Below are 72,089 nucleotides of genomic sequence, written 5' to 3'. Positions count from 1 at the left end.
TGATCTTTAGTCTGTCTCTCACCTTCACTGAGTCTTCTTTGTGAATCCACAGGTCTGATTCAATTTCCAATTTTCACAATAGCCAGGGGTTTCATGAGTGAAACATTGTTTTTGTGTTTCTTCTGAGTTTTATTCTTGTGATTTGGGGGGGTATAGTAAAAAGGATTTTTTTTTAAAAAATCCCATTTATATCCCACCCTTCTCCGAAGACTCAGGGCGGCTTACAATCTAAAGCACAAATCAATGTGCTTAGCAATAGCCTTCATTCTATGTATATGCCTGCTTATTAGGGCTTTCGCGCCCCCCCAAGCGGCATTATTACAAAGTCAGCTTATTGCCCCCAACAATCTGGATCCTCATTTTACCTACCTCGGAAGGATGGAAGGCTGAGTCAACCTTGAGCCTGGTGGGACTCGAACCTGCACTAATTGCAGGAAGCTGGTGTTACTTAAGGAGGCATTAGCCCACTGCTCCACCAAGGTTCTGTTGGGGGTGGTGGTGCTTTCTTACCATAGTCACATGGACAAAATTCAGCCACTTGGCAACTGTCTCATTCTTATGACGGTTGCAGTGTCCTGGGGTCATCTGATCCCCTTTTGTGACCTTCAGGCAAGCAGTGATTCACTAAACCAGGGGTGTCAAACTCAATTTCATTGAGGGCCGCATCAGCATTGCGGTTGCCCTCAGGGGGCCGGGTGGGTATGGCCAGGGTGGGCGTGGCCTACTGGGTGGGTGTGGCCAGCTCTACATCGTTGGCATCAAGGGGGCCTGGGCAGGAGTGGGATAGATCTGAGGGTCTCTGGCATGTGGAGGGTCTCTGGGCCAGGGCCAAGGCAGTAGGGGCCGTTTCCTCACTGTTTCCAGGATGGCTTCGTGGGCTGCATGAAACCACTTCACGGGCCGGATCTGGCCCTCGGGCCTTGTGTTTGGCATGTCTGTACTAAACAATGGTGGAAAGAAAGGTCATAAAATGGGGCAAAGTCCACTCAACAAATGCCTCACCTAGCAAAATAAATGTTGGGTTTAATTGCAGTTGTAATATTTGGGTCAACGCTGGAGATAGTGAGTAGTTGAAATTCAATAAAATTCAAAATTCAATTCAATTCAAAAGCCACCCGCGTTCCTCTTAGGCACCTGCCTCACTGTAGTTTTAACACAGATGAGAGAAATTGGAATATTCAGAAGGTGGAATTCTGAAACATTGTGTAATTCCTGAATCTAATTTCACAAGTAGGTCAGGCTGTGTTATAGACGACACCAATGAAATTTCCCTGGGAGGATTCAAGTGGAAGATTATAATGAAGCAAGAATGTCCTTGCCCAGTCTCTTATCCCCCCCCCCCCCGAAAAAAACAACATTAATTAGATCTTTTGAGAACTTTGACAATAAAGCATCATATCCATATTTCTTTCCCAGAAGTGTGCATGGTTGTAGCCCACATATCCTTAGCAGCATAACGAAAGCTAATTCATAGTTTTTAAAGCAAATGGTTATTAGAACTAATAAAAAGAGTGCTTATTTTATCAAAGACGTAAATCACCGCCATATGTTGACTGTCACTGTGCTGATACAATATCGCAAGATACACATGCTAGCACACCCACATATGACTTAATAATAATAAAAAATGTTAAAGGGGAGAGTCCTTCTCTTTATAAAGTACAGGCTGTTATTTGCTTATAATTCACATTTCTCAAAACGCCCAATTTCCTGACACATTTTGGGACTCTGATGAACATGATGGACCTTCAAGTATTGGAATGGAGCATTTAAAGCAGCACCACCAACTATTCTGATATGAAATTGGTATCTTTTGGGGGATCCCCAACAGAGTATTGTTTCTCATTGTGTATAAATCTGCCAAGTTTGTAATATTAAGATCTCAACCGGATGGCAAGGAAGTAAACGGAGAAATGGGATCACAGCTACAACTCTTGTCAGTGGGAGTGCGTAGATATAATATGGGAGTAGGGTTTAACTTCCCAAAGGTGCATTTTCATGAGGCTACTGGACTTTCTTGTTTTTTCTTTGAAGACATCTCGCTTCTCATCCAAGAAGCTTCTTCAGCTCTGACTGGATGAATGAACCTTTATTGTCAAAGTACAACCATGTATACATTGAGATTGGCTGAGCCTCCCTTCGTGGCCCCTCCTCTAACTCACAGTGACAACAAACCCTCCATCTTATTACACCATGTGAGCTAATTGCACCACACACCGGCCTCGCAAGTCAATCAAGAGCCTTGGTGGATCAGTGGGCTAATGCCTCCTTAAGTAACACCAGCTGCCTGCAATTATTGCAGGTTCGAGTCCCACCAGGCTCAAGGTTGACTCAGCCTTCCATCCTTCCGAGGTAGGTAAAATGAGGACCCAGATTGTTGGGGGCAATAAGCTGACTTTGTAATAATGCCGCTGGGGGGGGGGCGAAAGCCCTAATAAGCAGGCATATACATAGAATGAAGGCTATTGCTAAGCACATTTAATTTGTGCTTAGATTGTAAGCCGCCCTGAGTCTTCGGAGAAGGGTGGGATATAAATGAGATTAAAATAAAAAAATAAAAAAATAAAATCATACATAAAGTTTATAAAGTTATTTCCCGTTCAAGAGCCTGACCGCCCATGGATAAAAGCTGTTCTTCAGCCTGTTGGTACAGCTGGCTATACTCCTGTATCTCCTACCCGATGGTAGGAGAGTAAAGAGGTACCAACCAGGGTGTGAGTGATCCCTGAGGATTTCCCTCACTCTTCCAAGGCAGCGAGCCCTGGCGAGGTCATCCAGTGGTGTCAGGGGACAGCCCACCATGTCTTGTGCTGTGCTCACCACCCTCTGTAATATCTTCCTATCTGCGGCTGTCAAGCCAGCATACCACACCACAATACAGTGCGAGAGGACGCTCTCTATAGTAGACCAGTAAAAGAAGGTCATCAGCCGTTGTTTTACCCTGTTCTTTCGCAAGACCCTGAGGAAGTGGAGTCTCTGTTGGGCCTTTCTGGCCCTTTCTGGCCCAACAGATGGTGGGGAGAGGGAAGGATTGACACTCTTTGCAGACCGCTGGCCATTTGCATCCTTTTAGAGCAGGGGTCTTCAAACTTGGCCCTTTTATGACTTGTGGACTTCAACACCCAGAATTCCTCAGCCAGCATGGCTGGCTGAGGAATTCTGGAAGTTGAAGTCCACAAGTCATAAAAGGGCCAAGTTTGAAGACCCCTGTTTTAGAGAGTCGTTGAGGCCACCTGGAGGTTTACCTGTGTCCTTGGGGTCAACTGATTGGTGCAAATGGGTGTGGAGCCTTCTTGGAACTGCTGAAAGGACTGTGTGATAGAGAGGAGATGGGTGGTCTCGTACCCCTCCCCTTCTGTTGAGAGAGGGCTGTTCAGTTTTGACCTGGATGGCATCTTTGACCCCTGTTTCAAACCAGCGGTCCTCTCTGTTCAAAATGTGGACTTTGCTGTCTTCGAAAGAGGGGCCTTTGTCTTTTTTTAAAAATGCAGATGGACTGCTGAATCTTGTCCTGATGGGTTTGTTCTCCTGTGAAGCGCCCTGCATTTATGAAAGGCCTCGTCCCGTTGCCTCGTGAAAAAGCACCTTGGGAATAATTGGATGACTGAGAATCTCCATAGACATTTAGGATTTAACTTGTTTCTCTTCCTCAAGCCCCTTCTTCTAATATGGCCATTGGATGATTCTGGTTTTCTTTTCGAAAACTCTCCTAGATTATTCTTCCCCCCCCCATTCAATTGTTAATTTATTTCCAAAATTAAGATACAAACTTCAAAAGAAAACAGAAAAAAAAACCCCAACAACAAAGAAAAACCAAACGGGATAAGGAAAAAAAAATATATTGTGCGTAAAAAAGAAACACCCCCACCCCAAGATTGCCCATCTGAGTTGAACACTGATAAATATATTTCAACAATATGTTCTGTACCAGCCTGCTACTGGCCCTGCAGAAAAGGCAGGGACAACCCCTTTAGAAACGGCAAGAGGCTGGAATTACGCCTGCCAAATTTATTCACATAAAACAGAGTAAGACAAGACACCAACCATAAAACACGAGCTAAGAAGCAGGAACAATCCAAGCGGTTGCCTTCAGCAAACCAGCCCTCCCACACATTCCCCTTAAATACAGTTCAGGGCGTGGCCTCTCTCTGCCTCCTTCCGAGGTGCCCCATTGCCTTCCTCTGTTTACTCCTGACTGCCTCCTGCGTCGGGTGTCCTTGAACAGGGCCAGCTGTGGGTCATCTTCATCTACGCTGTCAGGCTCACACAGCTGGGTCTGCATCGTGACCAGATGAGAGGGGCCTTGCTGGGGGCTCTCATCAGCAAGCTCTCCAACCCCCTCAAAAAGGTCTTCAACACCCCCCTCCTCCTCCTCTGAGTCGTCCAACCCAACTGCCGAACCCACAGGCTGACCCTGAATCACAACACAATAATAGTTTCCCCCCTTAGAAAGCAAGGCCACAATTATGAACTTCTACGCCAATCAGTTTAACCTACAATCTATCTACTGTAAAAAAAAAAAGCTAATAGGTCAAACCCAATTCCAAAGTTAAACTTCAAAACTCTCTTATTGACAATCTGTTATTGTGTTTAACTAGCCTACAACTGCTTCTAATCTACCATAACCCAATGCAGTCATTATTTCTGATCCAGCCAGGATCTGTCCTAGATTATTCTCGATAGAAATCCAATTTTGCATCTGGTTTTGGCAGCCATGTTATAAGAAAAATGTTGAGAGCCTAGAAAGAGTGCAGAGAAGAGCAACAAAGTTGATCAGGGGCCTGGAGGCTGAAACATCTGAGGAACAGTTGCTGGAATTGGGTACGTCTAGTTTAATGAAAAGAAGGACTGGGGGTGACATGATAGCAGCCTTCCAATATCTGAGGGTTTGCCACAATGAATAGAGAGGTCAACCCATTTTCCAAAGCAGGACAAGAAGCAACGGATAGAAGCTAACCAAGGAGAGAAGCAACCTAGAACTAAGGAGAAATTTCCTGACAGTGAGAACAATTAATCGATGGAACAATTTGCCTTCAAAGGTTATGAGTGCTCCATCACTGGAGATTTTCATGACAAGGTTGGACAACCATTCTTCCGAAATGGTACCGGTTTTCCTGCTTGAGCAAGAGCTTGGACTGGAAGATCTCCTTACAACTGTGTTATTCAGAATGGAGCAGAGCAGTCTAGCTAAGAATATATTCTGTTTTCCTATGGTCTTCCTTTGTCTCCTTAATACTACATGCAATGTATTGGGATTTTACTTGAACTGTTTCAGGTGTCTGTTTGAATGCTGCTTAAGGTTGCTCCATTGGTGTGTCTGTGTAATGGTCACTGACTAAGCCAGACTTGCTGTCTCCAAGAAGATCATTAGATGATTTGGGGCGGGAATGGGTTCCTTTAAACCTATTGGCCGCCGCCTAGTGGCCAACCGTATAAATAGCTGCGCAGAAGCCTCTGTTTCAGTTCTGTTTCTGTTTGCCTCAATAAAGCAATGTTCCTGTTTGCAACCTCTTGTGTCGCTTACTGCCTCCAAAGAACTCACTACACAACACTACAATTCTGGCAAAATTTGTTGGAAAGAAAGTATAAATTGACAATGTCAACTTTCTACAAGGAAAACGCATATCAAATGTTCTATAGGTGGCACTTGCCACCAGCAAGATTAGCAAAAAATGTTTTAAAATATGGCAGATAGATGTTGGAAATGCATACACAAGTCAGGCACTTAATATCCTGTAGGGTGGACATGTGTTAAAGCAAAGAGGTATTTGACAAAAATACATGCTTGGCTAGAAAAGAGGTTAGGAAAACACGTAGATTTTAAACCTGAACTTTTTTTTATTAGGTATAATGCCAGAAAAGATTGATAAACCAAGTATATTCTCGATTTTACATGTGATAACAGCAGCAAAAATCATATTCACACAACACTGGGAAAATAAAGAAATATCACCAGAGGGAGAAATAATTTTAAAAAATACTAGAATGTGCAGGAATGGACAGACTCAGTTTGAGGTTGAAAGAAAAAGAAGAAACAGGATACATTTCAACTTGGGACTTATTTTATCAATGGCTGGAGAAAAGAATCAAGGATTAGGAATTCAACTGGTGTTAGTGAATGATAAACTCAGACGACACGTTTGTTGGAGAAGTACTACTGAACCGTATGAAAAAATGGATAAAAACTTTATAAAAAAAACCCACCACAATTCTTTCCTGGGATCATCCAGCAAAAGGAAGACGGCCATGGATGAATAGAGGCTGATGGCTTTGAATCTGTATTTCTGTTCTCCCTCTTTTGAAAAACAACAACAACAACAACATCTATTTTGGACTGTTTCTTTTTTTTCTTTTTTTTTCTTTTTTAACTCCGAGCAGACGAAGTAGCAGAGTTGCTGCGCACTGCAGCAAAAACCCCTTTCATTCTGCAGATGCAACGGCAGATTTTGAGTCCAGTCCAATTTAGTTGGTTTTTTTTTCTGCCCCCCCCCCCCGGTCTCCTAGAGTGCCTACATGTTGCATTTCTTTCCAGGAGAAGTTAATTCAATCCAGCTGCAAACCACTGGGATGGGAAGTCAGTTTGGCAACATCGAGACACTGCTGCCTCGGAGAAGTACTTCGTTCCAAAATGCTACGGTGATAACAAAGGGATACTTTGCTGGCTCAGATGTAATAATTCCCGATTCCCTCTTTTATTGCGGAAAGCCAATTAGCAAATGGTTGCTGGAACATGCAGGAAAGATAGAAAGAAAGAGGGGGGTGGGGGGGAGGAAGAAGCCCTATAAAAGAAGAGGAGGAGGAGGAGGAGGAGGAGGATTCCAAATGAGATTTGCTAATGAGGGGGAAATGTCACTTACAAGTTGCTCAGTTGAAATTTCCTAAAGGGTGTTACTTCCCTGGGAATTGACAGCCAAAATAAACGCACAGGCGTTAACTGTGGATATCTGCTTGGAAACCTAAGCATGCTACCAGGTGGCTTTGCTAAGGAGTGGGAAATCCATCAAATTGCCTTCTTCTCTCCCACCTCTTGGCAGTTTGGGGAAAATGTGTTACTAGGCGTCTTTGTCGGCAGGTGAAATTCTGCTTCCGCGTCTGTTTCTGCCATTTTCTTCTTCTTCTTCCTCTGCATCTTTAGAAAGTCAACCCAGAAAGAGATCTTTGGGGGGGAAACAAACAAACGAACAAGCTGGATTTTAGCAAACAGAATTGCCTGTTTCAGTAGAGGAAAAGGATATTGAAGGGTTTTGTTTTTTTAATCCCATTTTATATCCCGCCCTTCTCCGAAGACTCAGGGCAGCTTACAATTTAAAGCACAAATCAATGTGTTTAGCAATAGCCTTCATTCTATGTATATGCCTGCTTATTAGGGCTTTCGCCCTCCCCCCCCAAGCGGCATTATTACAAAGTCAGCTTAGTGCCCCCAACAATCTGGGTCCTCATTTTACCTACCTCGGAAGGATGGAAGGCTGAGTCAACCTTGAGCCTGGTGGGACTCGAACCTGCACTAACTGCAGGCAGCTGGGGTTACTTAAGGAGGCATTAGCCCACTGCTCCACCAAGGCTCTTGTTGAAAGGTTTTGTCTTGTTGAAAGAAAAATCTTCATCAGGGTCCAGTCCAAGCCGGGAATAAACAAAATGGAAACTGCTTTAGAAAGAAGATTCTAGTTTATGGAAGAGCAGAACCACAACAGCATGTGGCTCTGGAGTAGCTGACCACAGGGTGATGGGAGTGGTGGGTTTTTATACCTTCTTGGGCTTTTGTGTTTGGAATTGTTCCTGTACCTGTGGCATGAACTTTGACCCGAGGTTCAGTGTGCCCTTTTTGTATTCTAATGGTGGTGGGTTAATCCTATTATGACCTAAAGGTCATGTCCTGATTCCCTGGGGCTGGGGCTGATGGTTATGTCCTGTGTTGGATGAGTGAGGGGTTGCTAGTTCTAGGGGTCTTTGTCCTTCTAATCCCATCAGCTTCAAGCTTCCTGGCACCAGTCTTTCTGAAAGGATTATCAAATCTGCATTTCTACAGGGCTGGTTTCTGCTTAGGGTGGAGAGATTTGTGTGTGTGTGTGTGTGGGGGGTTTGCCTAAGATTTTCTCCACTATTCCTTTTGCAGAATATAATATTCTGTCTTTTTAATATTCCCCGAAATATTTCTTTCTCTGGTGGGCGGTTCTGTCTTCCTACAGTATCCTGCAGAAGACAGATGTCAGAAGGAACAACATCTTTCCTCCCAGGATGCTGTATCCTAAGCGTCTCCAACTTTGGCCAATTTATGATTTGTGGACTTCAACTCCCAGAATTCCTCAGCCAGCCAACTCTGGGTGTTGAAATCCAGAAGTCGTAAAAGTTGCCAAGCTTGGAGACCTCTGTTGTATTCTGCTTGGTTCTACTGCATTCTACCTTCATCCCACTCTTCTGGAAATGCTCAGCCAATCTCTTGATCAGCTTTGGAAGAAGCAAACATCTTCACAGCAATTAAGAAGGGAGAATTTAGCTTGTCGGAAGGCTAAGGTCAAGACCTAGTTGGGACTCCGTGGGACTTCAAGGCTGAAGAGCTGATTTTCTCCTCCTAGAAGGCTGAATGTGTGCAGCACACTTCTTCCTGAGTGATTTAGTAGGTTAGATTGCTTTATTGTTGTTCTGTTTATTTTTTTAGTCATTTTGCAATACTGTTGATAGTTGGTAATCTGATAAGAGTCAGATATGATTGGAGTGCTGTGTTAGCCTAGTGTTTTTTTTTAAAGATAAGTGGATAGAGAGATACAGATAGCCCTTGACGTATAACAATTTGTTTATAAGTGGTGAAACTCTAATACCACTCAAAAAATGACTTATGACCACGTTTCACACTTAAAACAGTTACAGCATCCCTATGGTCACACGATCAAAATCTGAATGTGTGGCAACTGACTCATGACAGTCACAGTGTCCCAAGGTCACATTGCCCCCCCCCACCCCGGCAGAAGAAAAATATTCTACAGGATATTAAAGGAGGCAAGATAGAATATTTCCCCTAAGGGAGAAGAGGAGAAACATCTTTTTAAAGGCAGAAAGCAGCCCCAGTCTTCCTGCTATAGGAAAACAGCCTCAAGCAGAAGGTTGAAGAGGCTAGTCCAGGGATGTCAAACTCAATTTCATTGAGGGCTGCATCAGCATTGCGGTTGCCCTCAGGGGGCTGGGTGGGCGTGGCCTACTGGGTGGGCGTGGCTAGAGTGCATATGGCCTACTGGGTGGGCGTGGCCAGCTCTACATCGTTGGCATCAAGGGTGCCTATGGGGGCCTGGGCAGGAGTGGGACAGATCTGGGGGTCTCTGGCAGAAGGAGGGTCTCTGGGCCAGGGCCAAGGCAGTGGGGGCCGTTCCCTCACTGTTTCCAGGATGGCTTTGCGGGCCGCATGAAACCACTTCACGGGCCGGATCCGGCCCCCGGGCCTTGTGTTTGACATGTCTGCTGTAGAACTATTGACGGGGGTGGTATAAATTCTCCTGCCTTGAGGAGGGGCTTGACTAGAGCAGGGGTGTCAAACTCAATTTCATTGAGGGCCGCATCAGCATTGTGGTTTCCCTCAGGGGGCCAGGTGGGTATGGCCAGGGTGGGCGTGGCCTACTGGGTGGGCGTGGCTAGAGTGCGTATGGCCTACTGGGTGGGCATGGCCAGCTCTACGTACATTGTTCACATCAAGGGTGCCTGTGGGGGCCTGGGCAGGAGTGGGACAGATCTGAGGGTCTCTGGCAGAAGGAGGGTCTCTGGGCCAGGGCCAAGGCAGTGGGGGCCCTTCCCTCACTGTTTCCAGGATGGCTTCATGGCCACATGAAACCATTTCGGCGGGCCGGATCCGGCCCCCGGGCCTTCTGTTTGACATGTCTGGGCTAGTCCTTAGGAATGGAGATTTTGCATCCCTTCAGAAAGCTGGGCCATAGTGTTCATAAACAAAGAACAGCCGGAAACCCTAAATAAGCAACACAAAAGGCAAGGAGCCCAAACTGACAAGATGAGCACAAACAAAACACCTAGGAGAGTGGTGGCGAACCTTTTAAAGACCAAGGGCCCAAACTGCAACCCAAAACCCACTTATGTATCATCGGGTGCCGGGTGGGCGTGGCCCATTGGGTGGGTGTGGCTCATTGGGTGGGCGTGGCTGCAGTGGTAATGGCAGACTGGGTGGGACTAAAAGGTTCAGTCAATCAAGTCCAACTTTGCGAGATCTTTTTTTTCCCCGCAAGAAGTTGCAATTGATTGATTGATTGAGCCTTTTTTTTTGCACACGGCCGCAGAGGCCTAAAGCAAAAAGGTTTTATAAAACCCAGCTGAAGGCCTAGGACTGGGGCGACGGTGCACGTGCCCCCAGAGAGGGCTCTGCGTGCCACCTGCGGCACGCGTGCCATAGGTTCGCCACCACAGACCTCGGATTTGTATTTCCCCTCTTGCCTTAAGAGCCAGCCATGACCCCTTACCTGACCCCAGAGGAATCTGGCAACAGCCATTAAAATATTAAAGGACATATTCTTACACAAGAACAGGCATCTCAAAGAATGTATCAAATCCCACCTATTCTCCACCCCATTTTGTCAGCCAACCCAGAAACATACTGCTGTCACTGAAGTTTCTGACTACCAAATTAACAGAGACTTCCTTTCCTGCAGGCTGCCTCCATTTTATTTCAGCGTCTTTCTCCTGGCTTGGAACCGGACCTGATTTTTCTTCCAACTATCCTTTTGTGACCTTCTGACTCACTTAACTACTGTGTTACTAGCGTAATGACTGCACAGATTCACTTAACAACTGTGGCAAGGAAGAAAGGGAGCCAGAGTCCCTTAACAACTGCCTGAGTTGTCTAATCTCTATCGTGTCTGTTAAGCTTGGACTTACGATTGTACACGAATATATTCTTTCATCATTAAACTCAAAACAGCCAGTGCTGGGTTTGTACATGGTTGACCATTCAGGCCCCGACTTTTTTTAGCTTTAGGAATTTGGGTTCAGGACAAGAAAGGAGTAACTTTCTGCAACTACCAAATGCGGAGGGGAAAAATTATCAACAAATATTTACACACACTTGTCAGAATCCATTTATATCACATTCATAAATGTATGTTTAAAACATTATCCCCGCCCCATGTATTCTGTCATCTCCTGAGGAAGGAGGAGCATATGTGGATTCAGCCTGCCTTAGGTTATTTCAAAGACCAAGGGAACCTTTTGAACTGGGGGAACAAAGGGGAGGGTTAGAGAAGAAGGCATCTGGCCTGTGTCTTCTTTTAATTCTGGAGAGGAAGAAGGCAATAACCATGAAGATTCAAACTTCCTTTTTTTCCCCCACGAAAGGGATGACACGAAGTAGAATGATGGGGGGCTGACCAAATGGGGTTGAGGGAAGGGGGGTTGAACCGGGAACCCTTTATAAAATTTCAATTTGTAAAACAATACTAAGTCCTGTCTTGTATTCCCACAACCAAGCATGTCCTAGTAAAAATTCCTTTTGGACTAGAACTGACTCCAAGAGTTTTTGTTTTCCTAAGATGTGGATTGGGGTGGGTCCTGACAACACTCGTGTTTTTATTGGGCAAACAGACCTTCTGTGAGACTGGAGGACCCGTACAAGGAAGCTGTGATCACACCTGTAGCATTTACTCGTTGACTCAGTAAAGTATAAATAAAATAATCCCATGAGTACTTTGATTAATAGATTTATTTTTCAACAGGTTATGGAGAAAAGGAACTTTGAACTCAGCCAGCTTATTTCTCCGCTGATTCTTCGACGTGGTCTCACGGTAGACTTTAGATTGCCTCCTACCCTGATTGTATCTGAGCCTTGATTTCAACTTAGTTTAATTTAATTTTAACCTGATTTCATTCCTTTGTGGACCTTGTACTTGCATACATTTTCTTAATTGGTTCCTTACGTATTCTAGGTTGTAAACTGCTGAGTCTCCGTCAGGATTTGTGTTCTATAAATGCAGCTGATAATCATGTCTTATGATTAATATATTAATATATTACATTAGATATATATTATACAAATTGTGATTGGACTTTTCACAGCAATACCCAAAGGACTCACTTCATATCTGGAAATAATGAATTGATCAGCTCTGAACAACGTAATTTCACCAAAAAAAGCCACCCTTGGAACTGTCTATATCCTTGGATGCCATTTTAATAATACCCACATCCAAGGTTGGAATGGGAATTATTAAGTTTCTACCAGTCTTAGACTGTGAATCTACCCAACTTCATTATAATATACATTTGGAATACTGCATCCAGTTTTGGTCACCAAGATGTAAAAAAATGTTGAGACTCTAGAAAGAGTGCAGAGAAGAGCAACAAAGAGAATCAGGGGACTGGAGGTTAAAAGATATAAAGAACGCTTGCTGGAATTGGGTATGTCTAGTTTAATGAAGAGAAGGACGAGGGGTGACATGATAGCAGTCTTCCAATATCTCAGGGGCTGCCCCAAAAAAGAGGGAGTCAAGCTAGTCTCCAAAGAACCTGAAGGCAGGACAAGGAGCAACGGATGGAAACTGATCGAGGAGAGAAGCCACCTAGAATTAAGGAGGAACTTCCTGACAGTTAGAATGATTAACCAGTGGAACAGCTTTGCCTCCAGAAGTTGTGGGTGCTCCATCACTGGAGGCTTTTAAGCAGAGACTGGACAGCCGTTTGTCTGAAATGGTATAGGTTTCCTGCTTGAGCAGGAGGTTGGACTAGAAGACCTCCAAGGTCCCTTCCAGCTCTATTCGGATTCTGATTTGTCTGGGTGTTGAGTTACGGTAACTGTACTTCTTTTCTTTCTTTTTCTTTTTGGTTTGAAAGATTTCTCTGCTTATCAAAGACTGAAGACGCTACTTGAATAAGCAGTGAAACATTTCAGACCAAAAGAGAAAAGAAGATCAGTTGCCAGGACTCAACTTCTGGATGATTCTAGTTGGTATAGGTTCTCCTACTTGAGGAGCGGATTGGACTAGAAGATTTCCAAGGTCCATTCCAACTTTATTATTCTATTGAGCAGGGAGTTGGTCCTTCCAACCCTATTATTATTTTATGTTCTATTTTCTATTCAGGTCAAGTAAAGAGGTTGGCCTAGAGTTACAAGGGTAAGCAACCTTGGCTCTTTCATGACTCGTGGACTTCAACTCCCAGAATTCCTGAGCCAGCCATGCTGAGGGGAAAGGGAGAGGTTTCCAAGCTGAGCCATGCTGGCTCAGGAATTCTGGGAGTTGAAGTCCACAAGTCATGAGGGGGGGGGCATAGTTCCCACATGTTGGCTCAGGAATTCTGGGAGTTGAAGTCCACGAATCATGAAGGGGCCATAGTTCCCCCATGCTGGCTGAGGAATTCTGGGAGTTGAAGTCCACGAGTCATAAAAGAGCCAAGGTTGCCTACCCCTGGCCTAGAAGACCTGCAAGGTCCTTTTCAACTCTGTTATCCTGAGCATCGGCAGTTGGCACCACGTTTTGGTGAAGATGAGCAAGACCAAAACGAACAGGCACACTCTGACAGGAAATCCAATATTAGGAGAAGCAGATATGCTGCAAAAAATGTCCTAGTGTTTTTAGACACGTCCTTGCTCATATATCCTTGCAAGAAAGGAAAGGACCAAAGGAGCGACCCACCAGCGGATCACGAGCGCGCTAAGCAGCAGCTTCAAACGAGGGATGAAGAAACAAAGTGCTTTTTTTTTTTTGCAAAAATCTATTATTATTATTTTTTGCAAGAGATTGCAAAAAAAAAAAAAAGCCTTGGACTTGCTTAAGAAGAAGCAAGGTTATTTCTGCAACCTAGGCTAGCAACGCGAGATAAGGAAAAAAAAACACAACAACACCCAGATTTGATTTATGCAATGTCTCACACGAAACATGAAACGATTGTATTTTAGGCTTTGAGGTAGTTCTCTCTCTTCCAAGCATCCCTCGAGAACTTCTCCTGATTTTTATCATAAAATATTGATTCGTCAACCAGTTCTGAGCTTTTAATTTTCTGTTTTTGAAGGTTATAATGTGAGAGATAACGGAACTCAGGTATATCAGCAGAAAAATCTCAGGTTTTCTTATCAATAAAAAAGCCTGACTTCTTCAGTTTAAATATATTCCCCCCCCCACATCTGGTTCATATAGTGCACCAGATAAACTGCTTTGGCTTAGTAAATAAAGATGCCTTATTTCTCCTTAAACTGCTTCTGTCTGATTTGGAATCCCAAATTGTTTTGTATCATAATTTACAACATATGGTGAAGGGCTTCTGTCTTACTAAATGATTTTACCGAGGAAAGATTAATGTGTGTGGAGCCTTCTTGGCTGCAGGATATTTTGTGCCCTGGATCCCTTCACTGTTGAAGACAGGCCCAGGCTGTTGGGGATGAGTTTGTGTTGCCCAGTAGTGCGACACATTTGCACCACTCAGGTGACCCTGTGGACACAGGTAAACCTCCAAGTGGCCTCAATGGCTCTCTAAAAGGATGCAAATGGCCAGCGGTCTGCAAGAAATATAAATCCTTCCATTCCCCACCCTGCAGTCAGAGCCAAAGAAGCTTCTTGGATGGGAAGAGAAACGTCTTCGAAGGAAAAACAAGAAAGCCCGGTTGCCTCTTGAAAAAGCACCTTTGGGACAACTTAAGATACACTTTAAAGCAGGTGCGTCAAACTGCCGGCCCACGGGCCAGACATGTCACCAGGAAACTGCCCCCACCCCATTGCCGGCAATGGGGGCAAAAGCTCCGATACGTCGCGCAACGACACGTGACGTTGCGAGTTTGACATGTCTGCTTTAAAAGATGTTTCTAATTGTATTAGACTTTACATTTCATTATCGCATCACTTACCCTTAGAGCAAGATGCATATTGGCAAAATTACTAGAGCGCTCAAAAAGAGGTTATTGAGCTGCTATTGAAAATCAAATGTGCAAAAAATGGATAGGTTTTTGGTGAGTCATTTCATGTCCCACTCTCCCTTGGATCAATAGATTTACTGTTTTGGAGGTGGTCAGGCCCTCCCCCCCCATAATTTATTTGAGTTAATTTGGATGGCAGAGAACATTCATTATCAACTGAATTCAGGCAGCCTAAATGAGAATTCCTATCTACATGAACTTTTGAAAGTTTGCTCGCCAAACAATCTGAAATGGATCTCATTTATGGCAATAACTCTTAAAGCACATTCTGGAATCTGAAGATGAAAGAGTATTTGTGAAAGGTGGTTAGGAACCGAAGATTGAGGAGTTTTTATTGTTTTTAAAGGGATAAATATGCCAGCTGTGAGACTGGCGAAGAAAGCAATTAGACCTATTATAGAAAAAAAAAAGAAGTTGGCCTTGGGGAGGTCCGGTTTACTATGATAGATAAGGTGCTATCGTGTGCACTTTATAGACTTATTTCTGAAGGCTTTGTGTACAAAGTGAACAGGTGAATTTGGCTGGTTTGTAGTAAAAGAAAAAAAAAGACTGTGTTTGTTTTATTAGATAAGAGCTTTATCAGCAATAAGAAGGAAACAAGTTCATTGCCATAGTGGCAACTTCATGGCAAATAGAATAGAATAAGATGGAGCTGGAAGGAACCTTGGAGGTCTTCTAGTCCAGCCCCCCACTTAAGCAGGAGAAACTACACCATCTCAGACAGGTGATTGTCTAGTCTCTTCTTAAAAACCTCCAGTGATGGAGCGCCCATTTCCACTGGTCAATCGTCCTCCCTGTTAGGAAGTTTCTCCTGAATTCCAGGTTGCTTTTCTCTTTGGTCAGTTTCCATCCATTGTTTCTTGTCTTGCCTTCTGGTGCTTTGGAAAATAAATTGACCCCCTCCTCTTCTTTGGGGCAGCCCCACAAGTACTGGAATGGTTCTATCATGTGCCCTAGTCCTTCTTTTCTCTAAACCAGCCAAACCCAAATCCTGCGACCGTTCTTCGTGGAGTTTAGTCTGCAGCCCTTCAAGCATCTTAGTTGCTCTTCTCTGCACTTTTTCCAAAGCCTCGACATCTTTTTTGTAATGTGGTGACCAAAACTGGATGCAGCGTTCCAGGTGTGGCCTTACTAGGGCTTTATAAGGCGGTACTAGACAGCCAAGGGACGCGGTGGCTCAGTGGGTTAGGACGCTGAGCTTGTCGATCAGATGGTCAGCAGTTTGGCGGGTCGAATCCCGAGTGCCGCGTAACAGAGTGAGCGCCTGTTACTCGTCCCAGCTTCTGCCAACCTAGCAGTTTGAAAGCACGTAAAAATGCAAGTAGAAAAATAGGGACCACTACGGTGGGAAGGTAACAGCGTTCCGTGCACCTTTGGTGTCTAGTTATGCCGGCCACATGACCACGGAGACGTCTTCGGACAAGCACTGGCTCTTCGGCTTTGAAACGGAGATGAGCACCGGCCCCTAGAGTCGGAAACGACTAGCACACATGTGCGGGGGAACCTTTACCTTTTTACTAGACAGCCAACTTGACAGGAAGAGACCTCCTTAGGAATAATGAAGATCTTCCGAAGTGTTTTAGCAAAGGGTGTGGAAGGTAGCCAGGGCGATGTCTGTAGTAGTGACCTTGAGGTTACCACAGGTCTGTAGGTACAGACTGCTCTTCGGCTGATCATTCTTTACTGTAACTCGGTTTCGGCTTGTTTATTATTAAAGCAATAATGTTCTCTCAGATTTGCTCCTGCAGGTTTTTCTGCTGTTCTTGGGCTAATAAATTGCATTATTTGCAAAACAACGCAAAAAGGACCTCGGCCCAGGAAAAATACAAATGTAATATTGTGCAATTGTTATTACAATGCCAGAGTTGCTGCAATACATTTTTTTTGTTCTTTCCTAAGGTCCCCAGAAAAATCTCTCTCCCCCCACCCTGTTAATTCATTCATAGAATTCTTTTGTTCCTCTTCTTGCTGCAGTATTTTTTTTTCTCTTCCAATTCTGCCGATTTACAGGTTAGGTTTTTGCAGAACATCTTCGTCCCTCATGTTTGCGATGCCTTTTAGAATCCTCCAATCCTCCTCCTCCTCCTCCTCCTCCTCCTCCTCCTCCTCCTCCTCCTCCTCATCATCATCATCATCATCTCTATTTTAATAAACCTTCCCCTTCAAAGATCTCAAATGCTTATATAACACTGTGTTCAGCAAAACATTCATATGGAAAAAGTCTCTGAAAAGAGGTGTAAAATAAAAAGAGACAGTTGAAAATATAATCGCTGAAAATATTCCAGAATAATAAATAACAGAGTTGGAAAGGACCTTGGAGGTCATCTAGTCCAACCCTCTGCTCAGGCAGGAAACCCCATACCATTTCAGACAAATGGCTGTCCAGTCTGTTCTTGAAAACTTCCAGTGTTGGCGCATCCACCACTTCTGGAGGCAGGTTGTTCCACTGGTTAATTGTTCTAACTGTCAGGAAGTTTCTCCGTAACTCCAAGTTGCTTCTCTCTTTGATCAGTTTCCATCTGTTGCTTCTCGTCCTGCCTTCAGTTGCTTTGGAGAATAGCTTGACTCCCTCTTCTTTGGGGCAGCCCCTGAGATACTGGAAGACTGCTATCATGTCACCCCTAGTCCTTCTTTCCATTAAACTAGACCTACCCAATTCCAGCAACCGTCCCTTATATGTTTTGGCCTCCAGTCCCCTGATCATCTTTGTTGCTCTTCTCTGCACTCTTTCTAGAGTCTCAACATCTTTTTTACATTGAGGTGACCAAAACTGGATGGAATAATCCACATGTAGCTTTAGCAAGGCCTTATAAAGCGGTACTAACACATTACATGATCCTGATTCTATCCCTCTGTTAATGCAGCCTAGAACTGTGTTGGCTTTTTTTGGCAGCTGCAGCACACGGCTGGCTCCTATTTAAGGGATTGTCCACTAGGCCTCCATGATCCTTCTCACAGTTACTGCTATTGAGCAAGGTACCTCCTATTCTATACCTGTGCATTTGGTTTTTCTTGCTTGATGTAAAACAAAATTCCACAAGGAACACTTACCCATGAATGCTGGCGAGAAGGCATTCTGAAATTCTAAGCATAAGCCAGAGAACCTCTCTCTATGAAATCAGGGATTGATTAGATCAGTAGCTACCTAGATATTTCCATCAATATCTTGATTTCAAGTTGCTTGGGGCCTTAACCATCATCATAACCACCATAATTTAAGCCTTGAACCTTGCCAGTGGCTTCAAGACACATAGCGCAGCTGTGAAGTTCTGGTTGAAGCTCTGGAGGAGACACAGGGGTAACCTACTGAATTTCCCATCCCTACCCTACAACTTGTGGTTTTCAGATGGCACAGTGTAAAAGTGAAAGCATTCTTTAACACCTTGGAAGAAACCTCACTGGGTTTTGTTGAGGCTGCTCTAAACAAGACAAACCCGCATTTTTTCCCCCTCCTTCCTACCTAGGCGGTGGAAAAATCACGTGCTGACCTCTTTTTCAAGCCACTTTCCGTCACCAGCCAAATCACACAGGATTATGAGGAGCTGTCATTTCCCCCCTCTAAATCGATGAAAGGAAAAGCCGAGTTGAATATAAAGTCCTGATTTGAAACAGCCCCAATGAAGTCATAAATATGGAAACTTTCAAGTGTGCATTTCTTTCTGAAATTAGATGATGGATGAAGCAATAGGATTAATAGATTGCTCCAGCCGTGCCTTTTGTATGAGGTTATCTGCAGTAGTTTGGGTAATGAAACCTCTGCAGGAAAAACCACCAAGCTCAGAGAGCACCAAGGACCCCACAGTCTCCTCCTCCTCCTCCTCCTCCTCCTCCTCTTCCTCCTCTTCCTCCTCTTCCTCCTCCTCTCTGCAAACCCCACTCCCTTCTAGCACTGATCATGTTACCCAGTTTGGGTAATGAAACGTCTGCAAGGAAACAACCAAGCTCAGAGAGCACCAAAGACCCCACAGTCATCTCCTCCTCCTCCTCCTCCTCCTCCTCCTCTCTGCAAACCCCACTCCCTTCTAGCACTGATCATGTTACCCAGTTTGGGTAATGAAATGTCTGCAAGGAAACAACCAAGCTCAGAGAGCACCAAGGACCCCATAGCCCTCCTTCTCCTCCTCCCTTCTAGCACTGATGATGTTCCCTAGTTGGGTCATGAAACATCTGCAAGAAATCAACCAAACTCAGCGAACACCAAGGACTCCACAGTTCTCCTCCTCCTCCTCCTCCTCCTCCTCCCCCTCCTCCTCCTCCTCTTCAGAGGAAAAGATACTGTCTAGGAAATGGACAAGTGAGGGAAGAACCCCCAATGGCTTAACAGTAAGAGAAAAGACTTAGAAAGAATCCCCATTTTTTAGCAGTTAAACATGGTGGTGGGAAGTTTGTGCCTTCAGACTTACAAGATTCTATCAATATTGTTGTTGTTGTTAGTTGTAAAGTCATGTCCAGCCCCATGGACCACGTTCCTCCAGGCCTTCCTGTCCTCTACCATCTTCTGGAGTCCATTTAAGCTCACGCCTACTGCTTCAGTGACTCCATCCAGCCACCTCATTCTCTGTCGTCCCCTTCTTCTTCTCTTGCCCTCAACCTTTCCCAGCATTAGGCTCTTCTCCAGTGAGTCCTTCCGTCTCATTAGGTGGCCAAAGTATTTAAGTTTCACCTTCAGGATCTGGCTTTCTAAAGAGCAGTCATGTGTGGCCTTACTAAGGCTTTATAAAGTGGTACTAGTGCAATATATATTTATATATAGTACAATATATATTTATATATAAAAGGTAAAGGTAAAGGTTCCCCGGCACATGCATGCTAGTCATTTCCAACTCTAGGGGCCGGTGCTCATCTCCGTTTCAAAGCCGAAGAGCCAGCACTTGTCCGAGGATGTCTCCGTGGTCATGTGGCCGGCATGACTAGACGCCAAAGGCGCATGGAACGCTGTTACCTTCCCACCATAGTGGTCCCTATTTTTCTACTTGCATTTTTATGTGCTTTCGAACTGCTAGGTTGGCAGAAGCTGGGACGAGTAACAGGCGCTCACTCTGCTACGCGGCACTCGGGATTCGACCCGCCAAACTGCCAACCTTCTGATCGACAAGCTCAGCATCCTAACTCACTGAGCCACCCTGTCCCCTCGAACACCTGTTAGAGAAGCCAATGACCTACTCACAAGACAAAAGACGCATGTTGTATGGGAGTGGTTATAGTCAAGATGTCAGTGTTCCCTTTTGCTATAAACTCACACAAGGCCCAACGTTTGGCACGGAGGGAAAGATAATCCAAGGATACTTATAACTTGGATGGGTATTTAAAGACAAATTTTAAGAGTACAGCTACTTCTCTGGAAGTGTTCACAATGAGAAAAAAGGTAGTAGAAAAGAGAAGGAGAGGGCAACCTCAGGCACGTTGGTAGATTAGAAGCAAAGCAGATTTAATTCAACTTTTTTTTTACCTTTTAAAGTATTTATTGCAGTAGGCCTTACCTAGGTGGAATTCCGTGCCAAGGAGACCTGAAAGTTCCAGTGATTTTCACGGCCTTTTAAAGTATTTATTGCTGAGGTGGTTGAACGGTTTTGCTCTGTCTCATTTTAGCTGCTGCAAAAGATGTTTGCTACAAAATGCAAATAAGAACACTCTCGTGTACTTGATGAACTCGATAAATGACAATTAAAAATGTGTGATTTCTCTTCCCTTTGTTGCATTCCTTATTTTAACCCTCTCGAATATAATTTGGGCGGAAAAAGGCAGCCATGCCTTCCGGTGTAATAAATTAATGAATAACCTTTGTCTAAATATTCCGTTTAACTAGTAGCCGGAAACAAAAAAAGAATGTTTGAGCAAAAGACACTAAAAATGGTTGTGTTGGAAACTTCGGTGACTTGTTAAAAAGTGGATGAAGCCTGCCAACTTTTAAAAGTACATTCTTCTGATGTTGAAAGACAGCTTACTGGGAAATTAGCTTGCTTCAACTCTTTGCTAATGGACCTTCCTTGACCAGGTTTTCTTTGAAACATGAAAATTACAGGTCAAGAGTAAGCGGGAATTTGTATAACTCTGTCCCAGGCAATAAGACATTTCATTTAATGCTTCTTTTTTTCTATAGGAATTGCTAGCTGAACAGCTGGTAGGAAAAGACACCTCCTTTGTAGCAAGTGGCAGCGAGGAAGAATGAGACATTTGCCAGCAACAGTCCTAGGTTTTTGATCCCGGTCCTTGCAGGAAGATTAAAGGACACTCCCTTCTATTGTAAGAATTTAGTACATCTAGTTTAAGGAAGAGAAGGACGATGGGTGACATGATAGCAGTCTTCCAATATCTCAGGGGTTGCCCCAAAGAAGATGGAGTCAAGCTATTGTTCAAAGCACCTGAAGGCAGGACAAGAAGCAATGGATGGGAACTAATCAAGGAGAGAAGCAAACTAGAACTAAGGTGAAATTTCCTGACAGTCAGAACAATTAACCAGTGGAACCACCTGCCTCCAGAAGTGGTGAATGCTCCAACACTGGAGGTTTTTAAGAAGAGACTGGACAGCCATTTGTCTGAAATGGTATAGGGTTTCCTGTCTGAGCAGGGGGATGGACTAGAAGACCTCCAAGGTCCCTTCCAACTCTATTGTTATTATTATCTATCATCTATATAATGTCTCTCTCTCTCTCTTTCTCTAACTCTCTCTCTCTAACTCTCTCATCTACCTCATCTCTCTCACTCATCTCTCTCCATCCATCCATCCATCCATCCATCCATCCATCCATCCATCCATCCATCCATCCATCCATCCATCCATCCTATCTATCTATCTATCTATCTATCTATCTATCTATCTATCTATCTATCTATCTATCTATCTATCTATCTATCTATCTATCTATCTATCTATCTATCTATCTATCTATCTATCTATCTATCTATCTATCTATCTATCTATCTATCTAATCTCTCTCTCTCTCTCTCTCTCTCTCTCTCTCTCTCTCTCTCTCTCTCTCTCTCCCCCCTCCCTCTCTGCCTCTTATTATTAACTGGCATCATGCTCCCTCTTGTAAATTTCTTGGGTTGACAGTGAAGTATTCAGAAGGAAATAGTGTAGATGGAAAGATAAAATGCAGTAAAAATAAAATCGGTTGCAGAGATTGGGAAACTGGGCCTCTTGGGAAATAGTAGTCTATGTACAGGGAAATGCCTATGAAAAATAATTCAAATGTTTTAATCAATGTAGATATCTTGTACTCTCCTTTTATGGGAAATTGAGTGGAAGTTTGAGAAGTGAAGCCGGTTGGCCGCTGAGACCTTTGCTCAGGCTTTTGTCATCAGGAAGCCATAAAAAGGGGATCACGTGGCCTTGGGACACCGCAACAGTCATAAATGTGAGTCAGTTGCCAAGCTTCTGAATTTTGATCACATGGCCACAGGGGAGGCTGAAAAACGTCGTAAGTGTGACAAATGATCATAAATAGCTTTTTTCCAGTGCCATTGTAACTTTGAATGGTCACTAGATGAACTTTGGTAAGTTGAGGACTTGTGCTAATGGACAAAGCATATTGGCGGTAGATAAGATTCAGTGGAATTCAAGGTGGGCTGGACTCAGATTTCCTGTGGCTGCGAAGGACTCATGGCTGATGATATCTTTGACCCCTCCTTCGGGCTCAGCCTGGTCCTCTCCTTCATCACACTTGTCGTTTCCAATATTTTGTATCCACCTTTCACATCTGTGATGCAAGAAAGATAGTATAGCAGTAGCAATATAGCAATATAGATTTATATACCGCTTCACAGTGCTTTATAGCCCTCTTTAAGCGGTTTTACAGAGTCAGCCTCTTAACTCCTCCACCCCCCCTAACAATCTGGGTCCTCATTTTAGCCACCTGGGAAGGATGGAAGGCCGAGTCAACCTTGAGTCGGTCAGGATCGAACTCCTGGCAGTGGGAATGTTTTTATAGCAATAGCACTTAGACTTATATATCGCTTCATAGTACTTTACAGCCCTCTCTAAGTGGTTTACAGAGTCAGCCCATTGTCCCCAACAATCTAGGTCCTCATTTTACTGACCTTGGAAGGATGGAAAGCTGAGTCAACCTTGAGCCGGTCAGGATCGAACTACTGAACTACTGGCAGCTGGCAGTCAGCAGAAGTAGCCTGCAGTACTGCATTCTAACCATTCAGCAACCACTGCTCAGTACGCCATATTATGGACTCCCTGTTATACAGGGTGCCCTGGACTTACAACAGTTCATTTAGTGATTTGTTCAAAGTTACAACGGCACTGAAAAATGGGACTCGTGACTGTTTTTCACACTTACAACTGTCCCCAGGACCACGTGAGCAAAATTCAGAGGCTTGGCAACTGGCATGTACTTATGACAGTTTCATGTAAATCCCCTTTTGTGACCTTCTGACAAGCAAAGTCAACGGGGGAAGCCAGATTCACTTATCAACCGGGGTGACTAGTTGAACAGCTGCAGGGATTCCCTTAACGACTGTGGCAAGAAAGGTCGTAAAATGGGACAAAGCTCATTTAACCAATGTCTTGCTTAGCAACATAAATTTCGGGCTCAGCTGTGGCAGTAACCCGAGGACTATCGGTATCAATAGCCAGAACATTTATTGCTATGGTGATAGAAAGATCTATCTCATTGCCTTGTTTTGGGTTATGCTATTTCATTTCTCTTTAGTTGGCATAAATCTTTTATTCTACTTCGTTGCTGGCTGGTGCTTTGGCGTCTGGAAAAAGAAAATTAAGACGAGGCTCTGAAAATGGGACAAGGACGAATGCCAGGGGGAAGAGAGAAGGAAGCTTCCAGCTCTTTCTGAGGCTGTAAATTGGGAAAGGTTGTATGTTCCCATAATCAAGGTTTACTTTTCAATCTCTCTTTGTTCGGGCGCCTACAACGCTTCCTTGTTTTTACAGGAAACAATCCACTAAGGAAACGACTTCATTAGCTTCAGAAAAAGAAGCACTTTGCATTCAGATTAGGTGGGGGAAAAATAATATTGAGGGACCCTCCGTATCGTGTGTCCGGCGGGAGACAGGAACTCAACTTCCCTTTGGTCTTGACAGAAAAACAACTCAGAGGTGTTAAGTGCGTGTGTTGTAAGATATCAGACGAGATCTGCTAAATATACAAGGTGAAACAAAGATGCCAGTATAGTGCAAGAGAAATGTTGACTTAACAGAGTTTAAAAGGTCTATCAAATAAACAAAAGACCGGTTTTGCTAGAAGCAAGGCCAGCCTTCCCGTAAGGTTGAGTTAGCTGTTAAGGTTTTCATATCCAGACTGCAACAAACCAGACAACTCTTGTTGCTTGCACAAATGGAGCTGGGCCCTCGAGCGTGCACACCTGCTGCTTGTGCAAGTTGAGCCACGGGTGTGTGCTCACCTGCCACTTTGGTGGCCAGGTTCCTGTGCTATGTATGGTCTGGAGGGTTAGGGACCCCTGCTTTAGATGTCTCCATCTCAGGTTTAGCCGCTGTAAAACAGTCTGAGAGCTTCTCTTTTGCTGAGTTGGGAAGAATAACTAAAAAGCGATTTAAGAAATGGTACGTTCTGGTCGAGAAGCTGGACTCCAACCGAATCTTATCGGGAAATTCTGCAAGCAACGCGGAGATACAAGTCAACCAATGGAAATAAATCTCATGACGTGGCTTCTTGTATCTTGCGGGGACCCTTACATCCTTGGATTGCAAGGAGATCCAATAGGTCAATCCGAAAGAAAGTCAACCCTGACTGTTCTTTGAACGGACAGAGACTGAAGCTGAAGCTCAAATATTTTGGCCACCAAAGGAGAAGAGAGGATTCCTTGGAGAAGACCCTGATGTTGGGTGAGATGGAAGGCAAAAGGAGAAAGGGATGGCAGAGGAGGAGGAGACGGTTAGTAGTGTCATCAAGTCAACGAATTTGGGCAAACTCCGGGAGAGAGCGGAGGACAGCGGGGCCTGGCATGCAATGTCCATGAGGTCATGAGCAGTTGGACACAACCAATCAGAATAGAGCTGGAAGGGACCTTGGAGGTCTTCTAGTCCAACCCCCTGCTCAAGCAGGTGACCTTAGACCGCTTCAGACAAGTGGCTGTCCACTCCCTTTTTGAAAACCTCCAGTGAGAAAGCACCCACAACTTCTGGAGGCAAGCTGTTCCACTGGATAATTGTCCTCACTCCTTAGTAGCACTGATGACGTTACCTAGTTAGGGTTATGAAACGTCTGCAAGAAAACAAGCAAGCTCAGAGAGCGCCAAGGAGCCCTCATTTCAACCCTGAGCTACAAAAATTCTCCTTCATTGTGCTCACTGTACACTGCAACACAGTGACTGAACAACAAAACCGTGTGTGTTCCTGGTTTAATTCAAATGCAGATTGCTGGTTTGTCTCAAGGGCTTTCCCCTTGATTATTCTTGAACATGTACTTTCAGGAATTAAGTCTACTATAACTGAGTTGCCGTAAAGAAAATGATAGATAGACTGTGGTTTCAACAGAAGCCACATGCATACACACCTAAGATTGAAGCGCAGGCAACTGTTCCATTAGCTCAAGGGCCACATCGCACGCTAGCCAACATGGCGAGAGGTTCGCAAAACCAAAACGCAATCGTTTCGGAGACTTTTTCAAGGTCTTAAGGAATGTCTGCAAGCCACAGATTCAACACCTCAAAAGGCAAGGTTGTGAAAGGGCGCTGAAGATAAGCAGAATATAGAAAAGAATGCTGGGTGTGGAACTCCTGAACTGGGTGGGGTCGGGTGGGTTTTGTGGTTTTGTTGGCGTGTGTACACGCTGGCTTCCTTCTCTCTCTCAAGAATGTCCCAAGAACATACAAGATACGTGAGGTAAATTGCCTTTGTCTAAAATTGTGTAAATTTTCCTTATGAGCTGGAAGGGGAAATATTCTTGGCAAGCCATACATTTGCAGTCCATTCCTTACAGAATTGGGTCTGAGAAAGTGCAGTTCTTTCACTGGCTTTGCAATTCCATTTTGTCGCTTCTTGTGGCACAGTTTGAGTGCAGAGAAGAGCAACAACAACAACAACAACAACAACAACAACAACAACAACAACAACAATAATAATAACAATAATAAAGTTGGAAGGGACCTTGGAGGTCATCTAGTCCAACCCCCTGCTCAGGAAGGAAACCCTATACGGCTTCAGACAAATGGCTGTCCAGTCTCTTCTTAAAAACTTCCAGTGTTGGAGCATTCACAACTTCTAGAGGAAAGGAGTTCCACTGATTCATTGTCCCAACTGTCAGGAAATTCCTCCTTAGTTCCAGGTTGCTTCTCTCCTTGGTGAGTTTCCATCCGTTGCTTCTTGTCCTGCCTTCAGGCGCTTTGGAGAATAGCTTGACTCCCTCTTCTTTGGGGGCAGCCCCTGAGATAGTGGAATGCTGCTATCATGTCATCCCTCGCCCTTCTCTTCATTAAACTATGATTAGGGGAGTGAAGGCTAAAATATGTGAAGAACAGTTGCTGGACTTGGGTATGTCCAATCTAACAAAGAGAAGGACTGGGATGATATGATAGCAGTCTTCTAATATCTCAGGGGCTGCCACAAAAAGAAAAAGGGGGTCCATCTATTCTCCAAAGCAGCTGAAGGCAGGAGAAGAAGCAACGGATGGAAACTGACCAAGGAGAGAAGCAACCTAGAACTAAGGAGAAACTTCCTGACTGTTAGAACAATTAACCAGTGCAACAACCTGCCTCCAGAAGCTGCAAATGCTCCAACACTGGAGGTTTTCAAGAAGAGATTGGACAACCATTTGTCTGAAATGGTACAGGGTCTCCTCCTTGAGCAGGGGGTTGGACTAGATGACCTCCAAGGTCCCTTCCAATTCTGTTATTCTGTTATTCGTGTCATGGCCATCAGCATGCTGATCAGTGCATCATAAACTATGATTCAGAAATATACATTTCCCAAGTGGTGATATAAATTTGGAAGGGTGAAGGACCAACAAACCAATCTTGATTATCCCCATGAATTACATATTCTTTCGGGGAGGGGGGGGGAGATGGAGAATATTATTGTTGTGGTGCAACAATGGCCATTCTGTTTTTCTTCCTTGACTTGGCACAGTCCGAATTGCAAACTTGAATTTGTCTGCTGATTAATGTGGCCCAATGAGAACTTTTTTTCATTGTTCCTAAAGCTTAATTTTAATAAAGATGTCTATGTTTCACTATCACGGTCATAATTAGTTAATTCACACTGGAACCTCACCTTTCGCTTTAGAATTTGATTAGCAAAAGTATTATTACTATTGCCACAATCGGATTTTTCACACAAGAGTAAGCTGCATCAAATCCACGGAGCATTGCCCTTTTACTTAGAATTTGACTGATGTATTGCACTTTTTAATTAAAAATAAGATGACCCCTGTACAAGTCTTTTTTTTAAAAAAATGCTTTTTCTCTGTCTTGACTCTGAGATGTGTGCACCAATTTAATCGGGCTTCGATGCACCGTAAATAATGCTTCCATAGAAAATATGGAGAGAAAAAACCCATACTTCCTGCCATAATGATTTTTTTTGTGCACATTATGGACATAACTTCTGAAATAGAACAATCCATAAAAATATGAAATATAGGCAAGGGCCTAGATATAATTCTGGAGATGGGCGAGAATAATTATATTAAAATGCAGCGTTGCAATCTGGGAAGAATCTTTTTAATTTATTTACCGAATGAATGCCCATTCTAAATAAATAATAACAGAACAGAAGAGAATAGAATGACAGAGTTGGAAGGGACCCCCCCCACCGCCTAAGCTGGAAGACCCTAAATAGTAAACTATATCATGTCTGTTGTATCTGTATCTCTCTCTCTCATCTCTCTCTCTCTCATCCATCTCTTTCTTTCTTCTATCTATATCTATGCCTATGTCTATGTCTATATCTGTCTATCTATTTATCTATCATCTATCACCCATCTCTCTCTCTTCTGTTATCTATAATTTCTCTCTCTCATCTCTCTCTCTCTCTCTCTCCCCATTATCTTTATCTCCCCATTATCTTTATCTATCTATCTATCTTCTCTTTCAGTTCTATCAACTATCTTCTATCTTTTACCATCTCTCTCTCTCTCTCTCTCTCTCTCTCTCTCTCTCTCTCTCTCTCTCTCTCTCTCTCTCTCTCTCTCTCTCTCTCTCTCTCTCTCTCTCTCTCTCTCTCTCTCTCTCTCTCTCTCTCTCTTTCTCTCTTTCTATGTTGCATAAAATGATGGAATTTCTACTTCCTGCATTTAATGATCTTTTAGAAGCACTTTGCTGAAATTCTGACCACCATGACTGGCTTTGATTAGTAAGGAACATGGAACGAAAGACTCAAAGGCTTTTGTACAGTTGGTGGTGGGACGTGACTCACTGGAGAGTGTTGTCACCCACCTGTATGGGCACTGCTTGAATAACAGTTGTGCAACTTCCTCCTTCTCACTTCGAGCTTCTGGCAGGGAAATACCCGGCCAGCCCTATAAACAGGCTTCGTCCTTCCAGCCTCCTTCACATCTGTCAAGACCGACAAGATGCATTTCCTCACAGCTGCTGGACTGCTGTTGCTTGTGCAGAACGTGATTGCATATGATACCACTACGGCTGTGCCAAAGGAAGTGGTAAGAAAAGCTTGCCATTCACCTATTTTTTAGCCTGGTGCTGGTGAATTATAGTCCTAGAATGACACCCAGTTTAAGCTGAGGAAGATCATACTGGGCTCTTAATTTTACAAAAGACCAGGACCTCGGATTTCCTAGCTTATTACTCTGCAGCTATATGCTGCAGAATAGAGAATAATACAACCAAATGCTTGTTTTTTTTTAAAAAAATAAATCCACCAGTGTGTGTCGTGCACAATCCTAGAGGCAGTCTCCCTGCAAGAGTTTTTCATCCATAAATCAATGCAGAGAAGAGTTGAGTGGGATCATCGGTGGAAAAATGTGTCTTTATTTCAGTTACACACATCGATTGTTTTTTAAGTGAATAGAGAGGTATGCCCCAGAGGTCCTCTTAGCCAGTTGACGAGAATCTTCCTATGAATGGTTATGGCAGCCGGGATCATCAAAAACAGGAGATGAAGTGTACAGCGGTTCCTAGATGCCTACTCAGTGTATTCAGGTGCAACCAAAGGAAGGATGAAAAGGGCAACATAGCAGGCCTGCAATATTGGACATTTTGGGAGTCTTTTCTAGAAGGATTCATATGCAATTTTGGAATGAGGAGCTGGAGAACGGAGAAACGTCTTCCTCTCTTTTGTTGTTGTTGTTGTTAGCTGCGAAGTCATGTCCGACCCATCGCGACCCCACGGACGACGTTCCTCCAGGCCTTCCTGTCCTCTACCATCTTCTGGAGTCCATTGAAGCTCACGCCTCCTGCTTCAGTGACTCCATCCAGCCACCTCATTCTCTGTCGTCCCCTTCTTCTATTGCCCTCCATCTTTCCCAGCATTAGGCTCTTCTCCAGTGAGTCCTTCCTTCTCATTTTGTTGTTGTTAGTTGCGAAGTCATGTCCGACCCATCGTGACCCTATGGACAATGTTCCTCCAGGCCTTCCTGTCCTCTACCATGTTCTGGAGTCCATTTAAGCTCACGCCTACTGCTTCAGTGACTCCATCCAGCCACCTCATTCTCTGTCGTCCCCTTCTTCTCTTGGCCTCAATCTTTCTTCTCTTCCTCTCTTTAGGAGGGGTTAAATTTTGGCTAGCATAGTCTACCCAGTCCACCCACCAAGGTCTCTTGGTAAATCAGTGATGAACCACATTTATTCAATGTATTGCGTGCAAAGGAGACACCATCAGATACTCTAAAACTGTAAACAAAGAAGTCAGAGAGGTTCATACTGAGAGCAAACTTCTGATCTTCAGAACTTCTTTAGATGGAGATGAGACACCTCTGGACACATTCTTGTCTGCTTTCATCCTTCCAGCTTCTTGAACATCTCAAGCTATTTTCCTAATAGTGTTTTCATTTGCACCAGACTCAACAAAGGCAATGCATTTTTTTTAAATATCCCACCGGGCCTTTGAGGGACTATGGAATCTCTCAACCATGTCACTACACCTATTTTCCCCAGCAGGGTAGGAGAGAGCTCCTAAAAGGCCTTTTTCCATCCTTGAATTGCTCCTGAAAACCTCACATCCATGCCGCTTAGTTACATCTCCTTCCTTCTTGCCAGAAAGTGCCACGATAGAATCTGCTCTTAGAATTCCAGCATCTCAACTTGGAAACTAAGTTAGTTTCTGGACATTTGAATGGAAGAAAACTTGAATTCCCAAGGCGTTGGCCTCAAACTCTGCAAGGATGGGTCTCTGAGGTTCCAAAGAGTGCAGCTCAACTCAAAGATGCATCTTTTTTCACGTCTCTTCAGGAATCTGAACAAAGATATAGCTGTTTTAAAAGAGCTGACCCACCCTTCATGCTGTATAAGCGGGAGAAGCACAGGGGTCCCCACGAGAGGAAAGATTAGCATCTAATTATCTAAATTATGGGACGGGGACAAGTTAAGACCAAGGAGCTGTCTTGAAGGGAAACACGGTCCCTAGTTCCAAAGCAAACATCACATATGAAATGAGAGAGTTGGATGCCCTTAGCTCTGCTCCGAAGGACATTAAAAATGCATTGCGTTGGCTTCTCTCTTTCTCTCCCTCCACGTAAGCCTTCAGCAAACTCTCCGAGAAAAGTTAAATCCCGTGCTTGCACTCTTTTCTCCATCAGATCATTGAACAGCCCAGCCCTTGTCAGCAGGAACACGTCACGTTTGCTTATCACTGTGTGAAGGTAGCGTTTTTAGGCTTAGGATACACAGAGATAGCCAGTTTGGTGTGGAGCTTAAAGGCAGTGAGGTAGAAACGGAGAAACGATGAGTTTTAGTCTGCTCTTAGACACGAGGCCAACTGTGTGAGCTTGAGCAGGTCCCTTGTCTCTGTCCCAGCCCTGGGAAGATGGCAGTCACTTCCACAACACATAGTCAAGAAAACTGCACGGATTTGACCAAGTCGTTGCCAGGAGTCAAAAAAGCGACACGAAGGTACCAAAAAACAAAAAAAAACAAAACAAAAAACAAAAAAAAAACACACGTAAAGACAAACAAAAACAAACAACCTTCCCAGAGATAGATAGTGCATCACTCCTGGCTGTGTCTGAAATACAGAAATTCAATACTCACTGTTCCACACTGTGCTGGTTGTCAATTAAAAACAGATCAATAACAACGCTTGTATCTGTCTATCTACCTATCTGTCTTCTAGTATGAAACTACACTGCGGTATCTGTCTGCCAAATTTCCAGAGCCAAATGGTCCTGCAGAGGTAAAACGGTTTTCAGATTCTCTTTCTTTTAAAAATCGTGGTTTTTGCAATGAAACTCAAATGAATGAATGAAATGAAACAAGTCAGGGTAGAGCAAAATAAGGAAGTTTATATCCCCCGCAAGACTTGGTCAGGATTGTGTCTGTCTGTCTGTCTGTCTGTCTGTCTGTCTGTCTGTCTGTCTGTCTGTCTGTCTATCTATCTATCTATCTATCTATCTATCTATCTATCTATCTATCTATCTATCTATCTATCTATCTATCTATCTATTATCTATCTATCTATCTATCTATCTATCTATCTATCTATCTATCTATCTATCTATCTATCCCTATCCCTATCCCTATCCCTATCCCTATCCCTATCCCTATCCCTATCCCTATCCCCTATCCCCTATCCCCTATCCCCTATCCCTATATCTATCTATCTATCTATCTATCTATCTATCTATCTATCTATCTATCTATCTATCTATCTATCTATCTATCTATCTATCTATCTATCTATCTATCTATCTCTATCCCTATCCCTATCCCTATCCCTATCCCTATCCCTATCCCTATCCCTATCCCTATCCCTATCCCTATCCCTATCCCTATCCCTATCCCTATCCCTATCCCTATCCCTATCCCTATCCCCTATCCCTATATCTATCTATCTATCTATCTATCTATCTATCTATCTATCTATCTATCTATCTATCTATCTATCTATCTATCTATCTATCTATCTATCTATCTATCTATCTATCTATCTATCTATCTATCTATCTATGGTAAAGGGTTTACTGCTTGAGCAGGGGGCTGGACTAGAAGTCCTCCAAGGTCCCTTTCAATTCTGTTAGTCTGTTACTCTGTTCAGCGATGATGGCTTAAACCTTTGATATCCTCAATGGCTTTGTCTAATTTCATTTTTAAATACATCTAAACGGCAGTCCACAGCATTGATTTATAGCATCATCCAGCCATCACTCTGTTGATATATCCCTAACGTGTAAAGCCTTAATAGTGCCACCGTGAAGGTGAGGTGCCTTTATAAATCACTAATACAGAAGACAACTAAATAAGAAACATTTTGCAGAAACTCTCACACTGCTTGTCCCAAAAAAGGTTTCTTTTTTTCCCCCTTAAAAAAAAGAAGAGAGAACGGAAGAAGCTTCTTGGATGACAAGTACAATGTTTTCAAAGAACCCCTTCCACCCCTAAATAAATAAATAAATAAATAAATAAATAAATAAATAAATAAATAAATAAATAAATAAATAAATAAATATCTAGTTGCCTCTTGAAAAAGCAACTTTGGGACAACCATGACCTGGATGACTGAGAATCTCCATATACTGGTTAGTTCCAAAATCCATCGGAGATGAACAAAGCCAAACCCCGTTTGCAATCTCATGCATCCATACTGTATACATTTATTTAGCAAGGACCATTTTGATTTGTTTATGGAGATTCTCCATCCTCCACAGGTCACGGTTGTCTCAAAGTTGCTTTTCTCCAAAGGCAACTGGATTTTCTTGTTCGTTTGTTTTTTTCCTTTGAAAACATTTCACTTCTCAGCTGGGAAGCTTCTTCACTTTTGTCCCCCCCCCCTGTTTTTAAGGAGGAAAAAAAAAGAACTCAAGTAGGTAGGTATAGGACCGAGTAAACATTTAGGTGACCGGCAGATATTTAGATCACGGAAGGAGTTTCGAGCTCAAAATATTTTGAATTTGAAGTCTTTTACACATTTCTAGCAAAAACTCTTCTCCAAAACAGTGACGTGCTTACTTTTCAGGCGCCACTGAGCCGGGTATAAAATTAACTCGATGTAGAAAATTAACTAGATGTAGAACAGAGTGTTTCCTTTTTTGTTTCGAATTTCCAGTGTCTGGAAACATTCAAGTTTTACTTTTCAAATCAGGAAAATGCACCTTTCCTTTTCATTGCATCTTCACAAAATTCTTCAGAAAACATTGTGGGAACGAGAAACAACCCTCAAACAACTTTCTGGAGCCTGAAAAGCATGTTCAGCTTCAGGGAACAGGGATGTAAACTAGATTTACAGCTCAACAGTAAATATGGTTAATTATATAATTACGAATCACAGAATACTTGGGAATTACTGACCTAATATCTAGGGTTTTTTCTTTCTTTCTTTCTTGGAGTGGTGCAGTGGCCTAGAGTTGAAGACACTCGCCTCCTGCTGGAAATGTTGAGAGTTCAATCCTAGGCAGCGGCAGATGTTTCTCTATCAGGGCTCAAAGAGAAAATATCTGCTGTGAACTCTGCATAGGCATCAGGAAGGGCATCCGGCCGGCAAACGCTCAGCTCCATTCAGTCACCCCGACTCCACCTCGATAAAAGGGATGACAGGGTCATTAAAAAAGAAAAGAAAGAAAATCTACTTTCTTTTCTTCACCGTGAACTTCTTCACCCTTATAAACACAATGAAAAACAAAAGTTTACGGAGATTCTCAGTTACCCCTGTCACAATTATCCCAAAGGTGCTTTTTTGTGTGGCTACCGGACTTTCTTGTTTTTTCTTTGAAGACATTTCGCTTCTCATCCCAGAAGCTTCTTCAGCTCTGACTGGATGGGAGGATTTACACTCCTTGCAGACAGCTGGTCGTCTGCCTCCTTTTAGAGAATCGTTGAAGCCACTTGGAGGTTTATCTGTGTCCTCAGGGTCACCTGGGTAGTACAAATGGGTGCTGAGACTTCTTGGAGATGTTTGCACTACTCAGGTGACCCTGACAACACAGGTGGCTTCAACGACTCTCTAAAAGAAAGCAAATGACCAGCTGTCTGCAAGGAATATAAAGTGGGCTAATGCCTCCTTAAGTAACACCAGCTGCCTGCAATTAGTGCAGGTTCGAGTCCCACCAGGCTCAAGGTTGACTCAGCCTTCCATCCTTCCGAGGTAGGTAAAATGAGGACCCAGATTGTTGGGGGCAATTAAGCTGACTTTGTAATAATTCCGCTTGGGGTGTGTGTGAAAGCCCTAATAAGCAGGCATATACATAGAATGAAGGCTACTGCTAAGCTTGTAAGCCGCCCTGAGTCTTCGGAGAAGGGCGGGATATAAATGGAATTAAAATAAAAAAATAAAATAAATAAATGACACCATCCATCTCCAGTCTACAACACAGTCCTTCCAGCAGTTCCAAGAAGGCTCCACACCCATTTGCAGCACTCGGGCGTCCCTGAGGACACAGATAAACCTCCAAGTGGCCTCAACGGCCCTCTCAAAGAAGACAAACGGCCAGCTGTCTTCAAGGAGTATAAATCCTTCCATTCCCCACCATCCAGTCAGAGCTGAAGAAGCTTCTTTGGACGAGGAGCGAAACGTCTTCAAAGAAAGACCAGAAAGTCCAGTTGCCTTGAGGACTACCTGCTTCCTACAGTCTGGAATTGGCTAATGAGGAATTACAATTGTCCAGACAAGGACGCAGGTGGCCATCAGAGATATCATGAAGCTGATTCAATGCAAACTTTCAAGGGCTGTTTTTCTTGGCTGCCTGAAAAACTGCTGAGCAGAGCAGAAGCAGTAGATGCAGGAAGTAGAGAAATCAAATCTATAGGAAGAGCGATCAGGATCTGAGGTCCCCAGGTGGCAGCTGAGTTCAGCTAGATGCTCTCTCTCTTTCTCTTAGTCAATTATAATGGATTAAAGTCTCCCCCGCCTCCTTCTCTGCCTGCTCGCTATTGACTGGCTAAGTGAGAGCGCCATGCAGTAAATCAACTTAGATATATGATACCAAGTTGTTTTCAATTAAAACTCAAGATTCTCCAGTCAGGAGGAACAGCTTTTTTTTTTTTTAAAGAAAATTAAAAAACAAAACAAAAGCAAAAACGAAAAACAAGCTAGTAAACTAACTACTGTAGATTCCATTATAATCTTTCGGTTTGGCCCATAGATCATTTTAAAAGCATTCTTCATTGGAAAAAGGCTGTTTGGCTTCGTGATTTTTATTGAGTTATTCTGCAAAGCATTAATCTTTGAACAGCTTCAGATCAGGGACGGTTTGCGATGTAACGGTGGCTCTAATTATTCTCCCCAAGTTTTTTTTTTGTTTTTTTGTTTTCATGAATAGCTTTTATTTATGTCTCAATATGTTTCTAAGTGTTCACACCTGGTTTTCCCAGGGTGAGCATCAACAAAGTGAAATGCCTCTGATTACTGACGCTTTCCTCTTTTAAATCTTTTTCCAGCCATTCGCCAATGTGACCGGCGTTGTGGATGAACGTGGAATGTGCCAATGTTCGGTTTACCTGCCTGATACCACATTTCCTGTACAGAAGGTGGAAAACCTTGAAATTGTGGCTAAGCAACTCTTGGCAAAATTTGACAGCGAACTTTCAAAAGTAAGTGGCTTTAGCCTTTATTGTTAGGAGACCGAGACAAAGGATAACATATTGGGTAACAAGCCTTTGATGTTTAGGTAGACCTCCTCAGATGCTTCAAGGCCTTGCTTCATAGATAGCTTCCCTATTGTTGGAGGGATTCTTATGAAGGGAAGCTGAGAAGGAATGTGGTCTCTTAATTTCTATGTTATCAGGGTGACATTGGGGCCTATTTTGCATAGGAAAGGCCTGAGCGTGTAGAGATCCTTGACAAGGAAAGCCAAGCTTGGAAGCTGTCCAGAGTCACCTTGTGGGAGAGATGGGTGGCATAAAAGTTTAATAGTAGATAGATAGATAGACAGACAGATATGTATAGATGAATAGATAGACAGACAGATAGATAGCCAGACAGGCAGATAGAGATAGATGCATAGAGGGATAGATGGATGAATGGACGGAGTGACGGATGGATGGATGGATAGACATAGATAGATGAAAGAGGTGGATAGATGATAGATAGATAGAGATAGATAGAGATATGGATGGATAGATAGATAGATAGATAGATAGATAGATAGATAGATAGATAGATAGATATGTATAGATGAATAGATAGACAGACAGATAGGTAGACAGACAGGCAGATGGAGATAAATGCATAGATGGATAGATGGACGAATGGACAGATGGATGGATGGATGGATGGATGGATAGACATAGATAGATAGATAGATGAGAGGTGGATAGATGATAGATAGAGATAGATGGATAGATAGACAGCTAGACAGGCAGATAGAGATAATAATAATAATAATAATAATAATAATAATAATAATAATAATAATAATAATAATAATAATAATAATAATAATAATAATAATAATAATAATAATAATAAGTCATCTAGTCCAACCCCCTGCTCAGGCAGGAAACCCTATACCATTTCAGGCAAATGGCTGTCCAGTCTCTTCTTAAAAACTTCCAGTGTTGGAGCATTCACCACTTCTGGAGGCAGGTGGTTCCACTGGTTAATTGTTCTAACTGTCAGGAAGTTTCTCCTTAGTTCTAGGTTGCTTCTCTCCTTGACTAGTTAGATAGAGGCATAGATGGATAGATTGATGAGTGGATTGATTGATGGATGGATAGATAGATAGATGGATAGATAGATAGATACATAGATAGATAGATAGATACATAGACAGATAGATATGAATAGAGGGATAGATGGATAGATGGATAGATAGACAGCTAGACAGACAGACAGATAGGGATAGAGGCATAGATGGATAGATTGACGAGTGGATTTATGGGTGAATGGATGGATGGATAGATAGATAGATAGATAGATAGATAGATAGATAGATAGAGAAATGGATACGGTATATATATACAGTATATAGATAGATAGATAGATAGATAGATAGATAGATAGATAGATAGATAGATAGATAGATAGATAGATAGATAGAGAGAGAGAGAGAGAGAGAGAGAGAGAGATGGATGGATATATGGATAGATAGACAGACATACAGACTGACTGACAGATAGATAGATAGATAATCATCAAAAAAGCTAAAGAGTGCCACTTTAGAATGCTGTACCCCTTTTTCTTGAAAACCCCTAGACATTGCAATAGTGACCATTAGCTGTGTATCAAGCAGGAGAACCTATAGTATACCATCTCAGACAGGTGATGTCCAGTCTCTTCTTAAAAACCTCCAGTGATGGTGCGCCCACGATTTCTGGAGGCAAGCTGTTCCACTGGTTAACTGTCCTTGCTGACAGGAAGTTTCTCCTTAGTTCCAGGTTGCTTCTCTGTTTGGTCAGTTTCCAACCATTGTTTCTCGTCCTTCCCTCTGGTGCTCTGGTGAACAACCTGGCCCCCTCTGCCTTGTGGCAGCCCCTCAGATACTGGAAAACCCCTATCACGTCTCCCCTCTTTCTTCTTTTCTTTAGACTAGCCAAACCCAAGTCCCGCAGCTGTTCTTTGTATGTTTTGGTCTCCAGGCCTTGGATCATCTTAGTTGCTCTTCTCTGAACTTTATCCAAGGTCTCAACACTTTTTTTGTGAGATGGTGACCAAAATTGGCTGCAGTATTCCAGGTGTGGCCTCACTAGGGTTTTATAAAGCGGTACTCACACTTCCCATGGCCTTGATTCTATGCCTCTGTTTATACAACCCAGGATTGTGTTAGCCTTTTTTGGCGGGCTGCTGCGCACGGCCTTGCTCATAGGCAAGTGATCGTCCACTAGGACTCCAAAGGTCCCTCTTCACAGTTACTGTTTTTAAGCCAGGTCTCGCCCAATTTTGATTAAAAGTAAGCTCCTTAGTTAGATGTGGCGCTGTTGTTTGCACTGTGAAGCCGGCCATTGTTTCCTTTGCAAAATTTCTCAAGGGAGAAACCCACCCATAAATAATTCTCAAGTTCTTCAATCTTCGGAAAGCCTGGGGGAGGGAGGGGGGAAGCCCCCTTCCCAGTGAAGAACCAGCCTTTGAAATTGGCTGCTTGATGAAAAATATGCAGAGTCTCAATTAGGTGTCCTGGAGAAGTGGGTTTGACTGCTCCAGCAACTTGGCTTCGTAGCAATAAATGAGGTGTCCTTGAATTAATGAGAAGGAAAGGCAGAGCACTCAATTATGAATTCTGGCCATAAATATTCATAATTTCCGGGCGGTATAATCAGAGAGACGTTCACCCATTTTGAAAGAAACACACACACACACACACACACACACACACACACACACACACACACACACACAGATGCATGCAAGAAGGATGGGGTGAAGGAGTTGGAGACGGTCTCCTGGAAGTTAAAAATGATTTTTTGTTTTGATCTGTACATCGGAAGCGATGGCAAGTGTGTGACACATGGTGACACCCTGAGTTTTGGGTCTGTTTGTGTGCGTGTGTGCCTTTGCCATGTACTCCCTCAAAATTAGGTGTTAGTCCTGCTTTCTTGCTTGTGTTATGCAGTAGGAAATGGCCTTGGTTGCCTAGAACAGCATTTAGATATTCAGAGGTGAGTTGAGTTACTTGTGAAGGAAGTGAATTGAGCTGACATGGGGAACAGCTTAGCAAGGTGATTTATGAGTAAAACTATAGCCATGGTGCTTTCTTTTAGTCAGTGACTGCCCTGGTCATTCGTTTTCCCAATAGTTCCTTGAAGAATAAAGATAACGTTCTGTTTTGCAATATATCTCTGATAAATCTGTCCCTATAAATCAAGAGCGGAATGAATACAGGCCTGGAATTTTCCTCAGAGATACTTTTCTACAACAATAACTTTCCTGCAGGAATAGGAATGGGGTGACCAAGGACCATCTCTGGTCTCCTTCTGTTGTCCCCAGAGGTGGTCATTTGTAGAGGCAGAAGAAAGTCCAACCAAATTTGATCTTCAACGATATTCCAATTTCATCAAAGAGTGCAGAGAAGAGCAACAAAGATGATCAGTGGAGGCTAAAACATATAAGGAACGGTTGCTGGAATTGGGTATGTCTGGTTTAATGAAGAGAAGGACGAGGGAGGACATGATAACAGTAATCCAATATTTGAGGGGTTGCCACAAAAGCACCTGAAGGCAGGACAAGAAGCAACGGATGGAAACTAATCAAAGAGAGAAGCAAACTGGAACTACTGAGAAATTTCCCGACAGTGAAAACAATTGATCAATGGAACAACCTGCCTCCAGATGTTGTGAATGCTCCAACACTGGAAGTTTTTAAAGTTTTGTCTGAAATCGTATAGGGTTTCCTGCCTGAGCAGGGGGTTGGACTAAAAGATCTCCAAAGTCTCGTCTCTTCTCTTCTCTTCTCTTCTCTTCTCTTCTCTTCTCTTCTCTTCTCTTCTCTTCTCTTCTCTTCTCTTCTCTTCTCTTCTCTTCTCTTCTCTTCTCTTCTCTTCCCTTCCGTTCCATTCCATTCCATTCCATTCCATTCCATTCCATTCCATTCCATTCTATTCTATTCTATTCTATTCTATTCTATTCTATTCTATTCTATTCTATTCTATTCTATTCTATTCTATTAATTCTTCATTCTATTCTATTCTATTCTATTCTATTCTATTCTATTCTATTCTATTCTATTCTATTCTATTCTATTCTATTCTATTCTATTCTATTCTATTCTATTCTATTAATTCTTCATTCTATTCTATTCTATTCTATTCTATTCTATTCTATTCTATTCTATTCTATTCTATTCTATTCTATTCTATTCATTCTATTCTATTCTATTCTATTCTATTCTATTCTATTCTATTCTATTCTATTCTATTCTATTCTATTCTATTCTATTCTATTCTATTCTACTCTGCTATTCTACTCTAATCTACTATATTATTCTATTCTATTCTAATCAAAGAGAGAAGCAAACTGGAACTACTGAGAAATTTCCCGACAGTGAAAACAATTGATCAATGGAACAACCTGCCTCCAGATGTTGTGAATGCTCCAACACTGGAAGTTTTTAAAGTTTTGTCTGAAATCGTATAGGGTTTCCTGCCTGAGCAGGGGGTTGGACTAAAAGATCTCCAAAGTCTATTCTCTTCTCTTCTCTTCTCTTCCCTTCCATTCCATTCCATTCCATTCCATTCCATTCCATTCCATTCCATTCCATTCCATTCCATTCCATTCTATTCTATTCTATTCTATTCTATTCTATTCTATTCTATTCTATTCTATTCTATTCTATTCTACTCTATTCTATTCTATTCTATTCTATTCATTCTTCATTCTATTCTATTCTATTCTATTCTATTCTATTCTATTCTATTCTATTCTATTCTATTCTATTCTATTCTATTAATTCATTCTATTCTATTCTATTCTATTCTATTCTATTCTATTCTATTCTATTCTATTCTATTCTATTCTATTCTATTCTATTCTACTCTACTCTACTCTGCTATTCTACTCTACTCTACTATATTATTCTATTCTATTCTATTCTATTCTATTCTATTCTATTCTATTCTATTCTATTCTATTCTATTCTATTCTATTCTATTCTATTCTATTCTATTCTATTCTACTCTACTCTACTCTGCTATTCTACTCTAATCTACTATATTATTCTATTCTATTCTAATCAAAGAGAGAAGCAAACTGGAACTACTGAGAAATTTCCCGACAGTGAAAACAATTGATCAATGGAACAACCTGCCTCCAGATGTTGTGAATGCTCCAACACTGGAAGTTTTTAAAGTTTTGTCTGAAATCGTATAGGGTTTCCTGCCTGAGCAGGGGGTTGGACTAAAAGATCTCCAAAGTCTCTTCTCTTCTCTTCTCTTCTCTTCTCTTCTCTTCTCTTCTCTTCTCTTCTCTTCTCTTCTCTTCTCTTCTCTTCTCTTCTCTTCCGTTCCGTTCCGTTCCGTTCCATTCCATTCCATTCCATTCCATTCCATTCCATTCCATTCCATTCCATTCCATTCCATTCTATTCTATTCTATTCTATTCTATTCTATTCTATTCTATTCTATTCTATTCTATTCTATTCTATTCTATTCTATTCTATTCTATTCTATTCATTCTTCATTCTATTCTATTCTATTCTATTCTATTCTATTCTATTCTATTCTATTCTATTCTATTCTATTCTATTCTATTCTATTCTTCATTCTATTCTATTCTATTCTATTCTATTCTATTCTATTCTATTCTATTCTATTCTATTCTATTCTATTCTATTCTATTCTATTCTATTAATTCATTCTATTCTATTCTATTCTATTCTATTCTATTCTATTCTATTCTATTCTATTCTATTCTATTCTATTCTATTCTATTCTATTCTATTCTATTCTATTCTATTCTATTCTATTCTACTCTGCTATTCTACTCTAATCTACTATATTATTCTATTCTATTCTAATCAAAGAGAGAAGCAAACTGGAACTACTGAGAAATTTCCCGACAGTGAAAACAATTGATCAATGGAACAACCTGCCTCCAGATGTTGTGAATGCTCCAACACTGGAAGTTTTTAAAGTTTTGTCTGAAATCGTATAGGGTTTCCTGCCTGAGCAGGGGGTTGGACTAAAAGATCTCCAAAGTCTCTTCTCTTCTCTTCTCTTCTCTTCTCTTCTCTTCTCTTCTCTTCTCTTCTCTTCTCTTCTCTTCTCTTCTCTTCTCTTCTCTTCTCTTCTCTTCTCTTCTCTTCTCTTCCCTTCCGTTCCGTTCCGTTCCGTTCCGTTCCATTCCATTCCATTCCATTCCATTCCATTCCATTCCATTCCATTCCATTCCATTCTATTCTATTCTATTCTATTCTATTCTATTCTATTCTATTCTATTCTATTCTATTCTATTCTATTCTATTCTATTCTATTCTATTCATTCTTCATTCTATTCTATTCTATTCTATTCTATTCTATTCTATTCTATTCTATTCTATTCTATTCTATTCTATTCTATTCTATTCTATTCTATTCTATTCTATTCTATTCTACTCTACTCTGCTATTCTACTCTAATCTACTATATTATTCTATTCTATTCTATTCTATTCTATTCTATTCTATTCTATTCTATTCTATTCTATTCTATTCTATTCTATTCTATTCTATTCTATTCTATTCTATTCTATTCTATTCTATTCTATTCTATTCTATTTCTCTTCCATTCTATTAATTCATCATTCTATTCTATTCTATTCTATTCTATTCTATTCTATTCTATTCTATTCTATTCTATTCTATTCTATTCTATTCTATTCTATTCTATTCTATTCTATTCTATTCTATTCTATTCTATTCTATTCCATTCCATTCCATTCCATTCTATTCTATTCTGCATTCTATATTCTTTATAGAAAGCTGTCCTGCTGAAAGGACCTGTGTTGTAGACTGGAGATGGATGATGTCATCCAGTCTAGAACAAAGTCCTTTCAGCAGTTCCAAAAAGGCTCCACACACATTTCCACCACTCAGGTGACCCCAAGGACACAGATGAACCTGCAGGTGGCCTCAAAAACTCTCTAAAAGGATGCAAATGACCAGCTGTCTGCAAGGAGTATAAATCCTTCAGCTCCCCACCATCTGGTCAGAGCTGAAGAAGCTTCTGGGATGAGAAGCGAAACATCTTCAAAGAAAAACCAGAAAGTCCAGTGGCCTCCCGAAAAAGGACCTTTGGGACAACTGTGACCTGGAGGACTGAGAACCTCCATAGACTTTTATCCAACATGATTTTCTAAGGTTGCTTCACTGCGGTGGTGTTAAAGATACTGGTTTTATTTTGATATTTTTATATATATATGGAGAAAAACAAGTAAGAGAATTTTCAGGGTTGCTCATTGTATCTCAGGCTTAAGACCGTTTGGAAGAGGTGTTTAATGTACATTTCACTTTGAATGAACACCCTGTCGAAGCCATTCTTTGCAGAATCAAGTGATTGATGTCTTTTATAAATGCATCACTCTTCTTGAAAATGGCTTGGAGACAAAGGAACGCGAGGACACAGCTTTTATCCAAAGGGGGGGCTGTCTTTTTAACCATCACCAGGTTGCAGCGTGTTCTTACAACTTGTCCTATATTGCTTTTGTAATCTCTCTCCACAGTGCTGAGGATTTGCTTAATGCCATTTGTTATCTTGACACCGCCATCCATTAGCAAACTTCAATTTCTGGGGTTTGATTTTGTGGTCAAAATCGCTCAGAAGGGAAGTGAACTGAAAAGAAGAAAAAACAAAGGTTTTTTTGGGGGGGGGTTAGCCTAATGTACCCCAATGAGATAGAATCAAGATCACTTGAAGTGTTAATACCACTTTACAAGGGCTTGGTGAGGCCACACTTGGAATACGGCATCCAGTTTTCGTCACCATGATGTAAAAAAAGATGTTGAGATGTTAGAAAGTGTGCAGAGAAGAGCAACAAAGATGATCGGGGGACTGGGGGCTAAAATATACAGGGAACGGTTGCTGGAATTGGGTATGTCTCATTTAATGAAGAGAAGGATGAGGGGGGGACATGATAGCAGTCTTCCAATATCTCAGGGGCTGCCCCAAAGAAGAGGGAGTCAAGCTCTTCTCCAAAGCACCCAAAGGCAGGAGAAGAAGCAACGGACGCAAACTAACCAAAGAGAGAAGCAACCTGGAACTAAGGAGAAATTTCCTGACAGTGAGAACAATTAATCAGTGGAACTACCTGCCTCCAGAAGCAGTGAATGCTCCAACACTGGAAGTTTTTAAGAAGAGACTGGACAGCCATTTATCTGAAATGGTATAGGGTTTCCTGCCAGAGCAGGAGGTTGGAATAGATGACCTCCAAGGTCCCTTTCAACTTGGTTGTTGTTGTTGTTGTTGTTGTTGTTATTATTATTATTATTATTATTATTATTATTATTATTATTATTATTATTATTATTATTATTATTATTATTTCTGGTTCAAAGAATCAGGACCACACATTAACTTCTGGTTAAGATGCTCTATTTGATCACGTCTATATACAAGAACCTAGTCAACTAATGGTCAGCACTAAAATGGCCCTAGATAAGGGTCAAGGGAATTCAAGAGCATCTGGACTCAGGCTGTTTGTGACAATGTAATGACTTCAGGCTGATTCCTCTCTTGACTCTGACTCCAGGTTCTGCCTATTCTTCTCCTATATGAGATTTACTCATGGTACAAAACCTGGCTTGGGCATGCATCTCCATGTGTATGGGAAAACTGAATGGTGCAATGCTGGTAAATATACAGGGTGTGCATTTTCCATTTGTTCAGATTTTTTCTGTTTTTAGAGGTAGGGGACCTTGGTGCTGTCTGAGATTGCTTGTTTTCTTGCAGACGTTTCATTACCCAAACTAGGTAACATCATCAGTGCTGGTAAGGAGGTGGGGTTTGCTGTCGGTTTACACTCTGTTAGTGTTGGTGAGGATGGTCTTAGAGATTCTTTAAGTGGGCTGTGTGCTGTTGGCTCTTTGGCAGTTTCTTGATTGTGGTATTGTTTGCTTCTTGATTGTTGGTCTGATGTTAATCTTGGAATTAACCTATGCTGATCTGGGTGCTGATTGCTGGTGGAGAAATGCTTAGGTCAGGGGTCTTCAAACCTTTTATGACTTGTGGACTTCAACTCCCAGAATTTCTCAGCCAGGCACGCATGCTCCACAAGTCATAAAAGGGCCAAGTTTGAAGAACCCTGGGGTAGGTCTTTTTGTTCCCTTTTTTAAAAAAAAGATAAAGCCTACTTTACGATTTAGATAGCACTTTTTATGTGGGTTTCTTCCCCCTCAATATATCAAGGACCTACCCAGCCCAGATTTGTTGCTGTCACCGAAGGGAATTTGTCACTGGGAAGTTATCTACTTCTTCGTTAATTTACTCAAAGTGGTTAGCTTGCTTTTGGCTCTGGGCGATCGGTCAGTCAATAAACAAGGATTTATTTGAGGATACTAAATCCCAGTTTGGTTCTTACTGGTTTCCTGGTTGCCACGGTGGTTGGGGGTGAATTCATTGGTCTCCACGGAATAGCAAGAGATATAATACAGGTAGTATTTAGATTTACGACCACAACAGAGCACCATTTTTTTTATGACTTTTCCTGCCCCAGCGAATCCCTGCAGTTGTTAACTTAGTGACATGTTTGTTAAGTCAAGCTGGCTTCCCCATTGACTTTTCTTGTCAGACGGTCTCAACGGGTGACCACATGAGGCTGGGACAATGTGACCATCATAAATAGGAGTCATTTCCAGAGCACCATAGAGTGACCTGAAGTTTAAAGGGGAGGGGAGGGGCAAAATTGTCAGATTTGGAAAGACTCTCAGCAATTGGAATCTTACAACATGGGCTTGTTATAACTCTGGCCCATAAAATTGGCAAACAGAAAAGCTCTGGATCTTGGCCAGCCTTAGGATTTGGTCTCATGGGACAGTTGTCTAAGGCAGAAGATGCTGAGAGGTGTCAGTGTTTTTTTTTTTTTGAAGGACAGGCATCTATGCTACGCAGGCTGCTTGTCAGAATCCATTTATATCACATTTCATAAATGTATGGTTAGAATATTGTGCTTATTCTCGGGATTCTGCCATCTCTCCGGGGGGGGGGGGGAGAGGATGGTTATTCAGATTGCAGTAGGCTGTTTTCAAAGACCAGGAAAGCTTTTGATCTGGGGGGAACCAGGGGGAGAGAAAGAGATCTGGGTTGCATCTCCATTTGGAACTGAAACGAAGAAAGCAATAACAATAAACACAAGGAGATTGACACCTAAGTAAATGATGTGAGCCTGACCAAATGGATTCGGGGGGAGGGGGTTGAAACGGGAATGCTTTATATAGTATCGAAATGTAACTCAATGTCAGATCCCGTCTTGTATTGCCACAACCGATCTCATCCTAGTAAACTTTCCCTTTTGGACAAACTTGGATCCAGGAGTTCTTATTTCCTAAGATGTGAATTGGGGTGGGTCCTGACACTGCTCTTTATTTCCTAAGAAAGCTTATGGACTTGAGTTGGGGTAGATGAAGCTGGTCCTCTGTGGAACAGAAAAAATGATTTGGCTGTCATTCCAGCCAGTTTCTGAGCATGGACCACACGTATCTATCGTTTAGTTCCTCAGCCAGGAAAAGCTCTTGAACCAGCTGTGCTTTGGGTGCCCTTTGATCAATTGCACAGACGGTGTGCCCGCGGCTTCCCATCCTTCAGGCTGCATGTCAAGCTGTTGACCTCAAAGTCGTGGAGAGGTAGATCTGTAGATTTCATGGCCAATTGCCCGAGTGTAATCCATCACGACATCATTATGCAGAGGTAGTCCTTCTCAAAAGCTCTAGTCCTCTCCTGCGCTGAGTTGGAAATAATTCTGAGAGGATTTCATCAGATTAACTATAAAAGAAGATGAAGGAATAAAACAGAGGAGGGTCTGGATAAAAATTCTAGGACATTCTGCTGCATTTTTATTTTTTTTATTTTTTTGTAGTAGTAGTATTCAGTTACCAAAAACGGGGAAGAATGTTTCTGATCAATGATAATACTTTTTCCTATTCTACAGATTATTTACTTTATCGGTTTTTTTTAAAAAAATCCGTAATCTTTGCTACGAGTTTTACTCTATAAATAAAGACAGTGTTAGATAGGCTTCTGGGCTCAGTTTGCTGTAATCGTATTTTGATCTCCGTGAGATTTCCAAATAGATGCCGGAACGAAACTTTTGTGGTTTGAAAAATAATCTTTGGCTCAAATGGAATGCGTTTCTTTACATATTTATAGGTGAGCCAGTACATCAAATTAATTGAGCTCTACGAAGAAAGGATTCTAAATTTAACCGTCAAGATAGAGCATATGGAGAAGTCCAGTGTATCTTACACGGCGTTGGATTTCGAGCTAATCAAGCTGGAAATCAGCGAGATGGAGAGATTGATTGTTCAGCTGAAGACGTCACTGACTGGAAGCAATGTGGTTGTGGAGCAGCTGTATGTTGAGGTAAAAATCTGTCCTTGGACTTTTATTCTGGTTTGATCAAGTCTTCCGTGTCTTTCCTGGGGTAGGAAGACTGCATCCTCTTCTCCCAACGGAGGAGGATCAAATTATTCACTTCTCTTCACTACCCGGAAAAACACTCCAGGCAGTTACGTTTTAGGAAGGAGATACTTGTTGTATCTGTTGAGAAAACTGGAGCAGTCCACTCAGTATCCATTTACAGAAAGCTGCCCCAATCTTCCTGCTATAGGAAATCCGAAGAGGTTAATCTTTAGGAGTGGAGATTTGGTAATCCATTCAGAAAGACTGGGCCACCCTCCTCGTAAACAAAATGCCTTTGGCCACAGCCCTCACTGTAGGCCAAAGCTGACGGGATTAGAAAAAAAGTAGAAAAACAAAGACTGTTAAAAACTACATTCCCCCACCCAAATCCAAAGACAGGATGTGACCTTTTAGGCAGGGTGAGAATTACCCAACACCTTTAGAGTAGCAAAAGACACAAAGGTCTACACACTGCCCAACCCCCTGGAACCTCTTGGCTTCAAAGCCCCCAAACCTCACAAAAATCCATCCACTTACTCAGCCATTTTGTTAGCTATCCCAGAACTACATGCTGTGGTTGGTTCTGCCCATCAGCAAACCTTCTTTCCTAAGCAACCAGACTCCATTTTATCCTCCCGGATTGGAACTGGACCCGATTTTTCTTCTAACAGTAGGATTGCCCCAAACCAAGCAAGTTAGGCTGTTTCAGGATAATTTAGTTGCTTGCTCTCAAAGGGTTCACATACATAACACACATTTAAATATACTATATGCAACATATGTATAGACCTACACCAGGGCTAGGCAACCTTGGCTCTTTTATGACTCATGGACTTCAACTCCCAGAATACCTGAGCCAGCCATGCTGAGGGGAAAGGGAGACGTTTCCAAGCTGAGCCATGTTGGCTCAGGAATTCTGGGAGTTGAAGTCCACCAGTCATGAAGGGGCCATAGTTCCCCCATGTTGGCTCAGGAATTCTGGGAATTGAAGTCCACGAATCATGAAGGGGCCAAGGTTTTCCCCATGCTGGCTCAGGAATTCTGGGAGTTGAAGTCCGCAAGTCATGCAGGGGCCATAGTTCCCCCATGCTGGCTGAGGAATTCTGAGAGTTGAAGTCCACGAGTCGCAAAAGAGCCAAGGTTGCCTATCCCTGACCTACACCCTTACATATAAGTAGCATATAAATATTAATCACTGCCTATCTTGAATACATAACGGAAGGAGGAAGCTTTAGAGTTCAGAAGGTTAATACAATTAAAAACTGGGCCACATTCTGATAGAGAGACGTTCCCTCAGGACGGGCTCCGGTGTGAATCTGAATGCTCGGAAGACTAAACCTTTGGTCCTGGTGACCGACCCAGATTGGATCCTGCAACATTATCCTGGAACACATACATGTCCCTTCATTTGTGGGTCAACTATGAAAATAGAAGCTAGATCCAAACCAGGAAAGGGATTGCACACTTTTTTTTTTACTACTGATGGAGAGATAACAAGTGTAAAAAAATTCAGAATAGCTGGAGTCAGGAAGAATAAACACCAGGATCAGGGACCAAAATCACTTAGAAGTATGAGAAAGAAGACCTGGAGGAGTTTGACCTAGTAAATAAAGCTCCTGCTGACATAATGGACAGGTTTCTTAGAAACTACATAGGAGCAGTTTTGTTATGGCTTTTTGCTACTGATATTGTGCTAGAAATTGGACATTGCCCACAGAGAGGTAACGTCCCCCAGATTGTCTCATGCTCAGTGCAGCGTTTGAGGTTTTGTGGAGTTGTGCATTAAGAACAGCAGCTTGGTTCACCGCGTATACATACGATGGAGAAGCAGCGCTTGTTGTAGCAACAACAGCGCTGCGAAAAAAGAGAAGAAAATATGCAAAACAGAAGTGTACATACATTGTCATGTATATTCATGTATATATGATAATTACACAAACAGGATCAAATGAATTTAGAGTTGAATGCTTAGAGAAGAGGACACAGGTAGTCCTCGCGATCCTGACCATCACAACTGAGCCCCCAGATTCTGTTCTTAAGCAAGACAGTCCTTAAGTGAGTTTTGCCCCATTTTACGACCTTTCCTGGCCCCAGGCTGTTAAGTGAATCACGGCAGTTGATAAGTTAGCAGCAGGGTTGTGAAGTGAATCTGGCTTCTCGACGGACTTTGCTTGTCAGAAGGTCGCCAAAGGGGATCATGTGACCCCGGGACTCTGCAACTGTCATAAGTACATGCCAGTTGCCAAGCCCCTGAATTTTGATCACGTGACCACGGGGAGGCTGCAATGGTCCTAAAGGTGAAAAACCATCATAAGTAACTTTTTTCAGTGCTGCTGTAACTTTGAGCAGTCGCTAAGCCAGGGGTAGGCAACCTTGGCTCTTTTATGACTCATGGACTTCAACTCCCAGAATTCCTGAGCCAGCACGGCTCAGCTTGGAAACCTCTCCCTTTCCCCTCAGCATGGCTGGCTCTGGAATTCTGGGAGTTGAAGTCCACCAGTCATAAAAGAGCCAAAGTTGCCTACCCCTGCTCTAAATGAACTATTGTATAGGCTCCTCAAGGCACCTTTGTGTGAAAATATGTGTGAAAGAAAGTTAAAAGTTTTCCTTGGGTCAGGCTGAGCTTGCCTGAAACTACACGAATTCATTTGTGCTGTTCTCTCGGCAACAGAGCCTTGGTGGAGCAGTGGGCTAATGCCTCCTTAAGTAACACCAGCTGCCTGCAATTAGTGCAGGTTCGCATCCCACCATGCTCAAGGTTGACTCAGCCTTCCATCCTTCCGAGGTAGGTAAAATGAGGACCCAGATTGTTGGGGGCAATAAGCTGACTTTGTAATAATGCCGCTTGGGGGGGGGGGTGAAAGCCCTAATAAGCAGGCATATACATAGAATGAAGGCTATTGCTAAGCACATTGGTTTGTGCTTAAAATTGTAAGCCGCCCTGAGTCTTCGGAGAAGGGCGGGATATAAATGGGATTTTAAAAAAAAATGGTTTGTCAATCTTTCCTTCTGGAAATTTACTTGACTTCCCTATCTAGCCCACAGACCTGGGATTTCTGGTGGTTTCCCATAAAGCCCTTCTGATTTCTCACCCTGCTTTGCTTTGTCAAGACCAGCCAAGATGACCTAGCTGGTGACATCTACAACCTGATTAAAGCAGATAAGAGAACTATACTGTAGTTCAGCGAGGGCGAACCTTTTAGAGACCGAGTACCCCAAAACCGGGCCTGCCCCACCCCACCCCACCTGCTCCCGCTCCGCCCCTGTCCCACCCATTCTGTCCCGCCTGCCCACGGGGTCACTCACTGCCTCCACCGCCCGCCACAGATTGCCTAGGCAGCCCAGCAGTGCCTTGGTAGCCATGCAACCTGCCTGCACCCTGCAGCATCAACTACATGCAATGGGGCGTGAGAGTCTTGTCCCCGCTGCCCGGCTGCCATGTCCTTGGCTGCGCTGTTCCATGTGGGCTGCACTCGGGGGCGACTCTCCTCTGAGTGGGGAGGCTGCTGGTGAGGAGGGGGCCGCTGGGTGAGGTGGGGCTGGGGCGGTGGCAGGCACACCCATCGAGAGGGCTCTAAGTGCCGCCTCTGGCACGCGTGCCATAGGTTCACCACCACTGTGTATAGTTCAGAGATAGGCAACCTTGGCTCTTTTATGACTCGTGGACTTCAACTCCCAGCATTCCTGAGCCAGCCACGCTGAGGGGAAAGGGAGATGTTTCCAAGCTGAGCCATGCTGGCTCAGGAATTCTGGGAGTTGAAGTCCACGAGTCATAAAAGAGCCAAGGTTGCCTGCCCCTGGCCTAGGCCGCTTTATGACTCGTGGACTTCAACTCCCAGAATTCCTCAGCCAGCCACGCTGAGGGGAAAGGGAGATGTTTCCAAGCTGAGCCATGCTGGCTCAGGAATTCTGGGAGTTGAAGTCCACGAGTCATAAAAGAGCCAAGGTTGCCTGCCCCTGGTATAGTCCAACACGTTCATCAAATAACAGACGCAGCGATTTGCAAAACAAACAAATAAACAAAAAAAAAGGAAGTGTCCTCAGCGGCTGCCAAGCAGCTGCAACCTTGAAAAATAATCCAAAGTCGTTTTCATTTCACCCAGATTCGGAATCTGAGCATCATGGTGAATGGACTGGAACAGCTGGATAAGAATAACATCCTTGCGGTTCGCCGGGAAGTCGCAGCCCTGCGGGCTAAATTGCAAGAGTGTGAAGAGGATCGAAACCGGACTGTGAAGCATCCCTACTTCCCACCTGGTAAAGCATTTTTTTTTAAAAAATTGTGAAATGGAAAAGGTTACGAGCAGAGAGGGGATCCAGGAAAGGATGTTGGCCCGGTTTCCTTGCTCAGAGTGCCTAGAAAAAAAATATCAAGAAAGGATAATTTCTTAAATCCATAGGGAGGGATTTAAGGATCGATATTATGATGTGGCTCCTACACCCATCGATTCAAGTCATGATCTTCTCCAGTTTGTCCGGCAGTGATTGAGAAAAAGAAACATTAGAGATCAGAATAGAATAACAGGTTTGGAAGGGACCTTGGAGGTCATCTAGTCCAACCCTTTGCTCAGGCAGGAAACCCTATACCATTTCAGACAAATGGCTGTCCAGTCTCTTCTTAAAAACCTCCAGTGATGGAGCATTCACAGCTTCTGGAGGCAGGTCGTTCCACTGGTTAATTGTTCTGACTGTCGGCAAGTTTCTCCTTAGTTCTAGGATGCTTCTCTCCTTGACTAGTTTCCATCCATTGCTTCTTGTCCTGCCTTCTGGTGCTTTGGAGAATAGCTTGACTCCCTCTTCTTTGTGGCAACCACTGAGATATTGGAATATTGGCTATCATGTCACCCCTTGACCTCCTTTTCATTAAATTAGAAATATCCAATCAATAAGTTTGGTTAAACAGAGCTTCTGCCAGTCTATCTACTTCTTGGCATTTTAAAATTCAGAATTTGGTACCAACATGGTCCGTGGTTATAATGACTAGGCAATTGACAATGGGTCTGTAAACAACAACAACAACAACAACAATAAAGTTGGAAGGGACCTTGGAGGTCATTTAGTCCAATCCCCTGCTCAGGCAGAAAACCCCACATCATTTCAGACAAATTGCTGTCCAGACTCTTCTTAAAAACCTCCAGTGTTGGAGCATTCACAGCTTCTGGAGGCAGGTTGTTCCACTGGTTAATTGTTCTAACTGTCGGGAAGTTTCTCCTTAGTTCTAGGTTGCTTCTCTCCTTGATGAGTTTCCATCCATTGCTTCTTGTCCTGCCTTTGGCACTTTGGAGAATAGCTTGACTCCCTCTTCTTTGGGGCAGCCCCTGAGATACTGGAACATTGGCTATCATGTCACCCCTAGTCCTTCTTTCCATTAAACTAGACATACCCAATTCCAGCAACCGTTCCTTATATGTTTTAACCTCCAATCCCCTGATCATCTTTGTTGCTCTTCTCTGCACTCTTTCTAGAGTCTCAACATCTTTTTTACATTGGGGGTGACCAAAACTGGTCACTGATCCAATGGTGGCCTTAACAAGGCATTGTTGCCAGATTAACGTTTCCTCTGGGTGGCTATATACATTGAATTAATAAATTAATAAGTAATAAAGAAATAAACCTCAACAAAATCCAAAGCGTAGATTAGAAGCAAGAAAAAGAATGAAATGGACAGGCACATTACGTCAGAAATTCATCTGGCATAAAAGCCATTTAAAATGGCTGAATAAACAAATCCAGTCAGCGCTGAATTGAGGTGTTCCATGTTTCCAACATGGCTGCCAGCCTGAAAAATTTGAAGTTATATATGGGCCTCCTGACACTAATAGCTATTGGCAGGCTATTTCCTTTATGAATTTGTTTCATCTGCTTTTAAAGCTATTAAAGTCAGCTATTATTCCTTCTTTTGGAAGCGAATACTGTAATTCATGCATTTGGTGCATGTGTGATGAAGTAGTTCCTTTTGTCTTTCCCGAATCAACAGCCATTTAGCAACACCGCATGACCCTGAATGTTGCTATTATGACAAAGGCATCATAAAAAGAAGCCTTCATCTCTATTGTTTTTTTTCCCTCAGCATGATGCATAATTTTATGCATCTCTATCAAGTCATCTCTTAGATGCACTCTTTTTTTCTCAGCTGAAAAGTGCCACTGGTTGTAACCCTGGGGAATTGTTCCAAATTATTCATCATTTTGATGGGCCTTTTATGCATCTCTTACGCATCTTCTCCCAACACTACAATGGTTTCGCGGAGATACAGGCGATAAGAACAGTGCAGAATTCTGAGCGTGTAACACTCGGTAATCAAGGGCTCAAGAGCTCTTAGCTGGCAGCTTTCCACAAATGTAGACTCAATATGTGTGAGGTTAGCTCTACAACAGAGAACTGATTGACTGATGGATTATATCCCATCAAGTCCATGTTGACTGTCAAGGGCAACAGGGATAGATTTTATCCAGATCTGTTTCTAGCCTGGCCTTACAGTTCTTCCAAAAGGTTGAGAAGGATTTGCAGAATTGACTCCCGTTATCACAACTAGGCGATAGTGCTCTTTCTCTTCCTGCTTATAATTCTGAGATTGAAATAAGGTTTAGCTCACTTGCAACTAATACTAACACTTCTTATTTCTGCCATGGGGAAATGGGACAACTTGCCATAGTCAACTCACCACGGCCAACTCGGCATAGCCAACTTGCCCTGGGACAGCTCACTGCAGGACAATTAAGCAATTCTATTTCATTATTTAAAATAAATAAATAAAAATATTCTAAGTTGCGCCCTTCACATTTCGTGCTGTCTCTCCTTTTGCATCCTTTCTTTAATGATTCCCTTTCACTGTTTCTTTGATATTACTCTATACCAGGGGTGTCAAACTCAATTTCATTGAGGGCCGCATCAGCATTGCAGTTGCCCTCAAGGGGCCGGGTGGGTATGGCCAGGGTGGGCGTGGCCTACTGGGTGGGCGTGGCTAGAGTGGGTGTGGCTTACTGGGTGGGCATGGCCAGCTCTAAATCATTGGCATCAAGGGTGCATATGGGGGCCTGGGCAGGAGTGGGACAGATCTGGGGGTCTCTGGCAGAAGGAGGGTCTCTGGGCCAGGGCCAAGGCAGCGGGGGCCGTTCCCTCACTGTTTCCAGGATGGCTTTGCGGGCCGCATGAAACCACTTCTCGGGCCGGATCTGGCCCCTGGCCTTGTGTTTCACATGTCTGCTCTATGGAGATTCTCAGTCATCCAGGTCATAGTTATCCCAAAGGTGCTTTTTCCCCCCACGGGCCACCTGGACTTTCTTGCTTTTCTTTGAAGATGTTTCACATCTCATCCGAGAAGCTTCTTCAACCTCTGGCTGGATGGTGGGGAATGAAAGGATTTATACTCCTTGCAGACCGCTGGTCCTTTGCATTCTTATAGAGGGTCATTGTTGCCACTTGGAGGTTCACATGTGTCCTTATGGGACTTTCTTATTATTCTTTGAAGACATTTCCCTTCTCATCCCAGAAGCTTCTTCAGCTCTGACTGGATGGTGGGGAATGAAAGGATTTATACTCCTTGCAGACCGCTGGTCCTTTGCATCCTTTCAGAGAATTGTTGGGGGGGTTTATCTCTATCTTCAGTATCACCTGAGTAGTGCAGATAAATCCTGAGGACACAGACAAACCCTCCAGTGGTTTGCTTCTTTCCTTGATTAGTTTCCATCCGTTGCTTCTTGTTCTGCCTTCGGGTGCTTTGGAGAACAGCTTGACTGCCTCTTCTTTGGGGCAGCCCTTCAAATACTGGAAGACTGCTATCACGTCACTCCCTAATTCTTCTCTTCATTAAATTAGACATATCCAATTCCTGCAACCGTTCCTTGTATGTTTTAGCCTCCAGTCCCTGAATCATCTTTGTTGCTCTTCTCTGCGCTCTTTCTAGAGTCTCAACATGTTTTTTTTATATCATGGCAACCAGAACTGGATACAGTATTCTAAGTGTGGTCTTATCAAGGCATACGATATGAACCAGCTCCTAGATTTATTCCCCTCTTCATAGATAAAGAGAGGTCTTTCGGAGAAATTGCTTTATAAAAGAATATTTCTCTGGAAACCAAAAGCCATATGCCACATTTTTCTCCTCAAGGACTTCAGCTCTTTTACTAGCAGGGGGGAAAAAAGGAAAAAAGAAAGAAAGAAAGAAAGAAAGAAAGAAAGAAAGAAAGAAAGGAAGGAAGGAAGGAAGGAAGGAAGGAAGGAAAGAAGGCAGGGGGACAGAGGGGGAGGGAGAGAGAGAGAGACAGAGAGAAAGAAAGAAAGAAAGGAAGGAAGGAAGGAAGGAAGGAAGGAAGGAAGGAAGGAAGGAAGGAGGGACAGAGGGGGAGGGAGAGAGAGACAGAGAGAGAGAGAAAAAAAGAAAGAAAGAAAGAAAGGAAGGAAGGAAGGAAGGAAGGAAGGAAGGAAGGAAGGAAGGGGGAACAGAGGGGGAGGGAGAGAGAGAGAGACAGAGAGAGAAAAAGAAAGAAAGAAAGAAAGGAAGGAAGGAAGGAAGGAAGGAAGGAAGGAAGGAAGGAAGGAAGGAAGGAAGGAAGGACAGAGGGGGAGGGAGAGAGAGAGAGACAGAGAGAGAGAGAGAGAGAGAAAGAAAGAAAGAAAGAAAGAAAGAAAGAAAGAAAGAAAGAAAGAAAGAAAGAAAGAAAGAAAGCGGGGTAGAGACTCTTTCATTTTTTTCAAACACAGTTTTAAACTACTTGCTTTCTAGGTGGTTGTTTTATTTTCTCTTTGAAAGATGACAAACCTTTTGCCTGCTGGGTCAAAAGTGAGTAGGGGAAAAAAAAGACACAGAGATACACAAAATACAGAAGACCAGAAGTGTCCCCTCTAAAGCTCAGAAAAGGGCACTTCATTCTTTCAAAGAACGTCTAAGAAGTTTTTTTTTAAAAAAAATAATAATATTTGAAAGCCATCATTTGAGTTATTGTGGGGCTGACAGCATGTCAGGGGAGACTTTATGTAACTTCTGAAACACCCCCTTCAGTCTTAAAATACTTCAAATTTAACGTTACAAAGCAGTTAGGAAGAAAAGTGGTAGTTTATTGCAGCGATTGCCCAGAATGTCATACACGTTTTGTGCCAAGTTGAAACCCTCAAATTGAGCTTCAGAACTATTTTTCTAGAAGACTCATAGAAGCAGACGAATGCTTCAGGGCACTAAACACTATACATACAAATAGCTGAATACTAAACATCTAAATACTTAAGATTAAGTAATTAGATTATAAACTATGTTATGAATAAAATACCCCATACCAAGTGCTAAACGAATAATGCACACTAATAACGCATATATAAACTTACAGTCATCTGAGAAAACATGAAAACAACGACAAAAAAAGAGAAACATAGAAAGAGTAAAAAGGTATTGGGTATGTCTAGTCTAATGAAAAGTAGGGCTAGGGGTGACATGATAGCAGTCTTCCAATCTTTAAGGTTGAACAGGGGTCAAGCTATTCTCCAAAGCACCCGAAGGCAGGACAAGAAGCAACGGATGGAAACTAATCAAGGAGAGAAGCAACCTAGAACGAGAACAATTAATCAGTGGAACAACCTGCCTCCAGAAGTTGTGAATGCTCCAGCACTGGAGGTTTTTGAGAAAAGATGGGACAGCCATTTGTCTGGATTCTGTATAGACTCTCCTGTTTGAGCAAGGGGTCCCTTCCAACTCTATTATTCTGTATATATGAAACCATAAATATTTTGGACCTAAGCATCTCTCCACCAGCAGTCAGCACCCAGATCAGCATAGATTAACTCCAAAATTAACATCAGACCAACAACCAAGAAGAATATTTTTCTGCTAAAACAATGACAGTTGAAAGCGGGACTCTCTTGGCTGGTTTCATTCCAGCAGCAAAAAACCACTCAGCTCGTCCTCATAACATGTGGAACTTCTATTAGCAAAACAGCTTGTGATGGTAGGTCGTGAGTCCTTGTACAAATACTTACCTGGCAGGGGAGATACCTTGATCAGATACCTGTAGAGAAGACGTAGAAAGAACATGTAGGCTGCACTCCCAGTTTTCTCCATGCCAGAAGAGCAGGTTTCTGCTGCAAATGGGAGCTTTGTTATACCTCTAATATTTACCTTTGTTGCTCTCCAATATTGCAAAGGACAAAATATAAATGGGGGGGGGGTTTGACAAAAATCTCTACATTCCATTGGGTAGGTAATAGGGAATAGGTGAATTGCTAGGTACAAAGGCTTTACAGTTTATCTTTTGCCAATAGAGTTGCTCTAGTTTTTCCCTATGTTGAAAGAAAAGTCTTCGTCGTGGTTCAGTCCAAGCTGGGAATAAACATGTCGACTGCTTTAGGAAGAAGGCCATAGTTTATTGAAGAGGAGAGCCAGACAGGAAGATGGCTCTGGCAGAAAAGAAGAGTGAGCACATGTAGGGAGTGGGTTTTTATACCCTCTGGAGCCTTCTGTTTGGAGTTGTTCCTGTGGCGTGAACTTTGACCTGAGTCTGAGTGTGCCTTTCTGGTATTCTGATGGTGCTGGGTTAATCCTATTATGTCCCAAAGGTCATATCCTGCTTCCCTGTGGCTGATGACTCTTAGAGTTTGGGTGGGGTATGTAGATTTTAGGTCTTTGTCTTCTTAATCTTCCAGCTGGGGGCCTGCAACCTTCCTGGATTTACAACTGCATTTGTACAGAGCTGGTTTCTGCTTTGGGGGAGGGAGACCTGGGGCTATTAAGAAAAACTGGGCATGCTTTTCTGCCTCTTTAAGATCCTTTTAGGAAATATATTTTCCTGCCCTTTTAATATTTCCTTCTCTGGGGGGGGCTGACTTCCTCCACACCTATTTTTGCATGGAGAGCTATGATGAACACCTGCAGTTGGATCGTGACTCTTTACAACACCATGCCAGGAGAGTGGAACCCAAAATGACATGGATCATTTTGCATTTGACTTTCTGGAGAGAGGGAAAATCAAGACCACAACAGTCAGGGAGATGCCAGAAAAATAAAGCTTGAAACCAGGAAGAGAGGTAGCATAGATTCCAGAGGGAACATCCCAATTTCTAAATAAAGTCCCGCATTAAAAATGCAGGAAGCTGCTTAGAATAGCTCTGTTAGGAATATGGACTGGATATTAGGGCTTGAAGAGCTGCGGAACATCTAGGAATTGCATTTAAAAAGTTTGCTTTAAAAAGTTTGATGGCCCCGGGGATGTCCTCGTCTCCTCTGCTTTAAAAGAGGCACTGTTTTTGACCTTGTCAGGAATAAGTTCAGTTTGTCGTGTGGCCGATTCCAGTCTATGGGGTTACATTGCCAAGAAATGAAAAGGAAATTATTGTCCTTATTACTGCTGTCATTCACTAACCGGTGATATTTGTGAGGGTCTAAGCCCCTTTGAAAAAAATGCATGATTTTGGTTTTACCATATTAGAGTGAGCCTTTTCCCCATCCTATGCTAATCCACAAGGACCTGTAGATGGCTTTGAAGGTCAACCTGAAATAGGAAATCTAAAGGACCACAGTCTGCTATCTTGGGTTTAAACCAGGGGTCTTCAAAGTTGGCCCTTTTATGACTTGTGGACTTCAACTCCCAGCATTCCTGAGCCAGCACAGCTGGCTCAGGAATTCTGGGAGTTGAAGTCCACAAGTCATAAAAGGGCCAACTTTGAAGACCCCTGGTTTAGAGGACTTGAATTCTGCTTTGAGTAAGCTGGTGATCCTTGGGTTGCCTAGATATGGAACAGATGTAGGTGAATTCTGTTTCATTCCATTTCTGAATTGAGATAGCCGCAGATTTCGAAAGAAAAAAATAAAGGAGAAGCAGAAGGTTTTGTTAGACTTATTAATAACACATGAAAATGCTTCCTTGCACAGGGAGGAATTTTGCATAGAATTTTGCAAAGATTCCCTCTTTGTAAAGGGTTTGTTTATTTGTGTGCAGCAAGAGCCTCATGTAGGCAGAGAAGAATTTTTCGGTAATGGTGATGAGATGAGCTTGCGCTGATTTTAGCAAATAGATTTTATGCGTCTCACCCACCGACCGACTTCTTCTAGTCTGGAAATCAGCGCAAAAATATACAAACTTCCTCTTCCCCCTCCCCTTATTTACAACTGACTGGGTAATAAATTAAAGGAGACACCGAACCATATTGTCCATTTCTATCCTGGAACAAGACAGTTACAGCCAAATGTTCAGAGCGCATCTTTTTCCCCCCTACTCTGTTGTTTAAGGAAATTCTTTTCGCTAAATTTCTGTCTTTGAGAAGAAGAGGAAGGCAGGTTGCACCTGGTTGTTCTGCATCCTAAGTAAGTAGCTCGGAATCCTCTCCTGGCTGTTTTGCATTCCTCATTTGAACAGGTGAACACATAGTTAAATGCATTCTCGAAATAGCCATAAACCTTTCCCCCTGCCAGCTGATTTTGGCTGCTGTTCGCTTTAGGTTCATGGACTGTTTATTATTTCCGAACCAAGCTGAGTCTTTATGCTTTGTCCTAGTTCCAATGCATTTCTTTTGTTCTTCTTTCTTAACATTTGGTGGTGGGTGAAAACTGTGCCAGGTCACCCCAGTGCCACCTAAGCTGATAAATCTAATGAGACGAGGTGAAGCTAATGACTACGGCAGAGCTTTAGAAAGTGTTGAAAGAAAATTCTTCATCAGGGTCCAGTCCAAGCCGGGAATAAACAAAATGGAGACCCACTTTAGAAAGAAGGTTGCAGTTTATTGAAGAGGAGAGCCAGATAGAAAGATGGCTCTGGAAAAAAACTGACCACATGTAGCAGGGTGTGGTGGGTTTTTATACCTTCTTGAGATTTTGTTTAGAGTTGTTCCTGTGGCATGAACTTTGACCTGAGTCCGAGTGTGCCTTTCTGGTATTCTGATGGTGGTGGGTTAATCCTATTATGTCCCAAAGGTCACATCCTGCTTCCCTGTGGCTGTGGCTGATGACTGTTGGATTTTTTTGTGTGAGGGATTGTTGATTCTAGGGGTCTTTGTCTTTCTAATCCCAGCTTCCTGGCTCCAATCGTTCTGACAAGATTATCACATCTGCATTTCTGCAGACCTGGTTTCTGTTTGGTGTGTGTGTGTGTGTGTGTGTGTGTGTGTGTGTGTGTGTTGGTTTCTGCCTTTAAAATCCTTTGGGGAAATATTTCCTGCCTTTTTAATATCCCCCAAAATATTTCTTTCTCTGGATTCTTCTCACAAAAGCCGGTTTGAGAAAAATAGCAAAGTTTCTCCTGTGGTTCTTCTCCGTAGAAGGGATTAGGTACGTTTGAAGTGATGTTCAAGCAAAACAGATTCTCTCTTGTTCCTGCTCAGTGTTCCTTCAGTGAGGGAAACAGTCTTTGGCAGATGCCAAATCACATTCTTTTTCTGCAGTGTGTTTTGGCAATTCCGTGACACTTCCATCTGTTTAACTAAGCCAGGCGCAGGTCCACAAAGCAGAACAACCTTTTGCCATGATAACAGATGATGGCCACCTTTCCAACATCAAAGCTTGCCTGTTTTCCTTCTTAAAGGTCATTGGTTTCTATGTCTCGTACAGAACTGTGCCTCTGAGGATCCCTTTGACAAGTAGAATTTCTATTAAATCAATAGTTTAACGAAGAGAAGAGTGAGGGGTGACATGATAGCAGTGTTCCAATATCTCAGGGGCTGCCACAAAGAAGAGGGAGTCAAGCTATTCTCCAAAGCGCCTGAAGGCAGGACAAGAAGCAATGGATGGAAACTAGTCAAGGAGAGAAGCAACCTAGAACTAAGGAGAAACTTCCTGACAGTTAGAACAACTAACCAGTGGAACAACCTGCCTCCAGAAGTGGTGAATGCTCCAACACTGGAAGTTTTTAAGAAGAGACTGGACAGCCATTTGCCTGAAATGGTATAGGGTTTCCTGCCTGAGCAGGGGGTTGGACTAGATGACCTCCAAGGTCCCTTCCAACTTCTTCTTCTTCTTCTTCTTCTTCTTCTTCTTCTTCTTCTTCTTCTTCTTCTTCTTCTTCTTCTTCTTCTTCTTATTATTATTATTATTATTATTATTATTATTATTATTATTATTATTATTATTATTATTATTAATCATAATCATAATCATAATCATATTCTACAGGTTGTTGTTCAGTCACTAAGTCAGGTCTGACTCTTTTTTAAAAAAATAAGTCTTTATTTACATTTCATGTTAAAAACACACACCATACACCAACAAAGACAAAAAAAAACATATACAATATACATAAAAGGAAGAAATCAAAAAATTGGAAACCATTTCAAAAAAAATCAAATTATACCTACTTCTAAACTGACAATTATATTCCACTCACTAAAATTCTTATAACTATCCAACTCCAAAGCTTATTCATTAACAAAAACCATATCACTTCATTTTTGATCAACCTCCAAGCCACCCTCATTTCTTTAATCTTTTATCCATCCAAATATACCATTTATTCCATGATAGAAATGCTGGTGTCTCTTCTTTACCCTTCAACTTCTTGGTCAATGTGTCTGCTTCTGCACAATCAAGTATTCTCCTAATTATAGCTTCATCCGGCGGGTTATGATTTGCCTTCCAAAATTGAGCATACCCCATCCTCGCTGCCGTTAAGATATGTAAAACCAAATACCATATTCCCCTCTTAATATTTCCAGGCCTGAAGCCAAGCAGATACGTCTCTGGTTTAAGATCAACTAAACTCTTCATGACCCCATGGACCACAGTACACTCGTCTCTCCTGTCCTCCACTGTCTTCTGGAATTTGCCCAAATTCATCTTCATTGCATCCCCTCAGGTCCCCTTCTCCTTTGGCCTTCCATCTTTCACTCTTTCTCATGGTCTTCTCCAATGAGTCCTTTCTTATCATTTGAGCTTCAGCTTCAGAATATTCTACATACTATTATATACATTGTAGCTCCAGTAGGTATTTTTGATTGAATACAGTATGCTGCCATGGTGTTCTCCAACATATATGAAACCCATACCCATCTTTTTTGATATACCGATATATATGCTCTGGGTTAACCATGGGTGAAAACAAGGAAAGTGAAGTCTACATTTTTAGGGAACATCCTTGATTTATGCCATTATTGGTTATTGACTCTTGTGCGTGAAACTTTCTCAATATTTCTGTGTCAGCATTTAAGTTGTCTTGCATTTGGATTGTGTCTATCAGTACCATGGTTACAATAAGCAGAAATCTGAATAGTGAACAGAAGTTAGAAACGCTAGGCATTTATTTCAGAAGCATTTGGCTATTTCTTATTTGAGATTGTGCTTCACTTTATTTTTTTCATTCCGCAATCTGATGTTGCAGTTCCTTAGGTAAAGGTAAAGGTTCCCCCGCACACGCGTGCTAGTCGTTTCCGACTCTAGGGGCCGGTGCTCATCTCCGTTTCAAAGCCGAAGAGCCAGCGCTTGTCCGAGGACGTCTCCGTGGTCATGTGGCCGGCACGACTAGACGCCAAAGGCGCATGGAACGCTGTTACCTTCCCACCGTAGTGGTCCCTATTTTTCTACTTGCATTTTTACGTGCTTTCGAACTGCTAGGTTGGCAGAAGCTGGGACGAGTAGCAGGCGCTCACTCTGCTACGCGGCACTCGGGATTCGACCCGCCAAACTGCCGACCTTCTGATCGACAAGCTCAGCGTCTTAACCCACTGAGCCACCGCGTCCCTTAGACTTACATTAGTTCCTTAGACTTACATTAAACCAAATTAATCATCGTATGAACTTTAAAACCCGAGCAGGATATGGTGGCTCTCCCTGACTAGCAGACTGTTTTTCTGCTTACGCTAAAGACCTTTTCCTAAAGTATTATTATTTCTGTTAATGAAAGGAAAGTCTAAATTAGATATTAAAACTTAGACCGTGCTTGGTATTAAATCAAATAAATTTATGACTTTAATTATTCATGGATTACTCCATAAATTAAAAAAAAAAATCACCCAGAAGTGTTTAGCTGTGAGATCACTTTAAAGGCAAGAAAGAATTCTTGTTACTTTGGTCTAATAAAAATCTCATGGCTAAATAGATGATTTTTTTTTTAATTTATGAAACAAGACATGAATTATTAAATCGAAGCCAGACCAGTGCTTAGCTTAGTGACATGAAAAATGACGCCAGGCTAAATCTATGCGACCGGCTATGACACATTCCTTTTTAACTTTAACAGCAAAGTACAGGTGTTTCCTTTTAAGTATATTTTTTTCAGATTTATGCAAGTCATTAATAAGCATTTAATTTGAAAAGAACGTTCCTGATTTAGGAATATTAACTCAGTCAATGTGTTGACAGTTAAGGACAAACTATAAATTACGGAGGCAATATTACCTTATACATATCTCTCCGCTGTCTAAAAAGCTGCTATTGATTTAAAAGCTGGTAAGCTGCAAGGCATTTAGCCATAAACCTGGCTCATAAAATGACTGTAATCTGTATTGGCTTTTTTATTGTGCTGATGGAGGTATATTCAGAAAGATAGGTATGCCAAAAGCTAATGCTGATTACATACTGATGCAGAAGTGTGAAAAGAATATGAATTTGGAAGACCCCCGTTCAGCTTCCTCACCTATGAATTGACTAGGCGACCCTAATTCCTTTAGGTTACTATTAGTTTTACAGGTAGACTTCGAGCCCGACATTTCTGTTGCTAAGCAAGACAGTTGTTAAGTGAGATTTGCCCCATTTTATGACCATTCTTGCCCCAGTTTTTAAGTGAATCACTGCAGTTTTTAAGTTAGTTACACAGCTGTTGGGTGAATCTGGTGTTGTTGTGATTCAGCGTCAGCCTGTGATACTGGCAGCTGAGTCTGATGATTCTGAAGAGGAGGAGGAGGAGGGGTTTGGAGAGCCTTTGGTGTCAGAGGGAGGCTCTGATGCACTGTAGGACTCTCAGCCTGGCCCCTCCAGTCACGTTCCTCATCAGACTCAGCCATGTGAGCATGAGGTATTGGACGTAGATGATTCACAGCTGGATCTATTCAGGGACGCTAGGAGCAGGAGGCAATCTAGCAGAGTAGAACAGAGAAAGGCAATGAGGCAACTAGGTGAGAGGAGGAGAAGGCAATGAGAAGCCATGCCTTGAGACTGCAGATAAAAGGGGAAGGTGTGGGAGGTGCTGGTTGCTGAAGGCAACAGTTTGAAGATCTTCTGCTAGAGTCCTGGTCTGTTATTCCTGTTTAACTCTTGTTTGAACTTTTGATTTCTTTGTAAATAAATTTGGTTGGGTTTTTCCAGCCTGTTGACTATAAAAAGGGGTTGTCCTTGACATTCAAACAGGGCCAATCATAGGCTAGAACAGAACAGGTGTTGAAGGAAAAGTCTTCATTTTGGTTCAGTCCAAGCCGGGAATAAACAACATGGCGACTGCTTTAGGAAGAAGGTTGCAGTTTATTGAAGAGGAAAGCCAGACAGGAAGATGGCTCTGGAAGAAAAAAGAGAGAGCACATGTGGGGAGTGGGTTTTTATATCCTCTGGGGCTCTTGAGGTTGTTTCCTGTTCCTGTTTGAGGCCTTGTATTTCCTGTGTCACATATTTTGACATGAGTCTGGGTGTGCCCCTTTGGCATCTGTGGGTTAATCCTATTATGTTCTGTCTTAGAGTTTGGGTGGGGTATGTAGATTTTAGGTGTCTTTGTCTTCCTAAGCTTCTAGCTGGGGGCCTCCAACTTCCTGGATTATTTACATCTGCATTTCTATAGAGCTGGTTTCTGCTTGGGGGAGGGAGACTTGGGGCTATTAAAAAAAACTGGGCATGCCTTTCTGCCTCTTTAAAATCCTTTAGGAAAATATATTCTGCCTTTTAAATATTTCCTTCTCTGGGGGGCTGACTTCCCACACTGGATTCCCCAATGACTGTGCTTGTCAGAAAGTCACAGAAGGACATCACATGATCGTGAGACACTGCAACTGTCTTTTCTTCGAATATGATTTGCTTCTCATCCAGGAAGCTTCTTCACTTCTGAACTGAAGAAGCTTCTTGGATGAGAAAAAAGAAACTTTGGGAAAATTTGGGAAAATTTGCCAACAGAAAAATGTCTGTGGAGATTCTCAGTCATCCAGAACATGGTCGAAGGTGCTTTTTCAAGAGGCAACTGGACTTTCTTTTTCTTTGAAGACGTTTCTCTTCTCTTCCAAGAAGCTTCTTCAGCTCTGACTGGATGGAGGGGAATGGAAGGGTTTATATTCCTCGCAGAGGGCTGGTCATTTGCTTTTTTTTAGAGAGTCATTGAAGCCACCTGGAGGTTTATCCGTATCCTTAGAATCACCTGAATAGTGCAAATGGAGACCTTTCAGCAGTTCCAAGAAGGCTCCACACCCATTTGCGCCACTCAGGTGACCATGAGGACACAGATAAACCTCCAAGTGGCCTCAATGACTCTCTGGAAGAATGCAAATGACCAGCTGTCTGCGAGGAGTATAAATCCTTCCTTTCCCCACCATCCAGTCAGAGCTGAAGAAGCTACTTGGATGAGAAGAGAAACGTCTTCAAAGAGAAACAAGAAAGTCCAGTTTCCTCCTGAAAAAGCACCTTTGAGATTGCCAACAGACATTGCAAAGATTGTCAACAATCCTTATGCAGATTCTCCCCCCCCCGGTGAAATTGGTATTCATATTTGGGTTTCAACCTAATGTCATCATCATGTTAGCCATTGTCTATCCACTGCAGGATGAAGGCCTCTTCTGCATGTTTCCAACTCGTACGATCCTGAGCTTTCTTTTGCCAGTTGGGCCTGCCATACTTGCTGGGGCCATTGCTCCATTTTGTTTTAGATCTCTTTCGTGGATGCTTTTGATCAAGTGGGATCTGTTCTATGCCTGCCTTGCTCCCTCTGCCATCCGTTCTTCCTGCTATGTGACCAGCCCGTTTCCATTTTAATTCTTTGACTCTTTTACAATTCTTTGACTCTTTTATTTTCATTTGTTCTCTAATCCACGTGCGGGTCTTTCTATCTTGTCTTGTGATGCCGAGTGTGTCTCTTTCCATGGCTCTTTGCATCACTGCTAGCTTTTGTATCAATTGTGAGGTTATTCAACTTATACACGGAGATAAATATCTGCTACAAAAAACGGCAGGCAGCCGATACTTAATGAAACTGGAGAAAAGCCGAGAGCTAATTCCTTTATAATTCAGGGACACTTTTTTAACATACCCACCCTCTCTTGATTTCCCTCGCCTGCTACACAGAATACTGTAGTGCACGCCAACTCCAGAGAGTGGAGGATGAACTGATCCACAGTTTAATTGCTTGTTATAAAAGCACTCAACATAGAGTATGCCTGTGACTCCCATGTTTTCCTAAAGTGAATTCTGATCAATATATAAAAAGGTAAAGGTAAAGGTTCCCCCGCACATGCGTGCTAGTCGTTTCCGACTCTAGGGGCTGGTGCTCATCTCCATTTCAAAGCCGAAGAGCCAGCGCTTGTCCGAGGACGCCTCCGTGGTCATGTGGCCAGCATGACTAGATGCCAAAGGCGCATGGAACACTGTTACCTTCCCACCGTAGTGGTCCCTATTTTCCTACTTGCATTTTTTACGTGCTTTCGAACTGCTAGGTTGGCAGAAGCTGGGACGAGTAACAGGCGCTCACTCTGTTACACGGCACTCGGGATTCGACCCGCCAAACTGCCGACCTTCTGATCGACCAGCTCAGCGTCCTAACCCACTGAGCCACCGCGTCCCCTGAACCCTCAAACTGGGAAGCCTCTGAGATTTGAATTGACAGTTTGGGTCATGATGCTCCCTGTAGGCATCAAAGGCCAGTAATGTACTCATCCATTTGATGTCACGCCAATGTAAAGTCAGGCAATTCTGTGGTTCCTCCTGCAGTTCCAGCAGAAAAAACAAAACAAAAAAAAAACAATGGCAGAGCTTCTCTTTTTGATTGGCATTATCATGCCCGGTCAGAGACATTGCCCCCAAATTGAGACAAGGATGGAGAGAGCATTGCGATAGCTTCACTCCTAGTTTCATTTCAACAGCTGGATCTATGCCTAATGTCTTCGCTTCATCTTTGCTGCCAAGATGTTGCCAAGAGGGTTCAAAGCCCAGTTTAAGTATTTAATATGCTTAATGATACCTTCTGATTGCTGACAGAGAATAGCCCTTCAGCCCCTCCCCTTGGTATTGGGGAAGGACTGGAAGAAAGAAGAATTGTGCATAGGAGTCAAATTTGAGAACAATTTCAGCGTTTTGATCTGAAGACTCTTGAGTTACCAATAAATTTCTTTCTAAGGCCAAAGAAGCAAATGGGAGACCTGGTAACAATTTTGAATGCGTTATTGGAGTTAAATTTGGATGAGTAAGGGAGGGAATGCTAATTATTTTGGCCAAAATACTCGGAAGTAAACCATTTTATGAAGGTCTGGCTTATGAAGCTCCAGTTGAAAGTTCATCTTAGGTTTGAGTTTGTTTTGCCTACGATTGGGAAGTAAGTTTGATTTACAAGTACTTTGCTCTGGTAGAAAATATTGGATTATTGAAATATGCTTTATTGGCCAAGTGTGATTAGACACACAAGGAATTTGTCTCCAGTGCAGAAGCTCTCAGTGTACATACAAATAGCAAAGTGATAAATCATAGATCATAATCATGAGATGCAATCATAAATCATAAGATACCAGTAGGAGAAGGCAATAGGAAGGATGAGAAGACAAGACAGATGAAAAGGATAATAGCAACACAGCTCTACTACATGCCTTACTATGTCCTACCACTGCCCTACTATGGGCATTTTTTTAAAAGAATGTCTTGACATTTCGCTTGAATTGAGCTTGACTTTTAGTCATGTCTGTCAAGTTTTCTTGCCAAAAAGACAGATACAATTTGCCCTTGTCTTTTTCTAAGATTTTTTTAAAATTGTAACTTTGCATTTAGGTAATCTGATTCAGCCACCCAGGAATAGCTATGGCCACTAGAAAAGCAGGGTACAAATTCTCAAAATAACAGACTCTTCAAACGTTACAACCCTACTTTTCAAGGCAAGATTGCTTGATATTTGACCTGCAATAGGAAATGCTTCCTTAAAGAAATTATTCGTCAATTTCTTGGATACTAAACGATAGAATCTCGATTCCACGAGAACGATTTTCTTTTTCAGCTGGATACTTCTCATCACTTTTGCTTTGAATGATCAATTTATTAAGATCATCTTGAAATAGCCTTTCTCTAGATCTATTGCAATCTAATCAATAGATAAGACACATCATAGGTTGATTTTTTGGGACCCGGGGCTGTATGTGGTCTTCACATCCTTTTAAAGGGCTGTGAAGCTGTTTCTGCTAAAGAAAAAATCTCATTAGGCAGGAAAACACAGACATACATTCTATGATAGTCAGTAGAGTTTTTCAAAAAATAATAAAAAAAATTCTCAGAATCACACAAACTAAGAGTAGCAGAAAACCACCACAACTACTATCTAATTTATATCTCAATTCTCAAGTAGGAGAACTTATACCATCTCAGACTAGTGACTGTCCAGTCTCGTCTTAAAAACCTCCATGATGGAGCGCCCATGACTTCTGGAGGCAAGCTGTTCCACTGGTTAATTGCCCTCACTGTCAGGGAGTGTCTCCTGAATTCCACGTTGCTTCTCTCTTTGGTCAGTTTCCAACCATCTTGCCCTCTTGTGCTTTGGAGAATAATTTGACCCCCTCTTCTTTGTGGCAGCCCCTCAAATACTGGAAAACTGTTAGAAATTCTTTTCTTAAAACTAGCCAAAGCCAAGCCCTGCAGCCATTCTTCATATGTTTTAGTCTCCAGGCCTTTGAATTTGCTTGTAATCTCCCACATGTAAACATTCTGGTTTTTTTCTTTCTTTCCTGATTATAGGGAACTGTGGTCATGGCCCAATTATGAACATCAGTCAACCGTACGTGATCCAGCTCAACTGGAGAGGGTTTGCTTACAAATATGGAGCCTGGGGCAGATATTCCTCTCCTCTTAGCCCTGGAAAAGAGCTTTATTGGGTCGCACCTCTAAACACCGAAGGAAGATACCTGGAATATTACCGACTCCACGACTCCTACGATGATTTGCTGCTCTTCAAATACTCCAGGGAAAACCAAGTTAAGTACGGCGAAGGCAGCGGAACGGCCGTGCACAATAATTATATGTATTTTAATGTATATAGCTCAAGAGATATGGGTAAGGTCGATTTAGCAACCAATAATATGGTGCTGAGGAAGCCTCTTCCGGATGCCGTTTCTAACAATCGGTTCTCCTACGCGGGGGTAGCTTGGCAAGACATAGATTTTGCTGTGGATGAGAATGGGTTGTGGGTTATTTACTCCACAGAAGCCAGCCAAGGTAACATTGTCATTAGCAGGATTAACGAAACGTCTCTTGATGTGTTGAACACGTGGCAAACGAAGCAATACAGGCCGGCGGTCTCTAATGCTTTTATTATATGTGGGGTTCTCTATGCTACCAGGCCTCTGAACACCAGGAAAGAGGAGATTTTTTACTCCTTTGATACCAACACTGGGAAAGAAGGGAGTCTAAGCATCATTGTGGATAAAGTGCTGGAAACCATTCAGAGCATAAACTACAGCCCAATCGACCGGAGGCTGTATATCTACAATGATGGTTACCTCGTTCGCTACAACTTAATTTTCGCCGCCCTTCAACTAGAATAGTTTGCTGCAGGGGGATTCAAAACTTCAGTCCCCGAATCCACGAAAATATATATCGAAAAAATTCAAGAGCAGAGGGGAGCAAAGGCTTGATCCATTTGCAAATCATCATCAAGCAATGAGAACGTGTTTTGGATCTGGTCACTGCGTTAAAAATATTTTTTAAAAAAAATCCAAAAAAAGGGTTTGGGTAGAGTAGAGATGATGCAATAAATGTATCAGGTGGGAGTTGAAAAAAAAAACTGGTTTTTTTTTTTCCAATTCTGTGTTTTTAATAGGGGTTATACAGTTCTGTTTTCTGAAAGAAAAAGAATCCAATTTGATCTGTTCTGAGGCCAAATTTGATGCAGGTCTTGTGAGAACTGTTTTTATGGGGAAAAAAAAAAGGCTTAAGGTTACTTTGATATCGAGTCCAACAGACCTGACCAGCTTCAGATTCAGTGGCTGCCTAATTTTGTTAGCCTTCATTTCTTGATTATGTCTTTTAATACCACAAAGTGTTATTCAAACTCATCACAGTTTTGATTACTTTATGGTTCAATGTGTGAGGTGAACCTAGAAGAAAGGTTAAACCAGCTTTATGTTGGGTTAACTCTTTAGCCCCAATACAGTACATTTTGGGTAGATAGATGATCCATTTTAAAAACTGACCAGTTGCATTTAAAAAAAAAAGCAGCAGGGCTTTGATCATGTTGCCATGACAACCATTTTAAACGTGAGGCCTATAGGTCCCCTTCAGTTGTACTAGCATCTTATCTGTCTAGAATCAACCATTTTTGCAAATTGGTGTGTATATTTGGTAATACGTGAAATGTAATATCCTGACAGATTATTTTTTTGTGTGGAGGGGGGACTAAATAAAAATAAAAACAATGCCTTAATCTCAGCCACAGTTTTTTTTCCCATTTTCTCTCTCTCTCTCTCTCTCTCTCTCCTCCGCCATCCAAATAAATGGATATTTTCATTGTAGGCTTATAACATGTCTTCTCTTCAGGCGAAAAACCTGCTTTCTCCATTTCTCCGACATTCAGACTGCAATCATTGCTTGCTGAGAAAATGGTGTTTCTATCAGGCTGTGGCTGTGCCGTCTGCCTCGGTCACAGCCTGAATGTGTGTCAAAGGTTCCGACTGGGTGGAATTTACAACTCTTCTTTGCCATGGAGTTGAAAAAAAAAGCCCTCCTGGGGTTTTTTTTTCTTGAAACATTCCTGTGGAATTAAGGAGACTGGCACCACACACTTATTCATTTCAGTGGGGTTTGCTTAAGAAACCGCTCAGGGCACTTGTGTCCTGTGGTTTGCAAAATGTCATCCCTGGCGTAGGCTTTTTTTTTCTTTTTCTTTTTTCTTTTGCAAAGCTGTTTCTCCCTCTATTACTTCTCCATTTTGATGTGAACATAAAAGTAATGGCTCCTGGAATGTTTAGTGAGGGATTCACTCCATGTTTCTTCTGGCCAATCCAGTTATCGAAGCGTCTTAATGGGATAACAGAGTTGAAAGGGACCTTGGAGGTCTTCTAGACCAACCCCTGCTCGAGCAGGAGACCGGCCTAGATAGACCACTTCAGACAAATACTTTTGTCCAATCTCTTCTTAAAAACCTCCAGTGATGGAGCACCCACAAAGTCTGAAGGCAAGCCACTCCACTGGTTACTTGTTCTTACAATTAATCGAGAAATTTCTCCTTAGTTCTAGGTTAGTTTCCATCCATGGTTTCTTGTCTTGCCTTCTGGGGCTTTGGAAAAACAAGTTGACCCCCTATTTTTTTAATTTTATTTTGACCCTTAGTCAAAATAAATAATAAATATTTATTATTTGATTTTGAGCCCTAGTCTTGCTCAGAAGAACCTCACCAACATGTAAAAAGTCCGCCCCAACATCCAATCTTGAAGTATGACTGCATCACCCCATTCATTTCAACGTGCTAAGACATTTGCAAATGCCGTGTTAGCTTTCATCCTGCCCCAGGGACGAAGGGGCTAATCCTTTTAAATTGCCAGCTGGAGAACGCTGATGTTGCAGAATATTTTGTCCTAAGAAATGAGTTTCCCACTATTTGCATTTTTTTTCCTCTTTGACAGTTAGCAAGGTGATGTAATCTGATTTACAAAGAGGGTTATTGCCATCCTTCTCATGTTCTTCACTTACAGCACGCTCCGAAGTGATTTAGTTGTACCAGGAATCTTAGACCATTACCGGCACTGAAATGTTTAGTTTTGTGCCTATTTTGTTTTTAACCATTTAGCCATGTGACTAGATAAGATAAGATAAGGTAAGGTAAGGTAAGGTAAGGTAAGGTAAGGTAAGGTAAGGTAAGGTAAGGTAAGGTAAGGTAAGGTAAGGTAAGACAAGGCAAGGCAAGGCAAGGCAAGGCAAGGCAAGGCAGGACAGGACAGGACAGGACAGGACAGGACAGGACAAGATGACAAGACAAGACAAGACAAGACAGGACAGGACAGGACAGGACAAGGGAAGGCAAGGCAAGGCAGGACAGGACAAGATAAGACAAGACAAGACAAGACAAGACAGGACAGGACAAGGCAAGGCA

General features: G+C 42.4%; 1 protein-coding gene across 1 annotated transcript; it reads left to right on the top strand.

Annotated features, from left to right (window-relative positions):
• Positions 1–28,386: 28,386 nt before the first annotated feature.
• Positions 28,387–69,546, top strand: OLFM4 (olfactomedin 4; the record flags this gene model as incomplete). Its single annotated transcript, XM_081326412.1, has 6 exons — positions 28,387–28,473; positions 31,101–31,160; positions 35,357–35,509; positions 46,684–46,896; positions 51,039–51,192; positions 68,741–69,546. 6 exons carry the CDS (start codon positions 28,387–28,389, stop codon positions 69,544–69,546), a joined length of 1,473 nt encoding a protein of 490 aa, XP_081182538.1.
• Between the last annotated feature and the right edge of the window lie 2,543 nt (positions 69,547–72,089).

This window comes from Vipera berus (assembly GCF_964194415.1).
Source record: "Vipera berus genome assembly, chromosome: 4".
Taxonomy (NCBI): Eukaryota; Metazoa; Chordata; class Lepidosauria; order Squamata; family Viperidae; genus Vipera; species Vipera berus.
Note: the sequence above shows the minus strand (reverse complement) of the source record. Positions and strands in the feature narration are given on the sequence as shown.